General features: G+C 40.0%; 1 protein-coding gene across 7 annotated transcripts; it reads right to left on the bottom strand.

Moving 5' to 3' along the window:
* Positions 1-21,079: 21,079 nt before the first annotated feature.
* On the bottom strand, positions 21,080-61,149 carry LOC144001105 (uncharacterized). 7 transcript variants are annotated; one of them, XM_077495116.1, is made up of 18 exons: positions 60,796-61,136; positions 56,433-56,549; positions 56,262-56,349; positions 39,882-39,932; positions 36,376-36,479; positions 34,978-35,107; positions 34,848-34,897; positions 31,508-31,613; positions 30,163-30,297; positions 29,987-30,092; positions 29,843-29,904; positions 28,555-28,680; positions 28,377-28,468; positions 28,159-28,272; positions 27,884-28,080; positions 26,584-26,713; positions 22,747-22,940; positions 21,080-22,084 (listed from the first exon to the last, which is right to left on the bottom strand). In XM_077495116.1, the coding sequence occupies exons 5-18, from the start codon at positions 36,442-36,444 to the stop codon at positions 21,847-21,849; spliced, it is 1,749 nt and encodes a 582-aa protein (XP_077351242.1). In that variant the 5' UTR covers positions 36,445-36,479; positions 39,882-39,932; positions 56,262-56,349; positions 56,433-56,549; positions 60,796-61,136; the 3' UTR covers positions 21,080-21,846. The 7 variants fall into 7 exon arrangements, with proteins under 7 accessions (XP_077351242.1, XP_077351241.1, XP_077351243.1 ...); XM_077495115.1 differs by lacking the exons at positions 56,262-56,349; positions 56,433-56,549 and having other exon boundaries at positions 60,796-60,908; positions 61,052-61,149; XM_077495117.1 differs by lacking the exon at positions 56,262-56,349 and having other exon boundaries at positions 39,853-39,932.
* Between the last annotated feature and the right edge of the window lie 10,940 nt (positions 61,150-72,089).

Below are 72,089 nucleotides of genomic sequence, written 5' to 3'. Positions count from 1 at the left end.
GAAGAATACAAAATTGCTAATAATTTAATGCAATTTTAATGAAAATGCAATATTGGGGCAGATAGGACTTTATTTAAACGATCAATTATTGTTATTTGCGGGGGAAATTCTATGTCTCAAATGTACTTGTAGGGGTGTGAATTGCCTCGTACCTGACGGTTCGATTCGATACCATCACGATTCATAGGTCACAATTCCATTTGATACCGATTAATCCCGATATGGATTTATACCTCGATTGTTGCGATTTTTTTTTAATTTTTTTACTCAAATTTAGAAAATACGAATCAGTAATCTTGTACGGTGTAAGATTTGTATGAAAATGTATTATTTATCTGAAACTTCAGCCTTATAACTGTGAGCCACTGTATTTAACAGACAGCTTCATATTTGAACAGCATTGAAATAAAATATTAAGGCTTAATGTTCCATTAGTATAACATTTTTCCATGCTTAAGGTGTGAACTCTAACCATAAGTAAGACGTTTTGTTGAATATTTTTCCATCAAAAATGGATATTTAAAAATCAATTCTGCCACCTATTGAATCGATTCGAGAATTGCGTCCTGTAATATCACGATATATTGCCGAATCGATTTTTTTTTTAACACCCCTAACTGCTTGTATCGGTACTTGGTATCTATCAGTATCTGTGACTACTCAAGAGTTGAGTACTCGTACTGATGTCGGTCTGAAAAAAAGGTGGTGGTATATATCCCTAATAAAAATCATGAGAAATGAGAACAAAATTAAAAATCATATTTTTTTGGCATGTACTGTATATGAGGCTGCACACCAGCAATGTAGAAAATTGTTATGAATTCAAAATAATCTTCAATGACAGCTGTCAATCAGTGTAATCCTGCTAAATCCAACCATTTAACCTTCACTTCCTTTGAATGAAGAGCTTAAACTGACTAAATTATATCATGAATGTCATTTTTTCTTCTAGGTTTTGGGTTAATGATGATGAATCATACAGTATGTGATGGACGTAAATGTATCATTTCATAAAAGATGGCAAAATGTCTAAAATTGGTTGGTGTACTTGCTTCTTGCCAAAGTCACTTGGGCTAGCTAAATATTATGTTACACATTTCTAATTCCTAAAAAAGGTTCAGTTTATACATATGAAGCATTTGAAAGCAGTTATCTGCACTCACAAATTGAGCAATGTTTCTTGTACAGTAGAGCAGGCGTGTTCCTCTGCCGCTGTATTTCACCCCGGAGTGCTGTGAAGCTGATTTATAATTGGCAGGGGCTCGTGGGCCGCAATCAGCATTACAGGGGCATGACAACATCCAGCTGTCCCCGACGTGCCGCCCAGGTCCAATGTAGAGCTTGTCTGCTCTGCTTCCTCACTCAGATGAAAACGTGCCCACACAGTGTCGCACGCTGATTGTGCAGGCTCCCACACATGCACAATCAGCAAATGAAATATGGAAGTCAGTGAGAGGGAAGAGATCAGGAGTTGTGATCAACACATGAGATTTCATGACAAATGGCGGGTGTACAGGAATCACAGGGCACATTTTTGTGAACTGTCGACATGATGCCTTATCACAGTCCTTGTTTTTTTGTTGTTTTTTTTTAACCATCCCCATCTGTTTCAATTAATCCTAAGTTTTTCCCGTAGTCAGGCTAACAACTTTTTATGGTGCATGCTGGTGTGTGTGGGGCTCCGGGCCTTTCTGTGCGGCGATTTATGCTTGTGTGGGTTTTCTCTGGGTACTCTTGTTTCCTCCCACACTCCAAAAGCAAGTTTAATGAAAGACTCTGTGTTGTGAGTATGACCACGAATGATTGTTTTTTTCGGTTCTGTAATTGATTGGTGAATAATAGGAGTCGTATCCCATGTCTTGCCTCAGGTAGGGTGAACTGATGTCACAGGTTAACTGGGACAAGTCCCGATTTAGATTTTGTTTTGTAACACTTTTACGCAGGTCACAGGTCACTGTATCCTTATTAACGTATAAGAGAATAAAAAATGAGACATATGGACCAACTTACAAAGAATTGCTTTATTAACTGTAACAGAAAAGATTTAAAGTGCGTCTGAAATTCAAAAATAAAATTAAATCCTTAATTAAACTATAAACATTTTTTGACTGACCATGTCAAACCATATGATACGGAAAAATAAAATTACATAAAATCAATAATAGTGCATTCAAACTGATCACCATCATTAACTCAGAGCACAATATAAAAAAAAACTTTAACCTACAAAACAAAAATATATAAAATAATTTGTGCTGATTTTTATTTTATTTATTTTTTTTTTTTCTGTGTGCAAAGCGCGCACGCTCAGTGCAAACAAAACCCCTACACCAACGAGGGAATGCTCCCTTGCGCACACTCTGCCAATAATTAGGGCTCCACTGCCCCCTAGTGTAGTGGAGGTGCAATTGCACTTTATTCTAGGACAGTAAAAAAAAATAAAAAATAAGAATTAATAAATCAAAAGCATGTTCCCTGAGGTCAAACGCGCCCCCCTTGATGGAGCCTCGCGCCCCCCTGGGTGGGGCCCGCCCCACTATTTGAGAAGCACTGCCCTAGACTCAGGTCACCTGTGATAAAGTCCAATTACTGTATGCGGTAGACACTGAGCCAATGTACTGTTATTTTACAAGTTTGTCCCAGGTTGATGTCAACACTTTTTCACTGAGTCATTCATTACATGTCTGGCAGTCTCGCTGCACTCAATCTCATGTATTCAGTTTTCATCATTTTCCATCAAGTACAGTACATATTATTTATTATGCTAATACTTTTGTTCATTACTCAAACTGACTGAAATGCAGTTATCCACACAAGGCCCCTTCCGGACCCATTTTAAGGAATTGTATATGTGGTAATACGGGAGAAGATTTTAAAAATATTTTATGACCGCAACAGTGTTGTTGGTCTTTCAAACAGTAAAACAAATAACAGCTTGTGGAATTGCTATAATCTAGTTCCAAAATAATGTGTCCAGCCGCAATATGGCAGGGCTCATAACAAGCATATTGCAACTTAGTTTTCATATTGAAAATGATAGCAGTAAACAGTGTGAAACAATAAAGAGGCATTGGCTTACATGAATATTGAATATGTGTTGTTTTTTTTAGTTTGCAGTGGCGTAAAACTGCATTTTTTCATACTGTGTGCTGTGTGAAGCTATTAGAAATGCAAACATATGTAAGTATGACAGTATGAACATTGTGACCACAATACTAAAATAAAACAACCTTAATTCATTGGTAAATTTCTATGTGTCATAGTAATTGAGCATAGCCATTTATTTTCACTGTAGTGGGATCATTCGATGGTGCGGGTGTACCTAATGTTTTGTCCAGTGAGTGTGCTTTACAAGCTCCCGCAATATGATCCCGGCAAATTGAAAGAAGCTTGAAGCATTACACAGTGTTCCTCAGTCAGACTGAGCACATACGGTACATCATCAAATCAGTGACTCACGGAAGCGTAACATCTTGAGCGTGTTCTCTTCACCCTCCCCAGCTGCCCCAAATAATTTACAATATAATAATGTGGCTCTCATATTGCTATTCTGTAAAATGGGAGCCCAGCTGGCAAAATCGAAGCTTGAACTGAGCACAAAATAAGTGGGGGAAAAAAGATACATATTGTTCTTATTTGGGAATACAATGAAATGAGAATATTGGTTTGATAAGGCAGATTTTAAATGTAGCAATGGTTATGAAATGCTGTAATGTTCATTCAGTGTGACATATGCTGCGGCCTGGTAGAGTTCTATAAATACAAATGTGCCTTCAAATTACCATAAAACTATTCTTCTGAGAGGAAGATGGCTTATTTTGTCTGCTATATAGCAAATGCAGAGCCATACTATGAGCCTCTTAACACAGTAGTCCATTCTCATACTACACCCACTGGGACATTTTGAATACTATATTGAATACTATAAACATCTGGGCTGAATAGCAGTCATTTTAACCTAGAACAAAAAAAAATGTCCATATATTTTCAAGGTTACTTTCGAGTGTTTTGAGTCAGTCGACTGTCATTTAATTTGATTGAATTGAATGGGTAATATACGGCAGTTTAAACATTGATGTAGATTAGGGATGCACGATAATGCTATTTTCAACCGATACCGATAAAGCAATAATTTAGACGTGTTGATGGCGATAACCGATAAGTAAGCCGATAATTGTTTGCAAAATTAACTTAAATACAAATATACTTTTGAGTCCTACGATAAGTCTAACTTGTACAAATACATTGAAACATTGTGTAAACTTTACACAATGTTTCAAATCAAATTGTCAATTTCAAATTGGTCGATAATTGCCGATAATTTCTGGCAAATTTCTTTATTATCTGGTTTATCTGTATGATGGCAAATTGGTTGATAATTGCCGATAATTATTGGTGGATTTCTCTATTTTCTGGTTTATCTGTTTGACGTCAAATTGGTCGATAATTGCCGATAATTATCGGCCTCCGATATTATCGTGCATCCCTAATGTAGATTGTTATAGTTGATTCTTGAACTCAAGAAAAAAAATTTGTTTTGGTCACTTTCAAAATACAGTACACACTTCATATAATTTTAACGTCCTACTACTTTTATTTGAGACAAGCAAGCAGTGTATCCACACACACAAAAAAAAAGAAATAATTTCTTACATAATACCTTTAACAATGCTTCAATTGTTCTCTTGGCAGTTTCAAATCCAGACAGAGCGTGAAATACTCATTTTTTATCTATATATTTATTTTCCAGTCTGTCTGGCTGATAGTACACACTTATTGATTTTTGCCTATTAATTTCTTCCGTCAGAAGATAATATTCAGCTGAGGAAATGTTTTGAATTTTGCTTTCTACAATATACTGTATACATCAAATTCAATATATTTTTCACGGTGCTGATTAATATCAAAATGATCTTCACCGTATATCGAGGGCTACATTGACACAATAGATTTACATTCGAATTATGGCTTACACAGTTGGGCTCAGAATGTCGCATTCTGCCACAGATGGGTTTGCTGAGTTAAAAGCTGGATGCATCTCCACAGGTCGCCTTGTATTTCAGCATGAATTATTTGGAATGAGGATGATCTCATATGGCAAAGTGGTATCATTGGCTCACCGAGGATATAAATAAAATAATCCCACGTTAATTTTATGTAAAACCACAAAAAAATCAGATTGAGATTGTGATGACTTGTTCCCTGAAAAAAAATCCCCTAGTTCAACCCGTTCAAGAAACATGAAAACAATAATGACAGAGGGAGACAGAACGGGAAGCAAGGCAGGTCGCCGTGAGTTTCTTAGATGAAAAAAAATAAAAAATAATGAATAAATTGCGTACGTATCTTTATTCCATTCCATGTATCATGTAGTGCAGTGGTTGTACTGACTACGAACAAAGAGTCTCCTGGTAACAGCACTGGCGGAACTGAAGTGCCATTTTCTTTTTCTCTTTCATGTTAAAAAAGTGGAAAAGGCCAGTTGCAGCCTGGAGGCTCATCATGCCTCCTAGAAATCGAGCTTGACTTATCAACCCAACCATGAGTCAGATCAGATGCACTTATGACGCAAAATGGTGCGTGTCAGGCATGTTTTGGTCCAGGTGCAGATTGTGCATTACGCTTGGATTTGAGGCGCTTTTGGCGCCGTCGCGTTACAAAACATGACTGATCTGTTAGTCAGCGACATTTTTTTTTCTGTCCTCTTTTCACCTCAAAGCACGTAGTTTGAAAGGACAATGTATTTAATCATGCCACAACCTTATTCGTACTCTGCTTTGCATTGTGTGTTGTTTTCATCTTATTTTATTCTCAGCGTCAAAGGCAGATTTTCTCGCAGGGGTTGCTCGAAGACATTTGAATTAAAGCTGCAAAACTATTAAAAATGTATGGCCTGACCTATATTTTTCATGCAAATAAATAAATAAATAAATAAATAAAGGATGATGCAAATCTTCAGAAGTGGGACACAGGAAGAACTAATAGCAGACCTACACCAGTCCTGTCTCACTTTCACCTCATCTCCTCTCTTCAACCTGTCTCACACAACATTGTCCCCTCGTGGCTGTGCTGGAATTGGCCTCTTTTATAGCACTTTGCTGGCATATAGTGACTCACCTCTATTTGCACTCAGGGCAGCACAAAAAAAAAAAAGACTCCCCTTGCATGCCATAATGTGATGCTGGACTCTGTGTGCTTATTACTGTACCTTCACCAAGAAGGTTAGGTCTTTAACAGGATCTGTTTGTGTATACATTTCTCTTTAGTTTTATTGTTGTTGTTGAAACAGACATAAAATATATATATATGGGGGCACAAAATCTTTGGGAGTATTTCACTATTGTTAAATATATTAAAATAATGGATGTTCAATACCACTTTTTTTTCAGACTGATACCTATTTGAGTACTCAACGCTTAATACCAATATAACTAGTGCTTTTGATAAATAAAATTTTCCCCAAAAAAACAATTCAATTCCAATTCAAATTTTTATTTCACTCTTTAAAAAGAAAAAGAAAAAAAAGAAAGGGGCCAGAAAGAAGTAAAACTTTGAAAAACAATGACAGATAATTTTAAAGAAACATAAATAGTCCCAATAAAGCATTTTTTATTTTTATTTTTTTTTGTGTTCATCTCATTTGATCATGTAACGGCCACGAGAAGGCGGTCGAACGTGAGTACCAATACCTTGAAATAAGGTGTGGTATCAGCCCGATTCTGATACGTGGTAAAAGTACTCCTATTATAATTCTTAATGCCAATTCTGCTGTGAGGAAGGAGAGGAGAGGGAATTAAAACCAATGAAAAAATGAATAATTAAATAAGCTTAGTGAAGAGAGGCTACATTCAAAACCTGCGACAAATTTCAAAACTGCACACTCCCCCTTTAAGAGAACTGCTGATGATTAAAGTTCACTCCTAAAAAAAAAAAGAAAAAAAAAAGTCTTCTTTCAACAAATGCTACTGAGTCATAAACTCTGGATTAAATATAGATGTGATGGAATAATCCCATTAGAGCCAAGAATAAAAAAATGGTAGAGTCAGGTACTGTCATCTAAAACCATCCTCCCTAAATGTGCTGCTAATTTATGGGAAAAACTGGGTGGGAAAAAAAAAACTTTCGTAACAGGTCACCCTTGGCACAGGTTTACATGTTATTCAGTCTAGTTAAAAGTGATGTGACCTTCCCCTTCCATTGGGTTACACCACCTTTTTCTAAGCTTTTGCTCATTTCCGGCGCCACTCTGCCTGTCTCACTGGATTACTTCCTGTCTCTACCATTCACACAACGTCAGGGACCACGGCAGTGGGAATAAAGGCCACAGGTGTCTCTTGCTGCATGATGGACTGTGCTTGTCTGACTGTGGCAGCCTCCACAATTCACAGAGAGGGAGGAAAAAGTGGAACACAAACCCCTCGACACAAATGTGTACGGCGATGTGAAGCCTTCCACTTTGTCATAAACATACAGCAAAACCCGTCTCTTTTAAGGGGCTTTGAATAAAGGCATTAACATAATTTGTCATTTTGGTCATGTACATGAAAAGGTCACCTTGTTATCTCTCGTGGCCACGTGCGGCATCAGTTCTCATCCTAAAATCTGTTCATAGATAGACCGACTCACAATGGAACAGGAGAGTAACCTTTTACTTGATGTCTTCTGCAAAGGCCATCTTGTGTCCAATGCAACTCATAAAGCAGCATCTCGTACTCTCAGAGTGTACATACAGTAACTGTGTGTAGCTCTCCTCTCGTGTGCGTGTGTGTGTTGAGGCAAGGCTGCTGGCTGCTTTTGTGAAGCAGAAGAGTGTATCCATGCTGAAATGGCTAATTGAGAAGTACAGTGTACATATTACCATGACATGAATAACTACAGGTTTATGCCCCATACGCAGCTTGTGTGCAAATTCTTGCAGCAGTGTAGCCTGCGTATTGCTGATTATAAAAACCAGTGAGAATTTTATGAGAGCGGGATTATCCCCTTTTTTTGGCTTTGTGTTTGCATTGTGCTCTCGACCCTGCGGGACCTTTTCCACCCTCTTCCGGCACCTCTGCTGTTGCCACAAGCTCGGCATCAAAGGCCCATTAAAAGCGGCCTCTTCTAAATGAACTTGACAGCAAAGCCAAGGCGTGTTGATGTGGGTGGACATGCAAATCAATATTTCACATCATCAGCCGCTGGTTGGCGGAGCATGGAGGCACAGCCCATGTCGTATGTGATTTGGTGCACATGAGAAAACAGGTCTCACCGTTGTGGATGACATTCGTTCAAGTGGGCGTGGCACATTAAAATTTGAATATTATTTGTGGGCTTGGATCAGATGGTGTGATGTCACCGTAACCGGCATTGTGGTAACTTTAGCACGAGTCCCTGCCATGTTAGTTGACATATCCATCCATCCATTTTCCAGACCACTTATACCTCACAAGGGTCGCGGGGGGTGCTGGCGCCTATCTCAGCTAACTCTGGGCAGTAGGCAGGGGACACCCTTGACTGGTTGCCAGCCAATCGCAGTAGTTGACATATCCTAACAACAAATGTATAAAGAGTACATTACGTGAAATCATACTTGATGCTCTCTTGATAATGCTCTGAATCTTTTCATGACACCCTGCTAATCTTCTGCAGTGATTTGGCGTAAAGCAAACACAAATGCAGGTGTTGTGTTGTTTTCAGTTATTGGTTCAAACGCAAACAGCACAACAGTTGCCAAGCCGTGGAAGACATTTTGAAATGCTTACGGGGGCTGACAATTTTTTTACATCAATTCAGGCAGACGGATATCAACAGAGATATCAACACAGAGCGCCTTTACTCTTTGAGTGGCTATACCGTGTCAGTCACGTGATGAACTCTATGTTAAAGCTCTGATTTATAAAATGACACATGGCTTATATCACATAGCTGTACGTCTGATGTTTGTAACACGTCAAATTTGCTAATTACTTAAATTAAACACACCTAAGATGGCAGCTACATGCGGATCAGCAAGCCACCAAGGTTTGCTCTAGCTAGCTAATGTCAGCAGCTAGCTCGCAAGTAGCATTCAGTATGTTTGCTTGGAGGATGATTTATTTACCACTATTATACGACACCGAAGTGTGCAATAACCAACCCAGATTCCATCGTTGGCCACAATGCAACGCGAGAGTCTATGTGCTTGAACGTTTACTGTTTGATGAGGAAAAGGGTTCATGCTCATTAAATCCAAAATACTGTGGCAATTGTTTTGATATTTTCAGAGGTTGTGGGTAGATATGCGCATATGAATTTTGGTGATGATTCATAGCAATTTTTTTGCCATTAAGCGACATTTAGCTTTTGTATATTTAAGGTTGGCGGCAGGTTAGCACGTCCGCCTCCCAGTTTTGAGGACTCGGGTTTGAGTCCAGGCTCCGGCCTTCCTGGGTGGAGTTTGCATGTTCTCCCCGTGCCCGCGTGGGTCTTCTCCGTGTACTCCGGTCTCCTCCCACATTCCAAAGACATGCATGGCAGATTAATTGAGTGCTCCGAATTGTCCCTAGGTGTGCTTGTGAGTGTGGATGGTTGTTCCTCTCTGTATGCCCTGCGACTGGCTGGCAACCAGTCCAGCTGAGATAGGCTCCGGAGTAAGCGGTCAAGAAAATGGATGGATGGATGGATGGACATTTAAAGTTGCACTCATAACTTTACATATATCAAGGGTATGTCAACTTTCAAGCACAACTGTACTTAAGGTAAACCATTTGAAACGATTCCAAAGTTGGAACAATGCGGCAGCGATGCTTCTGCTGATGATAAGTCTTCGGATAATTGAATGCCTGACTTATTAAAACGCTTCGGATACCAGTGCTATGTAAGTCTTCTCCATTTACTATTTAGGTCAAATTTGATTGATTTTCTGGATATATGTATATTGTCCCTCACAAATACATCAAATTAAGTTATAAATCCATCATTCGCTTATGTCAGCATGATTAGCATATCATGATTTTGGCATAGAATCCAGGTTCTAAGGGACTCCATCTCTTTTACACATTCACTCTTTCAAAGTTCGCTGTGGCTAACATTGAGATACTTTACCAAAATGACATCATACCACATGTGTTTCTGATGCCGTTTAAATAGAAAAGTCACTGTAAGCAAAGCAGATGGAGGGTAAATGCAAGCATCGGATTGTGCCACTTAGATGTACAAACCTGTCCAAGTAATATGTCACAACACGGGTGTGGTTGATGGAACTTGGCAGGCCCATGAACGGCAAACATGTCATTCAGCTGTAAATTACGTTGCACCCAAGGTCACCTTGTGTATAGAAGGGAAGAAAACACAGGCTGATGGTGTATAATTCATCTCAACATGGCACAGTTATATATCACATGCAGTAGAATTACTATGTTCATTTTAGGTACTTAATATGTCTTCATCCATAGTAAGTCACTTTTTGTTGTGCACATCAATTTATTTAAAGATAGCTATTGCCCAAATAGCAAGACAAGCGGCACTTCATGTGGCGCTGTTAAATCTCTGTCCTTGAATGACTTTCAACTCCACACCATGCTCCCTCAAGGAGACATGTCTTAGCATAATTCCGAGAGCTTAGAAGTCATTGATATGTGCTCCCTCAGCTCTGACAAGCCCACCCTTCCAGGCAAGGAAGCCCCCTTCCCCCCATGTGCCGGCTTATTGCCTGGATGTTGCCAAGTCTGTGCCATGCCAGCTTTGGCACCCTTGACCGTTAACTCAGTCACACTTCCCCCTCCCCCAGAAACATGCAGCGGTCATACCAACATTATGATACATCAATGGAACAGGCGGCATCCTTACTTGCTCCAATCTTTTTGTCACATTAAACCAGAATATTACAATATCTTGCAATATGTCTCTTGTGCATGGGTGGTTTGGCAGATATCGGTAAAGACGGGCAAGGTCAAATCCATCCCTACAGTCCCCAGCTGGCACTAACCCAGTCGCAGGGGTGCCTGCGAGTTGGAGATGTTTTCATGCTGGATGCACAATTTCTCCAGCGTTTACTCTCCTGTCCATTTGCATCACTGACAGTCGACCTGAGTGACATCAACAAGGAACAACTGTAGCAAAAATATTTATTTTTTTTCTAGGCAAGTTTGAATCCATGTCTAATTTTAGGCAAACTATTTGTTCAAATATTTAACAAGACTTTTTTTTGTTTGTTTGATTTTTGTTTTTTGTTTTTGTTCATCATTTTATTTTTGGTCCAAAACGCTTTTATTTTTTATTTTTTATTTTTTATTTTATTTTTTTATTTTTTATTTTTTTTTATATAACTGCATATTAGAAACATGTGGTAATCACATATCTACAGTTTATAATGGTATTGTTGTCACCTAATTTATGGAGCCCTTAGTCAGATTTGAAAATCAACGTGACACACAATGAGTACGTTCAGGAATGTTTATAAAAGTAACTGAGAGCCCCACCAATTAATGTAGAAAAGTGAATGTTGTTGAATGATTTAAAACTGGAGTAGAAAATTAAGTACAAATCCAGGTTGTGTCCCAATCAGTAGTGACCTTATCTGATGCATCCTTGAGCATGTTAGTGAACTCGCAGTCAAGAATGAAACGTAGATAAGTGCTCAATACATGAAAGCCATTTATACCATTTACCACATGGATAAATTCAAACAATGGATGTAAACATACTGTAACATGAAAAAAAAGTAAATCTAAAATATGACTGGAAGATTATAACTGCAATTTCTTGGTACTTAGACCGGTAAGACATAGGTAATATCACCTATAAAAAAACATCAAATAAAATAGCTTCCACACATGAGAGACAGAATTCACAACAGTCATGAAAGAACAGTGACAGGTAAATCATCTTCATAGAGGAGTGAGCGATGAGGCTAATTTTCCAGGATGATGACGACCCTGTCACCCAATGATGGTATACGGTGCACTAAAGAAAAGCATTAGGAGACAAAGACAGAATCCGACCTTGTATGCTAAGATCGTTACCACATACAAATACTGCATTCAATTAAGCCCAACTCATTTTCATCTGTATTTGTATTATATTTCCCTGTTCTCATTGGAAAATAGGAGCAAATCCAATTTGCTGCACCACAGTGCAAAATCCTTACTTCTAGCACAATCAAGAGCATTATAATATACGGTACATCAAAAACAGTGGATACACTGTACCGATATTGAGAAAGGATATGATTGATTCTGGACATTATACAATTGAAAAGAGCAGAAAAACACATTGTCTACACTTTTTTTTGCTACATTCTTGCCTTCCTTCTATTAAAAAAAAATAAAAATACTACCTCAATGTGGCATCACTCACTGAAAGGTGAGAATCATCAATTGACAGGAACTGATGACTGACTGAAGTGCCGACCTCTGCATAATTTTTTTAATTTTTTTATTTATTTTTTATCTAGGCTGGGTATTGGGGCACTGGCCAGAAATCTAACCCGCACCATGTGTATCGTGATAAAACTTCACCTCAGTATTAAAATGAATCAACCTAACATTGTTTAGCGTCATAGTCCTTTATAAAATACATATTCTTGAAGTGATACAAGATTAACTCATTAGCTCCCAAAAACGTATAAATACGTCATATTTTAAATGTTATAAGTGTCCCAAAGACGTATTTATACGTTTTTTGTTGTTTTTGGGTTTTTTTTTTATGCCAGAGCATAGAGAAGGCTTTCATGCATTCGCTCTACTGCAGAAAAGAAGGTTGAGTGGCAGCAGAGTATAAGAGATCAACCAGGCCATGTTAAAACAAGCTGATTTCCCCACAGTTCTAAGCAGAATTGTGAATAATGATGAAACTTAGCTATGTTCTATTGCAAATTGCTGCACAGCGGAAACAGATAGGAATATACATTTTTTTTCCTGATAAAAGAGACTCTAATCTCTCTTTTGGTAGGTTCCATATTTTTATAGCAATAGAACATACAATACTTCGCGGGCCTTGCAAAATCAGTCAAAATCCAGGAAAACACTTCAGTGAAAATGGTTGGGAGTGAATAAGTCAACAATATGTAGTCAACCCTTTTTCTTGTTTTCGAATAATCACAAGCTTAAACGCTGTTCTCCCACATCAGATGCTGGCAATAATCTAGAATAACCGTACACCAACCCATTTAATGCCATTTTGGTAAACATTCTGTCTAATAATAGCAAGTCAGAGTATGGGATTCAAGAATGCTGCAGGGAAAGTGTGCCTGCGTATCGTCTATTACGTAAGGCCAGTATGTCTCCTTCCTTGCAAGCGTATCCTTACACCTGATGAATGACCTGGTTTCGTTTATCTCAAGAGACATCTGTGCACATGAAGATGCACGAAACGTCAGGCCTCCGTTTCCCCTCTTCAACCGCCTGTCATGGACTCAATCCTGCCTTTAGATGTGCTCTCCTTAGGAGATGAATCGGAGAAGATGCCATGCATCAACCTCCTCTCTTTCGCTCTCTGAAAGTATCATCCATCCATCCTAATATTTTGTCATCCCGTCTTTTTTTTCTTCCTGCTGAGATTAGCTCTCGTTTTTCTTCTCTTCCACACGCCGACTTTGTTCACGCCTCTCTGTCTCGTTTTATCTCTACCAGCCCCCCCTGAGCTCCCACGCCTCTCTCGCTCGTGCCTTGGTAGCAGCGCAGCAGCTCTCGGAGCTGAGGGACGCCCGTGATTAGGACAGAAGACAACCGGCTGTAAGACAGAGGCAAACTCAGAACTGGGTCATCATTGTTTCTCCGCAAGACTCTACAGATGAAAAGCTCGAAGACAAGAGCAGAAAACGATGCGCAGTACAGCAGCGTCAGACCGAGACATTTCTGGGTCTCTGCAAAAAAAAATACTCATGCAAACGAGTCAGTGCTGAAACATGAAATTCAACATAATATGAGCTGAATAAAACATGCTGCTAACCCCTATTTCTCATCTCTGAACCCTTCAACGTAATAATCATCCATTAGTCTACTCTGGCTTCACGGCAGTTATGGAAAGAAGTACAGTGCTCATGAAACACGAGAGAAAATTCATTGCTTGTCAGTTTTGGCACTGAGTGCCATTTTTTTCCTCCCACTGTCTCTAATTCTTGTCCTCTGCAGTCGTCTCTCTCTTGGCGTTGCAGCCCTTTAACAGCCACTCTGACAGGATCTGTCCCACTGGTCTACCATTCAGCACTTATCATGTGCACCATTTCCTCTCATCGGTCCCCTCTGTGTGCTTCTTCCTTCTCCTTGTCACGGCGCCTTCAGCATCTTTCTATAAAACAACTTTGATCGGTGTGTAGTGACTCGGTGTGGCGCAAACGCACGATTTTGCATGAAACCTGTTCCCGCCTGTCTCTGTCCCAAACTGTGACAAAAACAAGTAGGTGCACACAAAAGCGATAGTTAGAACAAATCAGCACAACCTCGATTTGTTTGTATCCCTCTTTGGCCAGGAATCAATGGCTTTTTTAGGCCTTTTTTTGGAAGAATTTGTTAAATATTATTTTTTTAAAATATGACTAATTAATAATAACATTTGATAGAATACAAGAACATGCTTGTAATGTTGTAATGCTTTTTTTTTTTTCTTTAACCACAATGCACTTTACTGCAGTTTAAGCTCTGCGTCACGTCCTACTACTGCAATATTTATGTTTATTATAATGTTCAAAAATTTCAGGAAGGGATATTTGCCAACAGTAAAAATGTTTCTGGCACTTTTCATGTTGGGGTGCTTTTTAAAAAATAAATTAATCAATACAATCAATTTAAAAATGTGCACTTGCATGTTTTCACCAACAAAAATTCAGGGGATTTTGATTGCTACTGACGTTAAGCATACCGAATCCTTTACTGCCACCTAGTGTGTAGCTTGGCATTTGGTGGGAGAAAACTGAAGGGCAAGTCATACCTTGAGATGCTTTAATCACGTCTGAAAAGGTGAAAACGTTTATATTTATTCGCACAAGTGAGGATAAGCGGCTCAGAAAATGAATGAATCAATAAATGTATTAAACATATATACCGTACATGGTATTGTTGTTTAATAGTCAAATGCAAATAATGTTTGTTTACCATCAGGGAACTCTCTGTGACATTTTAACACATTATATGAATGCATTTTTCATATTTATCTTCACTTCTTGTGTTCGATTTATAGTGCAATTTCTGCTACTCAATTTGAAATTAATTTGGCCACATCTATTTTTTTCTACTCTTATTATGGCTTTGACAATGTTTCCATCTTGCTTTAATTAAACCTTATTAATAGACACGGACCATGTCATTATGTTCTCTACATTTCAACAAGAATGAATTGAAGATTGAATAGTACCTGTAATAATAATGCTGACCTTTCTCAGTCGTTGCCTGTCAGAGGAAGCAGAAGGTAATTTTTCCAACATATTTATCTCATGCACACCACACCTTATACTTAATCCTAATGGCTTTTCATTAGTCTTTTAACTGCGTGACATACAGTGTGACATTGTAGCTCAGCTGCTGTAAAGCAGTTGGATGCCTGATTGAGTTTATATACTGTACATTCATTTTAGATGATTAAACCCTAATTAACCTTACCGTGAACTCATCATTGAAGCTATGTTGTAAAGGCACTGTCATGAGAAATTGTGGAGTGATTTATGACATTTGAATATGCTGATTCTGCTACAAAACATTTATATTATAGGGTCTTATGTGACTGTACCCCAACATGCAAGTACCCCAAGGGTGCTTTATAGCTGCTTGCAGCTCTAGTTCATTTATTTATTTATTTATTTATTTATTTATTTATTTATTTAATTTATTGCTACACCAGGGTTGGAACTTGTCAGTCTTTTGAAATACAATTATTAACTTTATAATTAATTTTGGTTTATTTGACTACTGAAACTAATGAAGTAGGTCAATTTATATGAGGTTTATTGATGGTAGTTTTTGGTTTGTTAGTTTTCTAAATGTGCGGGAAATCTCATGCAAACCAGCTCTGCATTAAAAATTTATCTAATGAGACATAATAATGAATATCTTTTTTTGTGTGTGTGTGTTGTGCCAGTAGATGGCAGTATATCCTCAGATTTTATGGAATGGTAACATATTCGGGAATAATCCAGGAGGGACCGAGAGGTCAAATATCACAGCACATCTGAACAGGAGCGGGTCAGCACATAAATATCTCCTGGGACGTTCTTAAGTACCGAGTGCAGCTACTTAGACTGAGATTTACCAGAAGAAAGTGCAGAAGCCCCACTTCCACCTCGACAAAATGAAATCCAAAGCCCCTGGGATTTGACAGCGACCCTCCCAGCATCCCCAGCACAAAATAATTACTGAAATGAAGTTGAATGGCTACGTTACAGCCTTACTGATTTTATGATTATTGAGGAATTCATTTAAATAAGATTTTGATTGTGCTTTCAAGGAGACATTATGCTTTTTTTTTTCTCAGATGAAATTGACAGAATAACATGTCACTCAAATATAAATTAAGGTGACCAGATTTTCAAAAATTAAAAACCGGGACACTACAATTTCACTGAAAATCAAATGCAGTATACAATAAACTCTACCAGAAAGTATTTCTAACCAATTTAAGCGCTAGTCAATCTGTTGATTGGTGGTTGTTATTTCTTTAGGTAATACTAAATGCTATGTTGGTTCAGGTTGACAGTTCAACAGCGCAAAACAAGTCAATGCACTCACCGTTATCTGACTTTTTTTCCTCGGCCCCGGCAGCTATTTGAAAGGTAGCTTTGCCATTTACCTCACACGGGTTTCGTATTGTGGTGACTACAGCATTAGGCTAGTAGGACAACATTGTCCATGTTTATGAGAATGTAAATTTGAATGTGAAAGTAAAAAAAAGAAAGAATTTAAGAGTTAAATTCCTTTCTAATTGTTTTATCTTTTGACAACTATGACAACTGTGTGATTGACAGTAGGGATGGTCGATAATACTTTTTTTTTTTTTTTTTTTTAAGACCGATACGGTACCAAGTGCCGATACCATTAGTACTTATAATACATAAAATCCCCCCCCCCCCAAAAAAAAAACAGTGACATATAATTTTTTAAAAGGACCTATATATCCCAATTCTAGCAAATTTCCTTAAGATTTATTGAAATTAATGGCAATTCTATTTTTTCAATTTGCTCATAAAGGTAATTTTGCATAGAGCACACAATAAAATGAATTTCAAAAAATAGATAAATAAAATGAAACAAATAATCCAGTCAATCAAAATATGTGGTTGTACAACTTCCTTTTAAGGAATAAAGTGAGATGCAAAGAATTCAATTCAAAACAATAGTGTTTCAAGTAATTCAGCAATATCTTAAGAATTCCTCAAGCTGTTTAGTGTGTGATGTTTAATTATATCTTGTTTTGAAATCTGTGCTTTTAACTTGAAAGGCTGCTGTGTATTCCATTTCCTGTTTCACGTTCTCCGTCCGTCATTCAACTCAAAGCAGTGCAGTAGTAATGACAATAATATATAATATACAAAGATCTGTCTGCACTTCAGAGCTCCTTAAATTGTTGAGTACAACTGAAGACTTATGTACTCTCTTACTGGAGCCCCCTGTGGCGGTCAATCAACGCAAAATAACCATTTCAACCTTTAGTACCTGGCCGAAAAACAGCCACAAGAGCAGAGGCCGATACCAGTATTGATAACCAATACCATGAAATGTGTCCTCGTATCGGCCCGATACTGACACCTCGTATCGGTACTCACCCATCCCTATAATATCCACATGTCCCAAACCACTGGCTTGCTAACTGTACGAACAAAAAAAAAAATAAAAATCAAAAGAAAAGAAAAGAAGCGAGACGTGAGACAAAACAATGAGGCTGACAAAATCTGCTGGGATTCGGGGCACATTAAACACAGTTGTTTTGACAGTTGTTTTTATTGACAGGCCCATAATGACTAAACCTTTCCAGGTGTAACACCAGTTTCTGCTTCAACCATCCGTACATTCTAATTTAAGACTGTCCATGTTTAGTGAACAGTAATTCCCTTGCTTCCCATCAGACCTGTTTGCATTTTATTGGCTTGTGTTGGATTTGGGCAGGAAACCAAAACGAAAACGAATGCCCCCTCTTCCACTTCAAACGGATGTGAGGCACCCTGAAATGTCAAGGGGCGGGACGAGAGTTGAGGTGGTGCACGGACTGAAAGAAGAAAGGCTTGGGGGGTGGGGGGGTCTCAGGAGTCAGCAGCTGCAGCTGATAGGACGAGAAGAGAAATGAAGCTGCAGCGGACTCACCTCAGAGCTTATCGGTGTGCGCTGGATGTTGCTGAGGCTGTTAAGGCGAACCAGATGTAGTACAGGTTGTGCAGTGCCACTACGTGTTAGGTACAGCCTGGGTCAACCAGAGGCGTCTTGGCAGACGAGTAAGAGGAGGCTGATGTTCATTTAAATGTGCTGCAGATGTTTCTGACAAGGGCTTAGGGCTCATCTTCCTTACTTTCCCATGCGGACGTTTTGCCTGCCTGCGAGGTAGCAGGAGTGTTACATCATGACTGTGTTTTTTGGTTTATGTTGGTCGCCATGTCTTTCTTCTTTTGCCAGCAGCAGTGTTTATAGGATGGTGTCTCATTTTCCCCAGTGTTAATTCATTTCCATAAAGACAGCCATGACACATAGTCTCCTCTGCCCTGCGTGTCTGCAAGCGCTGCTCTACTTTTCTGAACTTCATCACCCGTCTGGGTGGACTGAAAGAGCAGAAAGAACATTCCTGTTGCGTCTAATTTTGACCATAAGTATTATGATCACTGTCAGTCTTTCTACTTCTTCGTCCATCCTGACGTTGCATTGTGTTGTGGTTTTGGATGACTTCTCGCTAAACTGAGCTAACACTTCCTGAGGTATGACATTATGGTCTATCTGTGTCAGTTTACAAGTTGCGGCCTGGTCAACTTTATTTTCCCATGTATGCGCCAAAGTCGCTCCAATTTGCCAGAATCATATTTCTCCCTCTTCGTGAATGTTTCTGGCAACCAGTATCCCCCATCCGCATTACATCGAGCTCCATTTCTTTTTATTGCCAAATTATATTACACTGGTGAGTGACCAGTGACCTTTCTCATCAGCCGATGAGAAAAACTGGTTTCTTGTCCTCGGGCTCTTTGGACCCCCAGTAGCCTTGGTCAGCGGCTGGTACTGTTTGCACTGTCAAGCTTGCACGAGCTACTGGCTCTTAACGAGGGAGAACGAGATTGAAATGAGGCATTTCTGCAGCCAAGGGTTTATTCCCACAGCCCAATGGTTTGCATTACAATATACAAAAAGCCAAACGTGACTCAACTTTCAAAGGAAGCTGTACGTGTGTGTTCTGCAAAGAGAATATAGGATGCACGGCATTCAGTCATGTATGTAACTAGATTACAAGTTTTCTGATACTTCCAGGAGTTCCCCTGCGCAGCATCAACCATTCATTGTTTCACCCTTAGGAATAGACTGACAGATGTTCGACAAGCATGCTCCACACCGGTCTACGGAGCTAAGGATTTGTATTCTTTGATTCTTAATTTACAGCTCTCTCATGTGTCGTAAATTTTGAAAGCAAAAGAGCACACATGGAATAGTAAATGCATGTTAGTGTGACTATTAAGGGTGCAGCGATTGAGTACCAGACTTATACGGTATTTCAGGGTGACCAAACGTCCTCAAAAATGTCCACTTTTCTACTTTTTTACTGACCAGGTATCTGGGGCGTGTGCATAGTAAAAAAATAAATAAAATAAAATAAATAAAAATGTGTGCATGTTTTTTCATTATTGTTATATATTGACATTTTTTTTTTAATTTGTATTTATTTTTAAGTAGGTCATACCTTACTCCCTGAACATTCAAAAAATAGCTGATGAAGTAGGCTGGCAGCCTATCATTTTTAACTCACTGGTAGAGCTCTGCTCTCCCAAACCTGAGACACAGTCATGGTGCGAGTTCAAATCCCCACCATCAAGGTCGATTGCGAGAGGTTGGCTGCTTGAAAAGTGGATCTCAGGACAAAAAAGGTCATGGTTAGAACATGATATTATTTATTCCTTTAAGACTTTATGTAAGGCTACAAAATATGAGTACCTGTGTTTGTTAATGCCATAACAACTTGCAATTGTGATGAAAATACGTATTACTTTAACCCACTATTGTTCAAACAGAAACTTTTATTGAACATAGCAAACGTTTCACACAATTGTAATGCCTTTTAGCTAACAACTTGTTAATACAGACAGATGCTTCACATTTCATTTAATTGTAGCCTGTAGCACAAGGCATAGTATCTCAGTCTGAAAACTAGGGGGCACTGTGTAAACAGATTACATCAATAAGAGTAAAGAAGACGAAAAAAATAAGTCTCACAATTTGTCCGAATGTACACCCTACTCGCTGCCTGTGTCCAAATTCAGAAGGCTGCGTCCTTCGGAGGGCAAATTTGTCGGCTGCATGACGTCACTCCCGCCGCGATTCGACAGCACGCACGGACTTACACATGAATGGACTGTCGGTCAATGCGTTATCGATAAGCAGCATTGACAATCCATTTATATATAAGTCGGTGCGTGCTGTCGAGTCCCGCCGGGGGTGACGTCATGCAGCCGACAAATTTGCCCTCCGAAGGACGCAGCCTTCTGAATTTGGACACAACCCCTGTATAGTGCCTTGAGGGGTCACGCCACTTTGGAGTGAAAACGTAGGACATTCAAAATTACCCACAATGCACTCTGAAAAGTAGTGAAAGTTGATGCTCACTCAACCAGGTTGATATCGACCGCAATGCATTGCGAGTATGAAAAAAAACAAAACATGCCGTGATCGACAGCGCAAACGCGACAATCACAGTGATACATTAAAGGGGCTGTCTGCCGATTTCACTCAGGAAAATGCACTTTTTTAAATACAGGATTTAAACAAACAAACTACATCTCAATTTATAGATATGGGCTTTTCATAACGTGTGGGGGTGATTTTGTCCTAAACCCCCATACCCCCAGCCTGTATTTTGCCATTTTGTGCTTGTTTTGTAAACAGCGGGCCGTTTCTGTGGAAAGACAGTGTTTACACTCCTCCAGCCAATCACAGTGAAAGAGTAAAACCGGCAGACAGCCCCTTTAAATATGTGCTATGGAAATAATTCATTTTAGTTGAAAATATGTACGACAAAGAACATAAAATACCGTTTTAAAGCGTTTTCATTTGCGTTAATTTATGCGCTGGTGTGTTGTAACAGATACGGTGGTCACGTGATATGCGACAAGGAGAAAGTAGTGAACTGGCTGTCCGAATCACCAAACCGAATGAGGACACTATTAAGCCACTATACATTGCGGGGCTATGTAGTGAATGAGGGTTTAGGGGATAAGGGTGGACATTCGGACACAGCCAATGTCACAAGAATGTAGCGTCTGGGAGATATATAAACAAGTAGGAATGGATGCCATGTTACCTCTGTATTTTAACTACAAAATAAAGTGAAGTCAGCAAAAAGAAATAATGGTACAGGACTGTTTCTTGATAGTATAAACTTGAGTTATAAAATGAAACTTTTAGAACAACTAAAGTGATACCTCATGAAACCATCTCCATCATGACAGGAGCACAGCTAGCTGGCCAGAGCTGAGTACCATGTTCTCTACATGATACATGACACCGTTTTTACAGTGAGAACTCGGAATGGGGGTAACATTACCACAAGGCTTTGAGGTTGTTTACAATCAGAAATTACTGTAATAGTGCCACAACAGATAAAATGTCACTAAGTAAATAACCAAATTATTTACTCCCTGCCACCATTTTCATCAGTTTTCAGTTTCTTAGTCTCTCTGTCTTCATCTCACGAACGGCCATTGCAATCAGACAATCAGATGGCCATTAGCCTGCGCAGTGATGGCGTTTCCGTGGCGATCACATCTCTCTGTGCTTGCAGGGGATTATTAGGGTTAACCATGTGCTGCAGGATAAAAGGGGGTTGATGTGAGGTGAGGGTTGCAGGTGGCTGGCGAAGCACAATAATCTGAGCACTGGTCAGCTGAAAAAGAAGGTCATTCAGTTCTTCTTCTGTTGAGTTGACCACTGGTGATCCATTCACCTCCATAAGTCTGCAAAGAAGATTTCACTGAGACGTCAATGTATGCCAGTTAATGTCAGGTAATCTTCAAACTGTCAGACTAAATAGCTTCTTATAAAAAAAAACTAAAACAAAACAATGATATCAAATTTAAATGTATCTTTGACTTCCCTCATCGTGACTGTTAAGTACCGTATTTTCCGCACTATAAGGTGCACCTAAGAGCCTTCAATTTTTTCAAACGCTGACCATGCGCCTTATAATCCAGTGCGCCTTATATATGGGTCAATATTGGGCTGCAACAGGTCTCGCTGTCAAGACGCTATCGGTGACCCTGCACGATCGGTGACGCGCATGCGCAGAAGATCCCGCCATCTTGGATCGCTAGCTAATACTAATACTTTACCTCAGAGAAAATAATAAAACAGCTGTTTATTCATTTTGGGAGTGAATGGAGTTGTCAGAAAGCTGATTTGTAATCTATTAATAAAGTTTGACTGACCTATCTGTTTTGTTGACATTCCCTTTAGCGCAGCACCATCTAATGGATGCATAACGTAACCCCAGCCTGGTATATGGAAAAAGTTTTAAAATATGTCATTCATTGAAGGTGCGCCTTATAATGTGGTGCGCCCTATAGTGTGGAAAATCCGGTAGTTTTCTGGTGTTGTTTGGCAGGAGTGCCTGTGATACCTGTCATCCACACATAGTTGCGAGTTGTCCACCTCGACCACCACTAATCCACTGCCTTCTGCGTAACGACATGTAAAGCCAAAGCAGCCATCCGGTCCGCAGCGCTCCTGGAAGAGCAGCAGCAAGGCAGGAGACTGTGATGACACCAGCTGGCTCAGGTTACTTATGGTCATATTCTTTCTCCGGGCTTTTTCCTGAATGTAGAAAAGACTGTCACTTTACACTGTAAACATTATAAATATGTGCATAAATGCAATGACAGATACACACTCTTTAGATAATATAAAATACAACTGATATTTAATAAAAATGGTACGGTATGGAATGGTAATATAAGAATTTTTATTTCCTCCCCCAAGTGGACGATAAAATATGTCTTTAGCCTGACAGTGGGACACATATGGTCATGCTTACAAAATAACGTACAAACATAAATGCATCTGCAAAAGCGCCGCACATTGTTTAAATCACATCATCACATGTAAACATCGCTTAAACGCTGTGATTTATAGCTCTCATATATGTAATTTCCATGCATACGCAACTCTATTTTCTCGAAGGCAGACTATTACAGATACCGCTGTGGCGAGGTCTCCGGAAGATAAGAGTGAGTGTGCGTCAAAGCTTGCAGACCACCAAGACGTGATGATTAGCGTTTGAGGACATCACACCACAAGTTGCTTGTGGGGATCAGAAATAACTTGTGAGCCTGACCGCTGAATTCCTCAGTTCCCTTATCCAGCTTCTTGGCGTCCTACCCCCGCCCTTTCTCTGTTAGGCGTGTGAATGTTTTACAGCAATTGATGTCGCTTCACCGGGGTCAGGGGTCGAAACAAAAGCTTCTCTCGCCTCAGACGAGAGAGCCAGACAGGATATAGCCACAGAAATGCATCTGAAGCTCCTTGAAAAGTACGTTAATGTGTATTGTTTTTTCGTAGTTGCCCTCAATGTTGGACCGACGCCCAAAGATGGAGGGATTTTACTCATGTTTATCCGCATGACTTGATCAAACCCTAACCCAGCGAGGGCAGTCACAGGCCACTTAGAGTCAAGATGAAATAAGAAGAATGAAATATTACTAAAAACAATCACCAAAGATAAATAAATGAATGTCTAAATAGAACTTTGAAAAATGTCTCCAACTTAATTAGCTAAATGGACCTTTTAATGCTTTACTACTACAATGCAATATATTTCCTCTGCTGTTAACAATGAAAAGGATTTAGTTTGATCCAGTGTGACAAATGAATCTCTTAAAAGGCCAGACAACATTGATGACAGACATTAGGTGATGTACACCAGCTCACAGACTCAGCTAGAATAGCGGCTAGAAAATCGACCGAGCATGGACTTTATACAGTGTTTACAGTGTTATATCAAACTTGTTTAAAAAATATCTTATAATTAAAATTAAAATAAGGTTAAAAATAGTTAATTGGAGCCTCAAACTGTCACATTCATACATACGTGATTAGCAGCATTAAGTATAAAGATTGGTTAACTATTGTATAATAAAAATTCACCTAAACTCTCTCTTGGTGATGCCTGGTGGACCGTGGACACCAAATGGATAGCGACCAAGCAAGTGTTTGCAGAGCAGCACCTAGTGACATTTCATAAATATTGTTAAATTTAAGAATTGCATCAGCGGGCAGCTGAAGAAACTGCTATAAATTTCATGCAATTTTAAGGATTAATTTTTTATATTGGAATATATGTCTTTCTTTAGCATTTTGTAATTGTTTTTTGGAGGGGAAATTTATATCACAAGTTCTAGTAGGGTCTGTATTTGGTATTGGTATCGGTGACTACTCAAGCTGAGTATCGTACTGGTATTGTTCTGAAAAAAAGTGGTATCGAACATCGCTACTTGCTAGTATGCATTGTGTATGTTGCATTCATTCCTTAAAATCACAATACGGTAAGTCAAAGAAATGCATAATCGCAATCATTTAGCTGGCCAATGGACCATTCGCAAACCACGCCCAAACCACGCCCCCAAACACCCACAGCTTTAACATGTGACTTGTAATATCGATCCACAAAACTTTTGTCAGCTATAATAATTCCAACCTCCAACAAGCAAAATAATGGGAAAAAAAAAAAAAAAAAGTGACTGACATGCTGTTGCATGTTCATTTCCATTGTAAATAGCTAGATTGTCAGACCCGGAAGCGTCAAATGAGGGAGGCGGGGCTTTTGCGAAGGTCCATTAGTTAGTGTCACAAAATTTGCAGGACATTTTGACTTTTGAGGCATGCTTTTTCCATAACTTTTGTTCAACTCCAAATTCTACTGTGTTTGAGGTATTCCACTTCAGAGGTTCCACTTTAATAATAATATAATTTGACTGTCATTGTATAAATACAAACCACAGGGTATGCGCAAGCAAGTACACGCAGGTTCTTTTCAAACAAGTCCATGAGCAAGCGGAGACAAGCAAATAGGTTATTCTTTCAATTTCCCCTCTTTAAGACTCTGAAGTTTTTTTGTCCAAGCTAAGACGCTTATTTAAAATCATTTCCGCTATTTGTTGTGCTTCCCCTCCACCCTTCGCACTCTTCCCTCTGTTTCTCTTTCCCTTCCCCCTCGGCTGCTTTATTGATGCTCGCCAGTTGGACGCGATCCTTGGAGATTAGACAGCCAATGATGAAATATTTCCTTATTGTCTGCAATGCGGGGCAGCCTACAAGACCAAATACAGGGCGGTCTGCTCCTTATTAGAGCAGTGGCTCCATCAGTTCCCAGGCTGCTCCTCAGTCCTGACCTGTGTGTTAACTCTGATTAGGTCATATGATAAACATTAACGCTGCCGCTTTTCCCACAAGCTCGGCACCTAAAAAAGCGCGGCCCTGCCTGGGGCAGCAACGTGACACGGGGCACCATTCAAAGCCCAAGCCGCGTGTGTCCTTTCATGGCACCTCGTTAGGCCTTCACCAGCGGGATAAAAGGCCCACATTAAAAAAGAAGTGGGCTCCTGCGGGGATAGATGGAGATAGTTTTACACATCCTGGCCCATTTCTCCACTGCGCTCTCCCAGTGCCTTTTGTCGCACGCATTCCATTGTTGGTATGGTCACAGGCTCTCGGGTGTCAGGTCTAAAACAACATTTTCTCAGACGAAGTGCATGACCATCCACAAGTCCCCCCGGCTTATGTGCCCGGACGCAAAAGGGGACACCCTGCGCAGCTACAGTGCAGTGAAAACACAACAGGTATTGTGTTGTCCCGTGATAGGAGCAAAGATGATGGCCGTAATGGGGTCACTGACCTTGACACCAGGAAGTCATTTATACCTTCCATGTCTCAGATCTATTGTTACGAAAAGGACAATATAAGACCTTCACAGTGTTAAACTAGAATGGACGTCAAGTCAGTACAATACTTACTTCAATGATAAAAAAAAAAAAAAAAAATTAAAAAAAAAATCTTAAAAAAAATACCTATTTGTGTTTGTTAGATAGCATTTTACATCCTGGTACAAGGAGAATTAATTTACACTAAAACTTCAGGTTCATTGTGCACTGGGATGAAATATCAAAAATATAAATAAATAAATAAATAACACTTTCCAACTACACCTGTGCACATAATCCCGCTACCTAACCGAAACCTTGCTTTTCATGCTTGGTGGCAGTAACAGTGTGCTGTGAGCTGATTTTGCATATCAATCTCAGTACATTTTTAGCAATAAAAACATTATTATTCCCACACGCAACAATGTTCCCACATACCAACAGACTGTTTCTCAAGCTGTCTACTAAACTTGTTTCAATGCCAACATTATGCCAGCCCAGGCTAGTGCCAGACTATATTTAATACAATCTAAGGAAAGTACCTTAATATAAATGTCCTGCAGAAGATTTTGAAGATGTGCCACCTGTCGGTTGAGATGTACCATGGAGATTTCGTCTTTAAACACTTGGCAATTGAGCTTAATTTTCTCCAAAAGACGAATATCCAATTGTCTGGTTGGAAAGAGAAACTGTAAAGTTCCCTTCACAGTCAACAAATGCATTCATACAACACATAGCTAAACTGTGTAAGACCTATAAATTGGCATGAAATGTACATGCATATTATAGATCAATCAAATATGGTGCTTTAAAAAAACAATAATGCTCAATTTTGATTGAAACTGTTGGAAAGAAATTCATTTAACAACGTCTTTATTATTGTTTGTGTGGCATGCAGTAATGCACAACTTGACTGCATCAATACTGAGTAAAATTTCTCGTATTTTGTGACCGTACTTCTTACATCTAAGACGTAAAATACACAAAGTACAACCACAACTATACATTTGCAATTTCCGGAGAAATTGTGTGCGAAGGCTGAAATGCTGAATGAAAAAATATTGTAAAGCGGAACGTTTGTGAATGATGCAAAATGATACTGAATTTAATGAATGTCATTGGTAATGAATGGTGATTTTTGTTTTGTGAGGAGCAGACATTTTGGCATGTTGAAAATCAGTTTCAAGGTGAATTTAATCAGTAGCACATTTAGAATTTGGATGGGAATGATGTGAATCTGTTTGGTTGAATGTCCCATTGAGAATGAGTAAGGCATTTGGGGGAGTGGGGGGGACGGTTGAATTTTTGGTAAAGAAGAATTTTTGGAATGTAAATTGAAGGAAATGAGCATTTTGAATTGAAAATGGGAATTATGTGAATTTGTTGTGTTGAATGAGTGGGAATGAATAATAAGTATTGGCGGAAATTTGGCCTCATTCGGAATGAATAGGGAATTCTGGGGTGAAAAATGTTAATTATAGAAAACCTGTAAATATACTGAATGAGAACAATATTACCCTCAATGGTGTGAATGTTTGAAATATGTTGAAATAATGTGAATCTGATGAATTATATGGAAGTAGATGCATGTCGAAAAAGTGTGAGGAATAAAAAGTAGGACTAAAGTACTCTATGTGTGAAGGTCTTCAGCACACATTTGATTCATGCTTTTCTCACGATGCCAATCAAAACCAAGCATAATTACCTTTGTAGTGTCAGAAATGTTTACATGTACCTAATCAAGTGGCCACTTATTAAATGTGACGTGTGGCTGCAAAATACAACCATGTGTTTGACAAAGACTGTTTTCAATTCAGATGATCAGCGCACAAGACATTTTACTTTTTCCTGTGAGCAGCAGAGTTGTTGATGTGATCTCGGAGGGTCTGAAGACTTTGTTTCTTGTCGCTCAGCCTTCTTTGGAGCAGTTCGAGTTTCTGCTCCAGCTCAGCTGAGCCGAGCATTTCTAAATTCTCATCACCGTCCGAGTTCTTTAGCTCAGAGCAAAATGCTACCAGGCCGAGATGGAGCTCCTGCACCTTTAGGCCAAAATATATCAATCAGTTTGCACAGTATATTTCAAGTACTATAGTGCAATTTAGAGAAATAGGCCTAACCTGGAGGATGACATTTTGTAGTGACTCCACTTGCTGGTTCAGCTCTTTGATTCTCTCCTCCTTTTGTATTCCAGTAGAGCTGTTGGCCACTGGGCTCTTTTGGGTGGCAGTATTCTACAGTGGAAAGACATTTATCATTATTATTATTATTATTATTATTATTATTATTATTATATGATAGATGTTTAAAAAAAAAAAGAAAAAAAAAAAGGCCTTACCGTTTTCGACAAATGCAACTCCAGCTGCCTGTCAGATGGAGATGTCAGCAGACTCCCAATCTGCTGATCCTGGGAGAGCTCAGCCGTGGAATCTGGAAATAAAAGCAGATGTGCACATGATGTCTTCATGCTGTTGTGATGAAACTCTAATGTGTTGTGAGCTCTTTTTTTTTTGTACCTCTTTGCTCTTTCAGTGAGAAAAGGCTTCTGTCATCTGTCATTCCCAGCATTCTGAGACACGAGTCCATTATTTTGCCCGCTGTTGTTTCTTTTGGTGTTCTGAGGTGAACTATTCGCTCTGATGCTACAACACACAACACGTTTATTTTAGCACAATACCTTTATGTTGAAGAGCGGTGGCTCACACCCTGGACTGGTCACGAGCAAATATTGACACCCAACCATTCATATTACATCAACACCTATGGATGATTTCAAACAACTCAACACCATATTTTGTGAAAGAAAGCCAATTTCCTTTAAAAATACCACAAAGGCACTGGAAGAGCATGCAAACTCAAGACAGGAAGGCCAGAGATGAGATTTGAACCCCTAACCTCACTGTGCTAACCACCAAACCACCATACTGCCTCCTATAATTATAATTTCACTGAATAATATTGTCCTCCCAAATCAGACAACCACAGTGAATGCAATGGCATTTTTCTTGTCAGCGCCCTACAAATTGCAATTCTGTATGATAGCCGGAACAATATCCCAGTCTAAAATATTTGCCAGAAATGGGGGTTAGGATAAGAGTCAATTTATGTCCCTCAAAGAGAAACAAACGACCAAGCACTTCCTAAAAAGATGTATTATGACAAAAATACCATTTAAATATGTACTGTACGTGCATATGTGCAAACTATGGTCCCTTCATGTATTTCATTTTTCATAATACATTTCTCATTCAAGGATGCCATAAAACTGCTGAACATCAAACTAACATTAAGTGCAAGAACTCTTTTGTGCATTTTTTATTTTTTTACAAAAATCACCACAATCAAATTTTTTATTATTATTATTATTATTATTATTATTATTATTATGTTGTTGTTGTTGTTGTTTGCTCTGCATACCATTCCAAATCCACAAAAATAAGTAAACCTAGTCATGTCATAAGGTATAAGGTCCAGTGTAAGGGCAACTCAGCCACATCTGTCACCTAGTGGTGAATGGTGATATTACAACTTAAAACTGCAGTGGATGCATACTTGCATTTTGGCATCAGCAAATTTGCACATTCTCTGATTATTGTTGTTCTTATATTTTACATGTTTTGACATGAAGAGTCAAAGGTCTGCAGTTTCCAAACTTCTCAATTTCATCAGCCACCATTACTCAGAACCCAATTCTTCTTTATTGGCCAAGTATGTAAGGATTTTTTTCTCCAGTAGTATGAGCCACTCAATCAAGTATTGCAGAACAAGTAACAAGAAAAACAAAACAAAAAGAACTTTACTCACCATTTATAGTCACCTCGATCAACTGTGAATTTCTTTGTGCCATGTAGCTTTGGTTGTTGTGTCTGGGATTCGGGTTGGGGGAAACAACATAGAAATAGTTTGACAATGCAAATGTGCATTGAGGTTAATGAGGGCCGACTGTACCTGATCTTGAAGAATGGTCGGTTCATGCTCAGACAGTTCACTTGTGGCGAGGATTTGGATTTGATCACCGGCATGAATGTTTCTACATGATTATAGTCAAGGGATCCTACCAGGAAGTAAACATTCAATGCACTTCAAAGATGCTGAAACATTAGTTGAGGTTATCGGAAGCGTACCCAAATTGTTGGGTGGGTGCAGCTCATTATAAATAGCTGAAAGGAGCTGCTCCTTGTCTTGTAGTGTGTTGATGTGTAGGATGTCCAGGATGTTGACATCTATTGATGCTATGTCTGCTCCACACAAGTTTGCCTCTGCAAGACAAAGATTTCATGCAATGCACATGACAAGGAGCCTTGACTCCATTTTATGAAGTCAATAGTTTTAAACTTTAATCAATACGCTTCTGAATAAGTGCCTAAAATTAAACCCATTGTTACACATTTTCATGTGAAATACCATCATAACCTAGTTTCAAAATCTGCTGATTTTACTGTAATATGTCGTTATTATGTAGTAAAATGCAAATAAATAAATTGCTTTTAATTACCGGTACATTGTGGTGCCTTGAGATATGAATTTGATTAATTCTGTGACTTATCTCAAAACTCTTATCTCAAATAATCTTTTCCCATTAAGATGAATGGCAGTGTCATTAATTAGTTACAACCTTCATAGAACAATTTTTCTAATGAGTTTTTTAATGAGAAAAAATGTATCTTTTATAATATTATAATATATAAAAATATGTAGTGACAGTGTAATTAAATCTAATGTAAAGAATTATAAACTTTATTTGTCATGATTAATTCATTTAACTGTGTGGCTTCTTCCTTGCCACCTGGGGGCAGTATAATATAGACATGGATATAAATAGAAACGGTCACTACTAAGCTCAATAACCAGCAATAAAAGTCTTTTTTTTTTTCTTTTTTTTTTTTTTTAGCAAAGAATAAAGAACGTATTTGTATGTATTGTCATATTATCTGTCTATGTGTGTTGCGCCATCGATTGTGTTCAATTATGTGTTGCTTAATGGGTTAAAAAACCTTGATAGCAGTGCTTTTCGTTAGCATTAATAAGTAAACTTGATTTCATTTTTATTATTTTTTGTATTCATTTTTACTCCACATTTAAGATGCAGAAAATTTCATTTGCATGACAGATATTTTGATCATAAAATCCACATAAATTCTCGATAAACTTCAACAACATACTGTAACATCAGATTGTAAATTGGAAGGATAACTGAATGATTGTATTATCGCGAAGTCCTTGGCGATTTGTTACGCATGAATTCAATCTTTGGTTGCATGCTATAAATGCAATCGGAAATCCATCACATGAGCTTTTACTTTAAGAAATTATAATGCATGAAATAAATAATTATATACATTTTTATGTCATTGAGAGTAACCGGATAAAAGGCGTCCTATGTTGCACAGTTAAACGTCAAAATGTCTGGCTTTGCTTTGCAGCCAGAGGGCAGGGAGGGGCGGCAGACCGCCAAGACATTCGTCTTACCTTGGATGAAAGGGAGACATTTTTGCAATCCAATGCTAGCGAACCACTGGCATATCTCATTTGTGTTTCGCTCCTTGAGAGATTTGGCCTCTTGCCTGTTCACAGTCTGGAGGGCGAAGAGGAGATCAGAGGGTTCATACCTGTGACTCGTGACTAATGTGCTTTCCAACCTGTGAATAATGTCCAACACTGTTATAATGATTTCATATTTGTCATCACACTCAATGGCCCTTTTGCTGTGTGCATTCAAGAGATTAACTAGTTTTGTGATGAATACAGATGACTGTATCAACATTACGCTGCAAGAGTGTGGAGAACTTTTCCTGGTTTCTTTTCTTTCCAGGTATTTGCATCTTGATCTGATACAAAACTTTGAAGAGAGCAGTGATTTTCCATAAAAACAATTTTGAGTTCATCTTAAGTATTTGGAGCTGATACACTTACAATAGACAAAAGTTCCGAGGTTCCTTGAGATAATAGAATTAAAAATAAACAGTTATTGTGTTTTGTATCAATCAAATGGTCATTGGGCTGTTGCCCACCTTGGCCAAGTCTAAGACTAAAGGCTAAGCTATATTTAATGTAACATGGTCAGTGAAAAACTTTGAAATACTGTACTGCATTATAATACATAAAATCTGTGAAATTATAAATCCCTGACGTGTTCTTCTTAGGTGGAAAAAAACAAACTTTTTGTGTCCGCCCCTAACTTCTATAATAAATTTGACACGACCCATTTTAAATTGTACCCACGCTTTTGACTCTCCCCTTTTTCTCTTGATGTCAATGTAGGAGATAAGAATCTTGACAGATGGAGAAACTTTTGTTTTCATTTACAATCTGAAGTCTTCTAATACATTCATTTAATTTGTGCAAGGTCGCCACAGTTGACGGGAGGATTTTGTTTTGTGCTGTTATCATCAGGTTTTGTGAGCGAGACGATTAAAAGAAACCAAAACCAAGAAATCCTGGTGTGTGTCCTCACTAAACTGAAGCACAATGCCGGCGAACGCCACTTGTTACAAGTCATATCAGCTCATCGCAGACCGTGAGTACTTTTACATTGAATGTGTGAATTTGTTGTTGCGCCATTTGCGTTAGAATATAATTTATTTAAAAGGTTGTATAGTATACTGTAGGGCTGGGTATTGCCGTCAACCTCACGATACGATACGTATCACGATACAGGGGCCACGATACGATACGTATCGCAAAATATAGGAAAATTGGTACACTGAGACACGTGCCATGTTAAGTTTATCAATAAATAAATGTTGATATTCTTCCTCTGCTTTCATTTTTCTTAGCAAGACACAGTGTCCAATCACCGGTGAGCTATTTTTGCATTAATTGAAGGCAATTAACTTCAAAGACGCTGCTGATTTTTATTTTTAGGTACAATGCAAGCCGCAAAGGCAAACGTTAACGGCCGATTTAAAGTTAACGAGCAATATCGATTCTGACGCCTGCGTATCGATACGTGTATTGTGATGAGGCCCGCAACGATATATTGCCGTATCGATTTTTTGAGCACACCCCTAGTATACTGTATGTGTGTCCTATTACATGTTAGCATTAGCATTAAGATAGTGGACTCAAGGCTAAGCTATGTGTTTGTTTTTTTTAATTCACCATGTGTAGTTCTCTTGGTTTAATGTTTGTTTGATAGTAAACTTTTGAAGAATTGCTCACTATTGGCCAAAAGGCTGCTTATTGTGACATGAGTTGAGTTTACCATCACCATACAGTGCTCATATCCCAAGTTTGCGCTCGTGAGTCAAAGCACAAACATATATTGATTATGGAAAAACTCACAAGTTGCAATTTGCATTCTTCTTTTCTGATGCTTTTTTATCCACAGCCCCTTTAAGTTCTTGTTAGTTTTACCAAGTGAAATCTTTGTTCTATAGGGCTGAAGTCCACTTCTTTGCCCTATGTCAATGTTGCTTAATGAAGGGTCTATCACTGTCACTTGTTTGACAGACCCAAAAAAATCATGTTGCTCATGCCATCATTCATTACATCAATGAAAATTTATGATCCCGTCATGGAAAAAGCCATGCAAGCCCAAGCCATAAAATTATCTCCACCAAGTTTCACAGATTAGTTTGTTGTTGTTGAGGTTTTGGATCATGAACAGATCCTTTCTTTAGTAAATCGTTAGCCTTCTCATCACTTTGGTAAAAGTTCATCTTTGTCACATTAGTCCATACAACTTTCTTGGTGTGTGTGTGTGTGTTTTTTGTTTTTTTGTTTTTTATGCTTGGTCAAATTCCAGCTGCTCTCCCAATTCTTCTTTGGATGTTCTGTTTTAGCCTCCTTTCGTTCATGACGTCTTCTGTAAACCGTAAATGATGACAATTCATGCCCATTGGGTTTTGTTACTCATGTCATTTGTTGTTTTGGGCCCTTTTTACAGCTCTCACATTGTTTCTATCATAAACCGCTGTTGTTTTCCATTGTATACCCCTTTGACATCTGTTACTTGGCACACCAGTGGTTCTTTTCAGGACATTCCAAATTGTGAAATGGCTCGGATTGATCTTTCATCTTCTCTCTGCTTTACAACTGTTAATATTTTCACCAGTAAACACCACTGTAGCTTGTTATTTACACCTTTAATTTGTGTAAATGTAGTCTTCACGCTAATATTTGCTATCTTACAAGTTGAGTGTTTGATCCAGATTTAAATAACTACTACTGCTACTGCTACTACTAATACTACTAATAATAATATTAACTCATTCACTTCCACCCATTTTCACTGAAGCAACCCCTTTACTGGATTTTGACTGCTTTTGCAAGGCCCACAGAGTATTTGTGTTCTATTGCTATAAAACGTGGAATCTACCAAAAGAAAAATTAGCATCTCTTCTTTCATCAGGAAAAAAAGTACATTTCTATCTGTCTCCGTTTTGCAGCAATTGGCATTAGAATATAGCTATGTTTCATCACAATTTTGTTTAAAACAATGGGGAAAAGAGTTTTTTGCAACATGGCTCTGTTTGATCTCTTATACTCTGCTGCCACCTGCTGGCTTTTTTGTAATAACTACCATTGCTTCAAGTGTTTTCTTCAGTTTAGAGGCTGCATCAAAGCCTTCTGTATGCTCTAGCATAAAAAACATAAAAAACGTATAAATACGTCTTTGGGAGCAAATGAGTTAATATCCATCCATTTTCTTTAACCGCTTGCTCCTCACAAGGGTCGCGGGGGTGCTGGAGCCTATCCCAGCTGGCTTCGGGCAGTAGGCGGGGTACACCCTGAACTGGTTGTCAGCCAATCACAGGGCACACAGAGACAAACACCCATACACACACACTTCGATGGTATACAGTACCTTCTCTGGGAAGTTTCCATTCTGGTCCTTAGATTTGGTAACACATGATGCTGAAGCAACACAGAGTTTCGTGGTTATATATGGTGTCAAATGAATTAAGTTGTTTTTAATAAGATCACGAAAGACCCACCAACGGTTGTACGTCGTTGACGTGGAGACCTCTTTCCTTGCCCTTGCTGGTCCGAGGTCTGGTTTAATGAGTGAAAAGAGGCGTTCCCAGTTTGTGTGTCCCCTAAACTGCAGGAGCGAGTGATAGGCCTCTACAACATTAATAGAACAGACCAAACAACATTAATAGAACAGACCAAAAATCCGGTGTGATCAATTAAGCACTAAGGGTTGTACAGACTGCTGAACTTTACTACCCACAATGGCATTTATGGTGTCACATTCACTCGTCGAAAAGCACATGTTTTTAGCCAGAATAGCAGGCAGAGCCACTTTCGGCAGATCCTCTAGGGACTCACAAATTAGTCTTCTAATGTCCCGATTTATTAATTGAGCAATAACAATGGGGGGAAAAAAAGCCAGACTTAAGCAGGGTTCTGATGTCATTAGCAACTATTCGACACCATTTGACTTGCATCACATTCATGTTGGATTTTAAAAAAAGAGAGAGAGAGACTTTGTCATTTAATATCATGTGTAGCAATGCACAATGCATGCCTTAGTCAGATCAGAAATGCTTCCGATGAATATGTAGACCAGGGGTGTCAAACTCATATTAGCTCAGGGGCCGCATGGAGGAAAATATATTACTAAGTGGGCCGAATCGGTAAAATAATGGTATATAACTTAAAAACAATTGCCGTCAATTATAGGCAGATTTTTGCAATTTTTGGGCCATCCCTAAATTACGGAGCTCAACTGTAATCTATTGTTTAAAAAAAATAACACAAATGCAAATGAAACGCGGTAACACTTTGCCTGTGTGAGTTCCAGACGTGTTAAATCTACCTGTTTTGCATATATATATATATATATATATATATATATATATATATATATATATATATATATATATATATATAGTTCCCAGAATGCATTGTGTGGCACAATTAATGAAGTTATAAGGACGTTAATCTCCCTGTCATATGTATTTGTGTTACCAGTAATTGAATTGTCGTATTTAACACGTTTATGTTGGTCTATGATTTAAAAAAAATAAATAAATAAAATAAAATTTGAACAAACCATAACTTTAAGTTGTGTGTAAAATAATGACTTCAACGGCGATTCTGTGCACAACTTACATTACTCATCTGAGGACTGCTTGTGAAATTACACATTTATATATTTGATTGTGGCTGGTTGATTGGTCTGACATTACATTCTATTTTTATTTTTAACTTTACAAAGTCGTCTCGCGGGACGGATTAAACCCCTTTGGGGGCCTGATCCAGCCCGCGGGATGTATGTTTGACACACCTGGTGTAGACTCTGTAGATATCTTTAAATACATTAGTGGTACATGTGTGGGTCTGCACAGAAACATGTGACAAGGAGCTGCACTGCTTGGCCTTCATACCCTCTGGTGAGTAAATGCATCCATTGTGAGAGCCTTAGGAGGAGGCCAGCCAGTAGCGGTCTTCAGCATGTTAGAGCCGCTCGCATCGCTATTGCTGAAGTCATCTATGTAAAATGACAACATCTTGATTCATTAGACAATTGCAATTTCTGGAGAAATTGTATGTGAATGCTGAAAGTTCGAATGAACATAACTTATACTGTAAGACATTTGAAAATTCCAGAGAAATTGCATGTGAAGGCTGAAAGGCTGAATCTGAAAAAAAAACTTCAAAGAATGTGGAATGATGTGGAATTATTTGGAATAATTTTGAATCATACTGAAGGATATTGAATGACATGGATCATATACAATGAACTGGAATGAGCTGAATATATTAAAGTTGAAATGGTTTGAAGCTGTCAAGTAATTTTGAGAGAGGAGTACGGTAAATAATGTCGAATACTTCCTAATATGATCAGATTTTTTTTTTTTTTTTTTTTTTTTTTTTTTCTTTTAAGATGAAAAATTGTTGTGGCACATTGAAAATCATTCCCAAGGGGAATTCAAATTTCTAATGGGAATGATGTGAATCACTTTTGTTGAATATCTTTTTAACTCATTTGCTCATGTAAATACGTTTTTTTAATGTTGTAAGTGTCCCAAAGACGTATTTATACGGTTTTTTGGGGTTTTTTTTTTTAATGCTAGAGCATACAGAAGGCTTTGATGCAGCCTCTCAACTGCAGAACGGTTGCAGAACTGGTAGTTATTACACAAACGGCCAGCAGGTGGCAGCAGAGCAAAGGAGATCAACCAGGGCCATGTAGAAAAAAAGCTCAATTATTTACAATTTTGAATAGATTTGTGAAAACTGATGAAACTTAGATCTCTTCTAATGCTAATTGCTTTTACTTTTTTTTCCTGATGGAAGAAGAGACTTTAATCTTTCTTTTGCTTTTATAGCAATAGAACACAATATTGTGTGGGCCTTGCAAAATCAGTCAAAATCCAGTAAAACAGCCGGGAGCGAACGGAACTGCTTCTGTGAAAATGGCTGGGAGTGAATGAGTTAAGAATTAATATTAAAATAAAAATTGTAATTATGTGAATCCTATGAATTATGTTAAAAAAGATGCATGTTTAAAAAGTGCCAGCAATACAAAATATGCTTCAGCCTCCATACAATAAAACCATCCTAGTTAGTTCAATATCAGTTAGTAAATGCCTGGGAAAACAGTTAGTAGGCCATTCTTTGTGTTTTGTGTCATTTCTTGCAGGTCACAATGGTTGTTTGTAGAAAATTCATTGCCGCTGATAGACACAGCTTGATGGAGTTGCTTGGCAACAAGTCAATAACAATAACAACTAGTTGATGACGTACTTTTTTGATGACTCAAATTCCTTCCCAGAGAAATGTACATTCCTTCATTTTCCAAACATCACATGGTTAGAGAGCCAGTTCTATATTTGTCTGCTATCATAAACCAAGAGTATGACATGTAACTCAAGCATACACACTCATTAGAGCAAAACCTCGTAAGTCGAATGAGGCTGTATGAGCGTGACCTAAATTCTTAAGGCAAATAAACCTTTAAAGTTCTTTTGCGGCTGTTTCGCAAAACATATTCCAAAAGATGAAAAGTTCTCATGCATAATGTCACAGTACACGTCATGATGTCATGACTTTTCCTGAAAATTATACCTCCTAAATGTTACACCACACTTAAGATTTCATATAGCCATCATTACATGACATCACACGAGTGGTGCAAACGTTGCTCTATATTTAACAAATATTGAGACCCAACTATCGACAAATTAATGTAAGATACGGTGTCAATCAATCTTTTGAACTTTTATATGTCTACAATTACGAGAACAGCAGCCTTTTGAATTGTTTACGCAACAAATAATTCAGCCGAACTTATGGAACACGTGTTTTTCATTTCAGTTTTTTTTGTTTGTTTTTTAAGGTTAGTTTGACGTAGGTAGGAGTGCAGATGCAGTTAGCATCAGATAAGACAGTTAATGTGTTTATGTGTGTCAGCGAAGGAATCTGGTCTGGAGACAGGAGGAAAAGTAGGGGGGGCAAGTTCACTGGCACTCTCTTCATCACCTGGCTGCCCTGTGAGTGCATAAGGAGGGTCAAAATGACAAGTCTACAGTCAAGAAAACAACACGTCTTCTCTTTTCTTTCGGGTCACCTCAGACCATACTGAAAGTTCTGTGAAACTCCCTGTCATGTCTTGCTCTATGACTTCTTTTCACCAAGAATTGCAGAATGATCTCAAGGTGGCGAAAGAGCCAATGGAGGGTAGCCGAACACCCACAGCCCTACCACAGTCGTGCGCAGACTTCACACAGTCTCTTGTCTGAGTCCAACCAAAACAAGAGGACAGAAGTCTTTGGGCAGGCTCAGCGACAGAGTGCCTTGTTGCCTTATAGGGTGAAATTAGCAGGAAAGAAGAGATGGACGTTGTTCCCAGCCTGAGCAGGCTCCGTCAGGACATGTCAAAGCTTGAGCGAACTCTCACACCCAAAACTTGTTTAGCATCGCGTCCTCGCTTGCCAATTCACACATTGAGCAATCAGCTGTGATCTGTCAACCATACAAAGATAATGGATCAGCATCAAATTGTACAAGATCATACATACCCAAATTCTTCATGCACGTATTGTGTGTCCGATACCATAATTCCCATAGTTAACTTGAAATATATTCTGCACGGAACAAAAATATGAATGTGAACGTGTTTTTTTTTTTTGCTTCTATTTTCATGAGTTAGACTCAAAGACCAACATTATTTTTCTGCATATACAAAAGACCATTTCCTTCAAATATTGTTCACAATGTGTTTGTGAGCATTTTTCCTTTGTTGAGATAATCCATCCCACCTCACAGGTGTGGCATATTAATTATGATGCACGATTATAGCACAGGTGTGCCTTAAAAAGGCCACTCAACAGATTTGTGATCAGTTTTTGAGGGAAATGGCCTTTTGTGTATGTAGAAAACATTTTAGATCTTTAAGGCTCACAAAAAAATGGGAGCAAAAACAAAAGTGTTTGGTTGATATCTTGGTTCAGCGTATGTTGAAATATTGACCGTATTCAAGGAAATGTATGTGAGGGCTCTCTTTCAGTATTATTGCCCTTGGCTGATTTGAGAGAAAAGGAAGCGACCATTGAGTGACAACTAAGGGAGGAGAGCATGCTGAGTCACAGGAACTCAAAACCTGGGAACCATCGGTCCAGCCAAGCACTGGGACTACGCGTACAATAGCTAAAATGGGATTCAAACAAAGGGGAACTTCTGCAACTCCCGAAGGAGGTGTTCGAGGCACTGTAGCGATGTCTCATAATGACTGCAATTTCATCTGAATGGGGAACGGAGCTCAACAGCTGGATGATGTCGACCATCATCTGGTGCCGTTTACCTCGCCTCTCTTGTTCCAAATGGAAACAGACCTTTTAAATTTGAATACAAATACTTACTTAGTACATGTGTCTGAAGAAAAACTCACCCAAGTTGAGCTCAGTGAAAGGCAAAAGTTTTATTCCGGTGTTGAAGTTGCCTGAAACACAGAAAGATTACAGACATTTGAGCTTGCTTCCAACTGAAACCCACTGCTACTATTACTAATATTATTTTTGGTTATGTTCTTTAGAGACAATCTTCAAGTCAAGTCTCTAATGGTTGTAACCTCAGCCTTCCACCATCTGCTGCATGACATCTGCTCACTCAGCCTGTAACCCGGTACACTCAACAAAAAAGCTTAGAGTCTGCTGCTCATGTCATATTTCCCATTTTCTTTTAGTAAATATATGTTTTGCTTTCTTATTTGCTGCAAAGGTTGAGCACAGACTTCCTCAAGTCTAATTTGAATTCACATTCTGTAGATACCACTCCTCCATACTTGACAGTAAAATTCTGTTTATGCATTATTCATTGAGGACGCAACTGTATCTGGCTTTGTACCAAACTTTAATAGCTTCTTCCTTTGCCTTGCCACATTGCCAACTTTTGCGGAAGTAGTTTTCGTGTAATCTTGCATACCAACAACCCTAAGGTGTGATTTGCAATATTAGCGTGTAGTTGTTGAAAGACTTCACACTATGCAGTTCTGCATGACTGAAAAGAATCACAAAGTTGAACATTAATCAAAAAGTGTCAAATACAGCTATCAAGCTACAGTTTTAATCAAAGAACGATGACAATCGGAATGTGCAAGTGTAATAATAAATCAACATTTCTGACTTAAGTGCATGAAGAGTATTGAGGGACCTAATAATGCTGTGGCTCTGATACGAGGCTCTTGTTTATGTTCCTGTTGCACAGTAAATTCCATAGAATAACTTTTACTCTTAACAGAGTAAATTTACACTTGGAAGAGAGTTAAAAAAAAAAAATAGTAAGTCATTCAAGGGTTGAGGAACAAACCGCAACTTCAGGTTGAGAGACAGCAAATCTACTCGCTGAGCCATGCAACTCCTACTTGTGTTAGTATATCGCTCGTGTCAGCTGGAATCTTCGTAACTTCAAGACACCATAAAAGATGATTTTGGTCTCCTTTTTGGATGTAAGTAAACAGTGGAAGTGGCACAGCTCAGGTGGTAGAGTGGCAGTCTCCCAAGCTGAAAGTTGAGTTTGTTCTTCAATCCTTGTGTAACTTTTTTTTTTTTCTTAGTGAACTATTAAATAGTTAAAATCTCTCCTTGCAAGATTTACTGAGAATTTCTGAGTTAGAAAAAATATATATATTTAATAGATTTCTTCATGGGATAGGCAAATTCTCTTGTACACACTAAAAATACATTGAGTAATTTTTACTCTGAATATTTTACGCTCTTCCAAGTGTAAATTTTAATCTGTTTAGATTGGGACCAAACAGACTCTATTTAGAGTAAGATTTACAGAATGTACTGCGTACTTGTGGTGTTTTGGCCAAAACTGGCAGTACTGCTTCATTACAAGACATACATTGAGCTTGAATAATATTTGCTCTATACTGCATTGTTAGCTGAGTGACTCACGTTTTTGGGGGAGCACAGGGAGAGGATCCACCTGATAAACATGAGACAACATGGCCTTTGGTTTTTGTTCATCCCCAACTTTGTCTTTCATCGTCTCCCTCTCTTCTGTTAACCGGCCACGTTTGTCCTCCTCAGAATCCCCTACAATCATCTGACTCTCAGTCATTTTCGATCCCAGCATTGCCTCTTCTGTCTCCATTTTGTCCTCATAGTCTCTATCAGCAAAGCAATCATCACTCTCTGCAGCGTAAACCACACTCTCCTCTGAATCCATATCAAAGAACTGGTCATCATCAATAACATCAGATGGAGTGGGCGGGATCAAATTGATCTCACATTGTGCTGAGAGGCTCCCAGAAGCAGGGCTGCTGTCATTGGCACTTCCAAACAGAAAGTGGTCCTCTTCATCCTCTTCATCTTCATTCTCTTCCCAGCCGTTGGAATTGTTAGCCTGTCTCGCTCGTGGCTGAAGGGGCAGAGAAGACAAATGCTGCAGTCGTTTCTTCTTTAGAGCCCTCGGGCAGGCTGACGCAGAGCTATCCGAGCGGCCCATGTTGTTTCTCGGGGTCACAGGCTCTTCCTCAAACAGAGCGAAACTGGTATTAACTATCCCCAGATCCTCCACTGTAATGTGGATGGTCTCCCTATCACCTGATCCTCTTTGATCCACATGTAGAGGGTCTCCATTTATCTTCTCCTGCTCCTGTGACTGATCCCCATCTTCACCTTGCAAGCATGAACAACAGAATAGCCGATGAGAAAGACGCTGAGTTCTCCTTTGGAACCGAGTCCGCCGTTTCTTGGAAGGACTTTCCATACCGAACGTTACGCTGCTTGTGTACCAGTGTAACCGAGCCCTGAGAATATTCTCAACCCTGCACAGCAGGATAAAATTTTGTTTGGAAGATGAAGCAAACAGTCATTTGCAACATGGGTTGCTAAGGGGAGGATATTTCATACACTGCTGGCCAGGTGAGCACTTGAAATGAATGAAGGGTCTAATCAGTGTCCTTTGATATGTTAATCACCGTCATCATGTGGACAATGCCCTTTTAAAGAGCTACAAAATGCAAAAAAAAAAGAGATCATATTGTAAATTACTAGGGTGTCAAAATGAGTGCGTTCATTTTGAGTTAATATAAAGTTTCTTTAACGCCACCAATTTTTTAATGCACCATTAACTCGTTAATGACATATTCTAAAATCCTAAGGAATGCCGTCAAAAATGTTATTTTACGTTTATTACGTTTTTTTTTTTGTTTTTTTTTCTCTCAATGGGCAGCACAATGTCTTGTACTGCCTTGTCACTAAACAAAAACTATTCGTGTCAAAGTCACTGTTGTGCAAAACAACGTATCTTTTCACAAAAAGCTTGTTTTTCTCTTCATATTTTTGTATTTTCGCTTATGTCACTCAAATGACCTAATTTCAAATGGTGATTACTAAAGAACGGAATAAGATAGAAACGTACTTTTTTTTTTTCTCATGAAAGAATGGAATCCAATCTTTCATGTGGTATCCACCATATTTATGTCCTCATACCGCACAATATTCTGTTTGCTTTGGAAGATGACTGAAAATGCTCCAAATCGGCTGTCACCGTTGGGATTTTTTGGATAACGTTTGGCAGTCAAAGAGTTAATGACAGCCCTTTACATGTAAATCCTGCACTGGGGGAATTCCAGTCGCAACGCAGCAAAAACATGTCCATGTCAAAATTTAGCAGTAATAAATTTAATAATAATGCATACATTTGTGGAGACTGGGGTCAAGTTGTATTTTACAATTTTAACAATGTGCAGAATTTCACAAGTTACTTCATGTCAAGGATTAGATAGCACTTAATATGAAAAGAAAAATGCACTGACCAACGTCTTACAAATGCAATTATGCCATCTAGTGACAGAAAAATGCCTTCAATACAAATCAATATCACACTTGTTTTTTTGTTTTGTTTTTTACAGTATAGAACATCTTTTTTTAATTTTATGAATTAGTATGAAATTACTAAACTTAAGAAGTTTTAAAGTCTTAAAAACTTAAGAAGAGATTATTTTATTTTACATTTTATTGTAGCCTACATTTAGAACAGATATAAAATTTGCAATTAATCGTGAGTTAACTATTGAAATCCTGAGATTAATTACGATTAAAAATTGTAATCACCTGACACCCCTATAAATTACATTTAGTTTTAGGCAAGGCAAGTTTATTTGTGTAGCACATTTCATACACAAGGCAGCTCAATGTGTTTTACACAAGAAAAAGCAACTGACACGGAGCGAGAAGGTAGGACTCAGACGCAGAGTGTAAGTTGGCCAACAAGGCTGCAACTTTAATCCAATTGAACAAAAAACACCTCTCAAGGAGGGAAAAAAGGCAGAACAGAAAAAGCTCCAAACTGGAGATAAAACAAGGGCACTCAAAAACAGGGACAACTAAAGGCGCTCCGCTAGGGAGGAAAACAAGGGGCAAACTAAGGGCGCAAGACAAAGCAAGGCTAGACATCGAACGAGGACTGTGGAACAAGGGCTGTGAGGACGCTTCCATGCACTGAGATGTGACACTTCGGCAACGGAGGGGAGAATGCAGGTGGCTTTTATGTCCGGGTTGATTGGGAACAGGTGGTGGTGATCATGGGCGTGGACCGGTAATCAGTGAGCTGCAGGAAGGGTAAGTGACCTGGGGTGAGAGGAGAGTTAATACTTTCAAAATAAAACGGGAACCTGACTTTGAAAACAAAAGCATGAACCGCCACTCTGGTGGCGGCGTGACAGTACCCCCCCCTCAACGGCCGGCTCTCGACGGCCCAGGAATGTCAGGGTGCTCTTCATAGAAATCGTCGATGAGGGAGGGGTCCACGATGAACCGGGCGGGCACCCACTGCCTCTCTTCTGGCCCGTAACCCTCCCAATCCACCAGGTATTGGTGTCCCCGGCCCCGCTTTCTGACGTCCAACAACTTTCTTACTTTATAGACCGGGCCCCCCTCCACCATCTCCGGAGGGGGCGGCGCGGGCTCGGGCGGGACCAGGGAACTGTCCTGGACTGGCTTGACCTGGCTCACGTGGAAGGTAGGGTGGGTGCGGAGGGAACGAGGCAGGCGAAGGCGCACGGCGGCAGGGCCTATAGTCTTTGCAACTGGGAATGGCCCCACGAATCTCGGGGCCAACTTTGGACAGGGAACTTTGAGATGAAGATTTTTTGTTGAAAGCCATACCTTCTGCCCTGGCTGGTACTGTGGCGCGACCCTCCTCCTCCGGTCAGCAGCTCTTTTCACCCTGTCGCCTTGACGTTGAAGTGCCAGTCGAGCTGCTGACCAGATTCGGCGACATCGGCGGATCATGGCGAGGACCGAGGGGACTGAGGCTTCCTCCTCCAGGTCCGCGAAGTACTGTGGATCGTATCCGTGAACACATTTGAACGGCGTGATTCCTGTGGCAGAGGTGGGTAAGGAGTTATGCGCCAGTTCAACCCAGACCAAGTTCTTGCTCCAGGAGGACGGATTTTGGGAGACCAAGCATCGTAGTCCGGTCTCCAGCTGTTGGTTGAGCCTCTCAGCCTGTCCATTGGCCTCTGGGTGGTAGCCTGAGGTCAAGTTCGCCTTAGCCCCTATGGCTCTGCAGAACTCCCTCCAAAAACGAGAAACAAACTGGGGACCGCGGTCCGACACTATGTGCCGCGGGAATCCATGGACCCTGAACACCTGGTCGATCATGACTTCGGCGGTTCTTTTGGCTGAGGGAAGCTTAGGTAATGGGATAAAGCGGGCCATCTTAGAAAAGCGGTCGACGACAGTGAGTATTGTGGTTTTACCATGCGAAGTGGGAAGTCCAGTCACAAAGTCCATAGAAATCTCCGCCCAGGGCCTTGAGGGGATCGGCAGTGGTTGGAGGAGACCCATCCGGGGTTGATTTGATGATTTATTCCGGGCGCAGACTGGGCAGGCCTTGACATAATCACGTACCGAGGTCTCCATTGAAGGCCACCAAAATCTCCGGGCGACGACGTATAGGGTCCTGCGAGTACCTGGGTGGCAAGAAAGACGAGAGGTGTGTGCCCAATTGATCACCTGCGCTCGTAGACCCTCCGGGACGTAGAGCCGTCGTGGTGGACACTCCTTTGGAGCGATCGTGTCTTGGAGAGCCTCCTTGACATCCTCTTCAACCTGCCAGGACATGGTTCCGACAATGCAATCCCTAGGCAGGATGGGTTCAGGTTCGGCTGTTGTGGTTTCCGGGTCATGGATTCGGGACAGAGCATCTGCTTTGACGTTCTTGCTTCCGGGTCTGTAAGTTAGAGAAAACGAAAACCTGTTAAAAAACAATGACCATCTGGCCTGTCGTGGGTTCAGTCTTTTGGCATGACGTAGGTATTCCAGGTTGCGGTGGTCTGTCCAGATGATGAAGGGGTGTTCCGCGCCCTCCAGCCAGTGCCTCCATTCTTCCAAGGCGACCTTGACAGCCAGCAATTCTCGGTCTCCCACGCTGTAATTGCGCTCAGCCTTGGAGAGCTTTCTGGACAAAAATGCACAGGGGTGCACCTTCCCATCTTCCTGGCTCCTTTGGGATAGGACGGCCCCGATACCCAGATTGGAGGCATCCACCTCGACCACGAACTGGCGGGTAGGATCAGGAACTCTGAGTATCGGGGCCTCTGTGAATCTTTTCTTGAGTTCCTTGAAGGCAGTGTTGGCTTCCGGGGTCCAGGTGAAGCGTTGCTGTGGCGAGGTCAAGGCATGGAGTGGAGCAGCGATGGAGCTGAAGTTGCGGATGAAGCGACGGTAAAAGTTGGCGAAGCCTAGGAATTGTTGCACCTTTTTTCTGGATTCCGGTGTGGGCCAGTCCCGGACCGCGCTGACCTTCTCCAGCTCCATCTCGACTCTGCCCGGAGATACGATGAATCCCAGAAACGAGACGGTGTCCGCATGAAAAAGGCTCTTTTCAGCCTTTACAAAGAGCTTGTTTTCTAGCAAGCGTTTCAGGACCTGGGTGACATGGTGCTGGTGGGTTTTCAAATCCGGTGAGTAGATCAATATGTCGTCCAGATACACATACACGAACTGGTCGAGGAAGTCCTTGAGTACGTCATTAATCATGGCCTGGAAAACCGCTGGTGCATTAGTGAGTCCAAAAGGCATTACTAAGTATTCGTAGTGGCCTCGGGGAGTATTGAAGCCAGTCTTCCACTCATCCCCTGCACGAATACGGACAAGGTGATAAGCGTTGCGGAGATCCAGTTTGGTGAATATCTTGGCTTGCTGGAGCTGGTCGAATACTGAAGACATCAAAGGCAGGGGATAACGATTCTTGACTGTGATTTCATTCAGAGGACTGTAGTCAATGCAAGGGCGTAATGAGCCATCCTTCTTGCCCACAAAGAAAAATCCGGCTCCAGCTGGCGATGACGATGGCCGGATAAGTCCTGCTTTCAAGGAAGTGTCTATGTACTCGTTTAGGGCCTTGCGTTCGGGACCCGACACCGAGTACAATCTCCCCTTGGGGATGGTAGATCCAGGAATCAACTCGATCGCACAGTCATAGGATCGATGTGGGGGAAGTGACATGGCCTTGGTCTTGCTGAACACCTCCCTGAGCGGATGATAGCAGGAGGGAACGGTGTTCAGGTCCGGGTAATCCTGGTCATTCTCGAGAGACACCTGTCGGATGGCAGCGGGAGGTGTCTCTGCCGCTGGCCGCTCCACCCCATGGTGGTCACAATCATCTCCCCAGTCCAGGACTCGCCCCGATCGCCAGTCGATGCGGGGGTTGTGCAACTGCAACCAGGGATGACCCAGGACCAGTGTGTGTGATGGGGACCGGAAGACATGGAAGCGAAGGAGTTCTCTGTGCTGCCCAATGTGGATCTCGAGTGGTTCTGTGACGTGCGTGATGAGGAATAGATCTTTGCCATTGAGCGCCCTGGCCCTCATGTGGGTAGTAAGTGGTTCCGTGCCGGCCTGCAATTTCTTCACCAGCCCCCAATCCATGAGGCTCTCGTCCGCTCCAGAGTCAATGAGAGCTAGTAGGTCTGTGGGAGTGGTATTGCAGGAAATCGTGACTTGCGTGAGTTTTCGGTTTTTGCCTTGCTGGTGAGTCGCGGTACTCACCGGAGAGCCTCTCTTGGTGGGACAAGCTACCACCAGATGGCCTTGTTCTCCACAGTAGTAGCATCGCCCCTCTTGACGACGTCGCTGGCGTTCGTGGTGAGACAATCGGGCGCGGTCCAGCTGCATCGGCTCCTCGTCACTCTCGCTGGGCCTTCCCGCGGTGGGTGACTGGGGAAGGACACCTCGCGGAGGGCCTCTTGCTTCCGGATGCCGGAAGAATCCGGAACCGTGTCCTCGTTGATGTCTGCTGGTCTGCAAAAGATCTCGCCGTCGATGATCGGTGCGAATGGCCAATGAGATCAATGAGTCCAGATCGCCAGGCAAGTCTACGGGCAATAGGAGCTCTTGCATAGTTGTGGAAAGCCCCTTTAAAAAGTGGTCAAAAAGAGCTGTGTCATTCCAGCCACTCCTGGCCGCTAGAGATCGGAATCGGATTGCGTAGTCATTCACCGATTCTCTGCCCTGTCTGAGGTTACTAAGTTCTCGAGTCTTTTCCCGATCCATGTTAGTTGGATCGAACACGAGACGAAGTGCCCTGCTAAACCCGGCTGCGGTTGAGCAAGTCGGGGAGTGCCTTGCCCATTCCGTGGTGGCCCAGTCTCTGGCTCTTCCGGTCAGATGTGAAATCATGAAGGCCACACGGGAACGGTCAGTGGGGAAAGCCTGTGGCGAAAGTTCAAAATGTAAGTCGCATTCGGTTAGGAATGCCTGACATTGTCCCTGGTCTCCCGAGTATCGCTCCGGGGAAGCCAGTCTCAAACCAGCCCCGGTCAAGGCTGGAGTCGGGATCGGTGGTTCTGCTGTCTCTGGATTCGTGATGGCCGGCGTGGAGGGTCGCAGGTGGCTCATTAGCTCCTGCACCTGTCCAACGAGCTCTCCCATGCGGGTGGCCATCGCCTGCTGGACCTCCTCCGTCTGCGACAGGCGGACGGCCTGTCGTCGAAGTGCAGCCTCCAACTTCTCCGCTGGGTCCATGCTGGCCGAAGTGTACTGACACGGAGCGAGAAGGTAGGACTCAGACGCAGAGTGTAAGTTGGCCAACAAGGCTGCAACTTTAATCCAATTGAACAAAAAACACCTCTCAAGGAGGGAAAAAAGGCAGAACAGAAAAAGCTCCAAACTGGAGATAAAACAAGGGCACTCAAAAACAGGGACAACTAAAGGCGCTCCGCTAGGGAGGAAAACAAGGGGCAAACTAAGGGCGCAAGACAAAGCAAGGCTAGACATCGAACGAGGACTGTGGAACAAGGGCTGTGAGGACGCTTCCATGCACTGAGATGTGACACTTCGGCAACGGAGGGGAGAATGCAGGTGGCTTTTATGTCCGGGTTGATTGGGAACAGGTGGTGGTGATCATGGGCGTGGACCGGTAATCAGTGAGCTGCAGGAAGGGTAAGTGACCTGGGGTGAGAGGAGAGTTAATACTTTCAAAATAAAACGGGAACCTGACTTTGAAAACAAAAGCATGAACCGCCACTCTGGTGGCGGCGTGACAGCAACACATAAGCATCAACAAACAGTAGTAGTAGTTAACATTCGGAGGAAGAAGAGCAAATAAAAATAATTTAAAGAATTTACTAAAATGTATTTTTAAAATTTAAAACATTTTAAAATTTTATTTTTAAAATGTCCGGTTTACATAGATTTGACAAACTAACTGTTACTAACTTGTTGCGAGTGTGTAACCTGTGTAAATAGATTTGCAATGGGTGTTGATTAATCTCAAGTAAAATTGTATCATCTTGTTTGGACTTGTGATATTGTTATTACAAGTGAGCATTCGGTTTCCCTGTGGGTCATCCATTGGAAGCGTACGAGTTTGTTTGGAAACAGGTGAGAATATGGGCCAGCAGATGTTTGGCTGTATAACCCCTATGACGTTCGATTCCACATGCCCTGTCCTGTTGTCTGCTACGTGATAAGCCATCCAATAACAGCGCAAACCCATTTTACCACACCGCCCACATTGGAGGCTTCTGTGGAAAGATGATATCTATGATTTGCTTGTTTTTCTCAAGCCCATAAGGTAGCAAAAGGACTGGTATATGTTTGTATCAACCTTCTATTTACTATTTACATGAAAGCATGCCACTGCTTGTTTATCCAATAATTGTGATATAACGATCCCTATAATGTTTTGATTTTTGCATCAAAATGACATTCATTACAAGCATATAAATTCCTTTGAGAGTTTTATAATGAATATATTCAGTTATCCCTACTTTAGAAAACTGTGCATCCTGGAAATTCCTTAGTTAAAGTTTGATTTGATTTCATTTGAAAAACAAAAATCTGTCCTGTGGTTGTTATTCATGCAAAGGTCACAAATCTGCCTCTAGACATTTTTAAAATATTCAGATTTAATTGACAATGACCGGATTGATTAATTTTATAACATAATATTTGTAGCACATGTAGGACTTTGAAGCAGATACCAGCATTAGTCCAGAATCTGGGTGGCTTTCCTCCCATAACATCTCTAAGGCTGATGGGAAACTATGTGGGTTGCGTTTACCTCACATTAGAATATACCACAACAAAGCAAAGAAGCTGAACGGAGCACAGTGGGCGTTGTGAGGAATTTTGTAACCAGGAAACAGATGAAAGCTATTTTGTAAAATATGAGGCAGTTAGAAATCAACTGGACCCATCCCGTATATGAGGAAATCTTAATTGACGCTTCCCTTGAGATACTACCAATCAATACTGCATGCCCAACAAAGGGTGGCAGTAGAGAGCAGGCTTACAACACTGACGGGACATAAACATAAACCAGAGTGCACCACTTCTTAGAACCACCTCCTTTGGTATTCACGAGTCTGGATAGAGTTAAACCACACAAGTGCTTTTCATTCACAGCCCTTTAAAGCCAGCTTTCATGATATCTTGATCCACTATTTGAAAATATATCAAGTTTTGTCATAATCCTCTGTACATGTTGTTTTAATATATCCAAGCGGTAAGGAAACGTATGTAAGATTAATGACCTCATCCGCGTTTTATAGCTAATGTTTGAAATCAGCTGAGAATCAGGCACCAAACTGACAAACTCACGAAAACCGAGATCCTTATGACAAACGCTGGGAGTCAGACAAACCAGACGAAGATGAATGCGACACAGCTGCTATTGCCTTGGGCCACTTTTCAGAGACATGAGTGAGACGGACGCAGAAAGCTATTAGTCTCTACTCCCACGGTGACGATGTAAATTTCAAACAATCCCAATCATTTGTGTTTAACTCGGCCTCAGTGGGATTTGTTTGATTCTCTCCTTGGATTCTGCCTCAGTGGACGTCATGGTTATTGCATGCTCACGCGTACATCCTGGAGTGTCTGAGTCTTCTTCGAGAGGGTCTGGATGGCCCCCAAAAAACCATTAAGCCAACATCAACACTCTTTGCTCTTAATAACATGGAGAACGCCCTCACCTCTCACTGTTGCACCAGTGGGAAACATGTTCTACACTTCCTGTCACAGTCAGCCTGCCTTCGCCATCAAGATCTGGAAAGTCCGGACACTTCTGCGGCCAGCATGACCTTGATATGGACTTGAGTTTCTTCCATTCATAACACCCTCTTGTCTTTGCGCATATCTTCTGGTTTTCCACCATTGAAACATTCAAGGAAGTCAGACTTCCAGAGTGTGCCAGATATTTGCCGCTTCCCTTGTGGCTGACATTTAATAGCATGAGAAAAGGAGTTTGGTGGAGGGAAGAAGAGGGCAGTGACCTTGAGAACTCGTGGGTTGAACTTTCCCCTCTATTCCCCCACCAGTACTCCGCTCCCTAATCAATTACCGTTGGCAGTCAGGAGACCACCAGTGATTAGCGGGAGCAAGGCAGACGTGGTTTGGGGGGTTGAAGTGTGAGGAGGGGGCACAGGAATGGGGGTTAGGGAAGGAGGGTTAAGAAGAAGTCTCCATCTGCTTTGATCTAAACTAGCATGAGAAAAATGAAACGTTGAAATGAGCCTTGGACATTTATATTTATCAGTGACAATAAAAAAGAACACGTCAGTATGCAGATGCCAAATATTGTTTACTGACAGGAGACCAAGCAATTACCAAATCATTTAGGGGGTTTTCTGTCTGTGAGAATGTGAGCTGTTCTCACGGTCAGTGTGGCTACAAAGCTCAACAAAATCACTTGTTTTAGATTGTCTGATTGTCTCGCTTGGATCTAAGTGATTGATGTCTAATTGGATGAGAGGAACTCTTAAACCACACCCACAGACAACTATTTTGCTGTTTTACCTTTTTTTCCCCCTTCTGTTTCCCATCTCTTATTTTGGAGCCTCTCCCCATTAACTTTCTAAGTTTATCTCCTTTATAGAGCTAGGTCACCAATCAGCCATCACAAATGTCATCATTCCTCCGCTCGTTTCATGGCCAGAGGCAAAACAGCGCAAATGGTTTATGTTTGAGTGGGTGAGCGAGATATACACAGACAGGCAGATTAAATAAAGAAAGATAAAAGGGGACGAAAGAATGAAAAGACAAGGGATGTGATCCAAAGAGCTGCCCCGGACTATACGTGACAACAGTATGGACTGCAACAGGCAGCTCGAAACCTGCTTCACGAGACGCGACTTCCCCCAGGGCGCTCCGCAGCTCATTTTTCTCTCAAAGATATTATGAGCGCCACTAAACACTTTGTGTCTCCACTTTTCCCATGGGAACACCATTTTGTGTCTTTGCCAAACACTCTGATAAAGTTATCTCACTTCGCTCATGTTCCCTTTCCGGATATGCCCTGTTGAGACTAGCTGTGAGAAGATAATGTGAAATCAAATTATGTTTTATCTGTCAATTCGGAGCCAAGTCTGATTATCGTCACTGCACATCACCGAGCAGCGATAGCTGGGCTCTGACTCACGCAGGTTCGGAATTTACTGCGTGGTATTGTTTGTTGGGCTAGGTTTGAGTTTTGTCATGGGATGTTTTTCACAGGCAGACAAGGGTGGTCACTGCGATGCCTCATCGGGCAGGCGTCTCAAAGCTCCTGTCACGAGCGTTTAGAATGGGCAAGATCAAGGACAAAGGCTTCCAAGTGGCAACTTGTCACGTTTGAAGTCCCTGAAGAGATCCACGTGCTTTCAAAGAAATCACCGCAAATTAATTTTAACACTCAGTGAAAAGACAGATTAGTGCCGAGACGCTGGCACAAAAGGGTGTTAAATTCGATGAGCAGCACGCTTGACAACAGGCCAGACCTGGGACCCATTAGCCTCAGCTGCCAACAGTGACCTATTTTCACCAAAGATGAGGAAGGATTTTTCGCATCCTCTATTGTATACAAGGCCCTGCAAAGCACACCGCTGGCGGCGCATCGACATTCCCCCATTTTGGGCACCATGTCCTTTGATGCCTCTTGTGAGATTTTAATTAAGTGTGTCAGGTGATTAGATGGCCCATATTGACCTGGGGTGCAGATGTTTCAAGAGCCAAGCAGGGCAAATAGCTCTATAAAGAATACAAACACGGTTCTTAACTGTTGTGGTGGAGACTTCAGTGACAGACCCTTTCTCTCTTCAAGCAAGAAAGAAAAGTGATTTCAGCTTCAATTATCATCTTTTGGAGGGGAAATAGTGAGCAGATGGCAACAGTGGTCACAGGCCTCAACACGATCAGCACTGTTCAGGGACGGCTTTTCTTTGGGACAAATTTAGCGTAGCCTCATGAGTTTTCATTGAAGTGTTAACACAGCACAATAGTAATGTTTTCTAGAACGGGTAAAAGTATTTAACTATCTTCATAATGTACAACCCAAACGTTTTGTCAATTCTCGTTAAAAGTGTCAAAGTAGTAATATGCATACTTTGTTGTGCATTCATAAAGAATTGTAAAAATATCCTAAGTTCTAGTTTTATTATGCAATACTCACAATAGGCTGAGTAAAGTTGCTTACAGTTTATGACATCTGAACAAAATTTTAAAACCATGAGTAATATTTTGTCTTTAAAAAAATCAAATCTACCACTTAAAAAAAAACAACACAAATCTACCATGCTTTAACTGACCTTTTCAGATGTTATGTTTATGTGATGAAGTTCCATCAGAAATATTGTCATAAATAACTTTCTAACATGTAGCCCATGATTTTACAACTTCTACTTTGATTTTGAATGCATAATCAATGCAGTTTATATTTCATACAGTCGGTGTGAAATATTTGTCAAAATCTTGTCAGCTGCTATTTTTGGGGCCCCAATGAAAAATCATTTTGAAATGGTTATAGTTTATGTATTGAAAGACTTTATGCTTAATAATCAGATTCACACCATGGCAGATTGAGATAATTTATCATTTGGAAATGCCGAAGGATCCAAACAAACATTTTATTAAGTGCACATTAAAGTATTCAATAAAATATTTTATATTAAGTCATTAAAAGGGTCCAATAAAAGCTGCCTGCAGCTTTTTTTTTTTTTTCAACTTGACAATGATTATCATGTAGTGACTTAATCTACGACAGTGATTCTTGGCGTTGTGAATGATACACAGGCTCCCTGCAATGCAATAACTGAAATTATTTCAAATTTCAAAATTACAATTTCAGAATGAATGAAAATATCTGATAGCAAGGAAATGAAGGGAATTTGTATGTGCTTCAATCATGACTTATATACAGATTATTCTGTATATATTTTTATTGTGTTTTAAACACAGTGCTAATGTTCAAACTGTTACACTGACTTGCAATTTTTTTTTTATTTTTTTTTTTAGAAATAAAACCTGTCATGTTTTTGGTGAAAGTTTGGGCCTACTGCTCTACTGTATTTTAATGACGGTCATGAAGGTGGTATTTGGAGAAATTTGTACTTTTTAAGGTAGTAAAAAGGTAATAAAAGGAAAAAAAAAAAGTTTGAGAGCCACTGCAGAAATGCTTATGCATCTGAATGACTGAAAGTCTACACATTGGAGGGTTGTAAGATGGCAGCCCTAGGAAGGCGTAAATCATATTCCGTTATTGTAGTTATTGGCAAACACTGACCACATTTTTACAGCCCCTAAAATGTACAACACTTACACATTTTATAATATCCTCAAACACAATGTTATTTTTGTTTTAAACAAGGAATTTTCTTTGGGAGCAGAACTATTACATCTGGCACGGCTGATTCGCAATCCAGTCAAAAAAAAAGAAGCTTGTGTTAGTGTTGGACCAATAAACTTGGGGACAAATAAATCATTTGGGTGTCATTTGGGAGTTCTTATTTATATAATTTGTGGTATAGTCATTTTAGCGGTATGCTTGTTGAGTGACACCACATAAATGGTGTTATTTGTCATCTGTGATGGAATATGAGTGCTCTTTTCCTCCAAATGCGGAATACTTGCCTATGAGGGCATTATTGCTGCTCAAACAAGACACTTTAGCTCTTTGGTATCTCTGACCTTGACCCCATGCATATCGTATACTATATGTTTGGCAAGCTACGCTGAAGTGTTGTGTTACATTCATGGGACATATTTATTTATTTGTTGTTGTTTTTAATTTATATATTTTAAAAATCATTTTTATTTTGTACTGTATTTGTTCCTGGTAATTTGGTTAATAAAGACCAACCTCAAACTGAATTTGTTTAAGGTTTCTGCCATTTTTACTATTCCTCTTTCAAAGCTGTGGTAGATGAACAGAAAACATTTGTGATTCACAATTCAAATAAAATCTTCAGATGGCAATATCGTTAAATGGAATTGCTCTGATTCTTTTCACTGGTCCCAAAACATGTTTTCACAGCCACTTGTTGCTAGGCAAAATATAAAAATTTAAATATATATATATATTTTTTTGTAGCAAATAGGCTGTTTAAATGTCAAATTAGGAACAGCCCTCTCCTACTCTGTAATATATATCAAATATATATTGGAAGGAAATGACTATAGCTTAGACAGCTGAATCTGGTGGGGTCCTGTTCGCAGACTGCTGTACCCCAGCTGGTTCCAACTTGGCCTGATGGTAAATTAAGTGAACACAGCTATGTTGTTAGCGTGAGTAGGATTTGTACACACAAACCCTATTAACACAATCACGTCACACCGCCTTTGCCTTATCCCAGACTTGAATGGAATGCATCGGAATCTGACGGCAGACAGGAAGTCCTTATTGTACTAGTGTAGAGATCCCGGAGCCAGACAGCATACAGGAGCGATGTCAACCCTGGCCGGGGCAGGCATATCTTTGTGCTAGCTCACCGCGTAACAAAGAAGCAAATAAACACTGTTACCCTCATCGGTCTTTAACTGTCATTTCAATTAGGCAGCGTAGTGATGGAAATCCGTGGCCTGTGTTTTTCCCAGCCACGCTGTTACCTCTGACCCCCGCGGCTCGTGCCTGAGGTGATTTTCTTTATTAGTCCATGGGGTCAGCATTTAGCCCCATAGCCATCAGTAGCGGGCTTAAATCTGCAGAGTCAACACTCTGCCTTCCTGGCTGTTAGCTGCATTAACACACTGAAGCCCCACATCCCTTCCACTCCCACTCCCCAAACATCCTCCCTAAGGCCAGATAACATCTCGGGCCCATCCATTCACGAAGCAAGCCAATGTCCGTGCTGTGAAGCTGGGACGGCATTCCATGAGGGCTAATCATTCTCATTACCAAATCAGAAGATTCAAGTTGTGAAACTCTCGGAGATGTTTTGCAATGCAAGGACTTCAACAGGCTGGATGAAGCTGATGAGGATCTTGAGCTGCTTGAGTATCAGGGATCAATCAATGGTTATCAGGAAGAGAGGTAAAAAAAACAAAAACAAATGGACCTGAAGTAATTGAGTGTACACTATGTACAGGTCTGCTGACAACCGTGTAGTTCTGGATGTCTTCACTTTCGCCTGGATTTCCCCTTTACTGCAAATAGAACCATGTTGACCAAGTGGTACAATTTCCAAGAAACCAAGCTTTTGGCATTGAAAGAGTGCATGTTTTCTTACTGTAAATCACGATGTTGTTTAATTAGCATCCTCAAAGTCTCCTCCATTGTGGTTTCACTCTGAGATGTGTTCCTGCCTGGCTTTTCCTTGCATTTTTCTCAACATATTCCATCAATTCTGTGACAGAGTAGAGACAAATGGTAATTACAAGGGGGCATAAATCTGCTCAAGAATAAAATAGAATGTTGTTATAATTCATGAAAAAAAAGTCTCGCAAAGAGAAAGGCAGTTTCTTTTCTTTTTCTTTTTTTTTTCCCCACCATCTTTTTTCCACTACCTAACAAAACAGGAATTGCACTCTTATTCCCAATAACTTTAATCAGAACATTAGTATACACGCATGCCTAAAATTCTGACAATATACGTGCATATAGTATCAAGATTGGGGGCACCCTGAAGCTGAGCATGCATACTGCAATTTTAAAAATGTTCTTTTTAATCTCCAGTTCACACTGTACAAGTAAACTTTCTGTGATGGAAAGTCCAAGCTAACCATTAAAATGTCTTCTGTTGGCTCATTTACAGCACCAGGTGGGCATTAGTGGTAGAGTTCAAGAGTGGTTTAGATCGTATAGGACTAGCAGAACCTTTTGCGTTAGTCTTGGTTGCCCCTTTCTCGTATGGTGTTCCACGGGCTTCTATTTTGGGGCCCCTGCTGTTTTCTCTGTATTTGCTCTCCCTAGCTTCCATCTTAAGAAAACATGCTATTCCCTTCCATTGTTATGCGGATGACAGTTAGATCTACCGTATGTCTCGAGCAAAAGGGACGCGTTCTCGTTAAGGCCACTTTTGTCCTGAGGAAATTGAGGCCTGGATGGCACTGATTTTTTGGGGGGGTTTTTTCAATGCAAAGAATACAGAAGTTATGACATTTGGGCCCAGTGGCCCTTATACAGCCCAACCTGTTGACCTGGGCTGGGCACACTGGTGCCTTATCTAAAGCTAGTGTTGTTCCGATACCGTTTTTTTGGCCTCCGATACTGATTCTGATACCCAGCTTTGCAGTATCGGCCGATACCGATACCATACCGATACCTAAGGCTTTTTTTTCCTCAACATGAAAAATCTGTCCTACCATTGGTTCAGAGCATTCAAGGGCCAATAGGATATCGTAGATCGGCATGCAGTGAACATGTCACATATCAGTGAATGTCGTGCACGAGCAAGACACAAGATGCTGCATCCAAAATCCTATATTAGTGTTGGAATTAATGGTATCGGCATGTTACTTGTGAGTACTCACCGATACTGATACCACTGTTTTACACTGCAGTATCGGAACAACACTATCTAAAGCCGACAGTCTCCAAAGTGGGTTTTTAAATAGGACAGTGATTTTTCATAATGTTCAATCACTTTGTGTCGGCAAATTAAGGGAAAGGGCTCATGCTCTTGGATGAACAACTGATCAGGTTGCAGGAGGGTGAAAGCGAAGTGGTGGTAGAAGATGTGCAAATGTGGACCTTGCATCTCTTTTTCAAATATTATCAACACTGGTACTTCTACTGCTACAAGCATTATGATAGAGGCAGTTTTTTTCTTCTTTTGAAATTCTGCTCCCCACAAATTATAGTGCTCGGAGTAGCCACTCCTCCTCAATGTCAACCCCTTTGGCTACCTGCACTTAATCTCATAAGAGATCTTAGCGCCACAAAACCAAGTCAATTTGAGTAAGATGATGCCTTGTTGGTGGTGGTCTCAAAAGACCAGCGAGGACAATAGATCAAATACCAATGACGATGCTTTGAACCATTGTCTTTCCTCTCTTCCTGTCTATTACCACTGCCCAGTGCCAGTGACCCACCTCCCCTCCTGGTGCATGGTTTCCCTTCTGCCGGAGTGAAAGTGACACTTGTTCAAAGAGCCTCCGACCTAGATAACGTCTGCTAAAATAAAAACATATCATGCGTTAACGGCCATACTGGTGCAGTAATCTGATAAAAGCCTGGAATTCCCCTACATGCGAGTGCCGCTTTGAATCGATGCTGGCGGATCATGTTTACTCCAGACCAAGGAATAACAAGTGAGACATTATGAATTGAAGTTATCATTGCTTTCCTTGCAAAAGAAATCCCATCAATCTTTGTGTTCCTTTGTCTTCTTCCCTTGCCTTTCCTGACCTATTAAAAGCATTGGCCTTCTGAAAAATGAGTCATCCACAGGGAGCTCAAACAGAAGTGCGCTCAGGAGATAATCTTGGCAAATGAACTAGATGATTGCTGAAGACAGACGACCGCAATGTCATAATCCAGTTTTGCAATACAGGACGTGTGCGGACAATTGTCAAGGAGAGGCCACTTGTAAAACTGAATGCGACTTGGGGAAGCCTGCCAGCATCCATGTCACGTTTCCACATACAAAGGGGGGGAAAAAAAACACCAGGGTAGATCCAGAAGAATTTGAACCTTTGGTATCAATCTCTGTCTGCGTGATAAAGACCGTGATGACAGAGGAGTTGATCACTCACCGAGGGTGGAGTCCATGCATATTTGTCTGCAGTTCTACAGTAAATGTTGCCGTCTCCACCCAAACTCTAACCACTGCACATTCTCTCTCCCTGAGCTGTCTGCAGACATATTGCACACAGCGCATGTGCCCCGATTCCATCAAGCATTTCCATAAGACACGACCGCAAGGAGGCTTTATAATGAGAAAACAACATGTATGTATTCAGCAAGAGTGAACAAGAGAAATTGTGTAAACCTCGCTCGAGCTGGCTCTATTATTTTAGCCAGCTGGCACAGGCACCCTGGCAAAAGTATCCCCCTGTGCGTAATGGATCATAAAGGTTCGCTGAGAGCCGAGTTGATCTAGCAATGTAACCCAAATCCATTAGTGCTGCTTTTCTGCGTAGGCAAGCATGGCAATGCAAGACTTCACGCACCAAAACAGTCTCCCAGTGCAGAAAAACAAAAACTCAAATGTTCTGTTTTCAGGTCTGCTCAACTCTCTCAGTAAGGCTGCAGCCCAAAACCTCTCATCACATAATCACTGTTACATTTTTGGCATGCTCACGGCAATCATCTTCATTTGCCGCACGTTAAACGGTTAGTGCAATTCTCCAAATCATTTTGTTCATGATAACATTCCACTAAGTATACATTATACAATTATTTGTTAGTAGCCTTTAGAGAACAGAATTGTGTCCCCTACCTTGATAGAAATATTTAAGTCTAACTTAAGATTTATACAATTTTTTTTACATGACAAATTCCCATTAACTTTTTTTTTTTTTTTTTAGATAATTTTAACACAAACCTACCAAATAAACCTTATATGATGCATATTCATTAAATCATCAATAAAGTCTATATTTGAAATGCATAATCCTCAGGTTTATGTATTTAGTATGAATACAATATTTATTTAAAATACATACAATATATTGTCTGCGATTGGCTAGCAACCAGTTCAGGGTGTATCCCGCCTACTGCCCATAGCCAGCTGAGATAGGCTCCAGCACCCCTCGCGACCCTTGTGAGGAACAAGCGGTTCAGAAAATGGATGGATGGATGGAAAATCTATCGTTTGAATTGCTTAAAGGGATACTTCACTGATTTAGCCCATTATAGCAATAAAAAGTTAATATTTTGTCTATAATTAATTTGATGCTTTCATTATTTTTCATATACAATTAGTACCTTTGAAAACACATTTTGCAACTTGCTGTCGACTGAAAATGACATCACAAGAGCTCAGGTAACCAATCACAGCTTACCTGTTTTCTAGGTTTGGTCATGTGACATTCACAACCTGAGCTGTGATTGGTTACCAGAGCCCTTGTGATGTCATTTTCACTCGACAGAAAGTTGCAAAATGTGTTTTTAAAGGTACTAATTGTACATGAAAAACAATGAAAATATCAAAATTTCTTTTTATCGGTAAAATATTAATGTTTGACTGCCGAAAATGGCTAAATAAGTAAAGTATCGCTTTAATAATCAGGTTACCTCTACACGATAAATAGTATATCGTCGCTGCTATATGAAAAACAAGTCCATCTTTTTCATTTTTTACATTTTTATGTTTTTGAGATGAAACTGAATGCAGACTTCCCAAAAACTTGAAAATAAAAAAATACTAATAATTATTATACTTTATTAATACTAAATACATAAACCTGAGGATTATGCATTACAAATAAATAGGCTTATTTGGACTAATGAATATATAAGGTTTATTTGGTAGTTGTTTTTTTTTAATTATCTAAAAAAAAAAAAAGTAAATGGGAATTTGTTTTGAAAAAAAAATTACACAAATATTAATAAATATTTCTGTGAGTGTAATATTTTTCTGCATTGTCACTATTAACTCTATACTCTCATTCTAGCCAAAAATTGTATTTTAAAAGAAGTCATCTTACCTTGACACCACCACCATTTATATTGTTATTCCATGTTAACGAGACATTATTGCGTTGCGTGCTTTCAGTTGAAAGATGAGTGACACACTGCATGGGCATGAACACAAGGCTGGCTGGTTGACAGGAAAAGGATTAAACAGAATTAACAGTGTCCAGATGCAGGCCACATGCACATGCCTTCAAAACACACTGACACACTGCTCTAGAAATGCAACAGCGGGATCCCAAGCTCTCCGTTGTCATCCCAGTGTGGTACCTGGTTGCATCGTGTCAAGTGAGTTGGATCTCCACAAACCAAAACAGGTTGGGAAAAAAAAAAGTGCACTGGATGCTGGTGACTGTGGCTGTTCTTGCACATGTGCTTCTTTGTTTTTAGATTTGTTGTTAAAAGCTGATTATAGAGGGCCAGATGGACCGCAGTGCAACGGCACCCTCCGGCACACACAAACACACATGCACACGCACACATCTGTATGCTTGGATAACAAAGAGAGACAAAGTGGGTCACCTCTTACTTATGCCAGATTGTATTTCGTAGAGAAAAAATTTGTAATCAATGTCTTTGATATTTATATTCTATGATGTTTACTATTAATTTAATTACTTCCTCTACTAAAGCTCCGATATATTAATTTGGGAGATTGAATATAAAATTCAAATACTTGGTCTGTCTTTACATTTTCTGTCTTTGCCCTGGAGAGCCCATTTTTTCTGAATCAACCCATTTAGGCCGGGAGCGCATTACCACGTTTCTACCACTAGATCCTGGAGCGCTGTTGCGCATTTTTACCTTTAAAGACGGGAAATCAGATTCCTCATTTAGATTTTTTATTTTTTTTTCACCAATTCTCAGTCTCTTAGCCAGTTAAATGTATCAGAATTTACACTTGATGGTGACGTGGGCCTCGAGTTAGGGTTATTTGTCATGGCAACGCGCCAGTTCTGAAATACGTGACGGGAAATAAATGGGGCGGTTAAGGACTTTGAACCAGTGGAACCAGTCGGGAGGGATATATTGTTGACATATGTTTGTAGACAATGAGGATGATGACGATTTCGACGACTTTGCAACGGAATGGAGGACAAATAATTACAACTTGCCTCTCTGAAGGGTTGAAGTTATCAAAACTGAGCAGGATTGTTTTAGACTTCACTGGGTTGTGCATTAGTATCTAATATTGTGGCATTTCAGGTGAAAGCAGTACAGAAATGAATAGTTTAATGCAGGGTTGATCAACATGGTGCCCGTGGTGATGGATCATGGGACATTGTGATTTTCTAGGTTTTAGACGTGATCATTTTGAAAATGTAAACACTGGCAAAGATTTGTAGAAATACATGTAGTATAGTGATATTTATTGTGAGAAATCAACATGAACAATGTCATCATGCTAATGCATATCGATAATTCTTAATAATAAAATACAATAATATTATTCAAGGTAAAATGAGAAAAAAAATCAGATGTTTGTATTAAACTTTTTCCATTAATCTGTACTGAAGAAGTAGCTCTCGATTTCCGAAAGGTCAATGACCCCTGGTTCAGTGCATTTACTGCAGTTTTAAATGTATCCTTGCTCCTGCGCCTTCCAGTAACATTTCCAGTGACCCAAACTCGAAATGTTCCATAAATCGCCTAAGGGATTTCTGTGGTCAATTAACACTGTGCGGATGGCTCCTGATGGATCGAATGGTCACATATATAACCCAGAGAAATAAACCCAAAACCACAGCTCCACTCTGCTTTAGCAAAAACAACACATGCAGTGGAAACATTGTACAATGAAAAATGGTTTGTAAAACCAAAACGATAATAGCACCTATCGTGCTTTTGGTCACACAGGCACAATATTAAGAATGGATATTTCATTACAACCAACAGTCTCTCAATCATGAGTAAAATTTACAGTTTGATTAGTATCAGTCATCAGATGTTCCAGATGTAATGTGGGGCCCTTCTTCCAGCTCAATTTGTGCTGTTGTTTCCACTTCCAGTATCAAAGTTCAGATTAATTTCGTCTTTTTCTTAATCAAGACGGACGGGCCGCTCAGTGATTAACGTTGGGCTGAACCAGGGTGTTCACACCAATATGTTTCCTCAAGATTAGAACGAAACCCATTCTTTTTGACTAAAGGAAAGAAATCAGTCAAAGAACACAGTGAGTTATTTTTTCTTCATCACCCCCCCAAAGTCCTCATTCCGGACAACAATGGGAGGGCCGGCTTATTCTAGAGAATTAAAAAGGAAAACAGTTTTAACAGTAAAACATGGTTTTAAAAGAACAGCGGAAGTGCCACTTAGATGTGACAGCGATGTAAATCAGTCAAGAATTTTCCTTCTTAGTCACGCACTGTCTGAGGAGAATCCATAAGTATGCGGCATGTTTTCTATTTCCATGTATCCGTTACCATGAAAAATCTCTTGTTTTTGACTCAAGCTTGCGCTTAAAGTTTAATCTTGGTTATGTGACTGTTTTACCCGACAGAACACCATCGTGTGGTCACGATATGTTGCTCTCTTTTTGCCCCCCTTTCAGCTAGTAAAGATTGTAATCTGAGCCTGTTTGCTAGTCATTGATTTTAGACTAAACCACAGGATTATGAATGACGATGATGGTGGTGATTTTACAACGTTCTTTATCAAGTCAATCTTTTTGTCCATGTTCAAGGAGATTATCAGTATATAACTCTAAAGCGATGATGATGATGATGTTGGGTATTGGGCCGATACCCATCCTTATTTCACGGTTTCGGTACTTGTGATTTTATGATCAAGAATTAAAAAGGCATACATACATGTCTGGCAGAAAATTGACATATTCTACGCAATTTTAAGGAAAAAAATATTTTGGGCTGTATTGATCTTTATTTAAAATTATCTGTGTTGTTTAGATATGAATCAAAAGTACAAGTGGTATCAGTACTTGGTATCGTTGACTTCTCAAGAGTTGAGGACTGGTATTAGTATTGGTCTGAAAAAAGTAGTCTCAAACATCCCTATTATTATTATTATTATTATTATTATTAGTCTTGTTCCGATACCGTTTTTTGGCCCCCGATACCCAGCTTTGCAGTATCGGCCGATACCGATACTTAAGGTTTTTTTTTCCTCAACATGAAAAAGCTGTCCTGCTATTGGTTCAGAGCATTCAAGGGCCAATAGGATATCTTAGATCGGCATGCAGTGAACATGTCACATACCAGTGAATGTCGTGCACGAGCAAGACACAAGATGCTGCATCCAAAATCCTATGTTAGTGTTGGAATTAATGGTATCGGCATGTTACTTGTGAGTAGTCACCGATAGCGATACCACTGTTTTAATGCAGTATCGGCACCTCTGCCGATACCAGTATCGGTATCGGAACAACACTAATTATTATTACATGTTTGAAGTATGTGTGGAAGGAGGGACGAAGATTACTACTAATCAAACTCAGGTAGATTAATAAATGAATAATTGTGTGTGTGTGTCATTTATTTTATGATGTATGCATCTAGTTATGGTCAGACGTTGACAAAAACTTATTATTGACATGAATGTCAAATTAATTTGAGTTGGATGGAGCTTTAAAAACAAAAATTAAGTGAGCAAATTTTAATTTGTTTAGGGTTTAGCCTCATAGCATTAAAATCAGACTGATAGTCTCAAATATATACAAGCACATTGACTAATATTTAGTTAAATGTCCCCATGTTTACAAAATATAACCGCAAATTATCAGTCAAAAGATGTGAACAATTCAGTCAATCAATCATCCATCCATCCATCCATCCATCCATTTTCTTGACCGCTTACTCCTCACAAGGGTCACGGGGGGTGCTGGAGCCTATTCCAGCTGGCTTCGGACAGTAGCCGGGGGACACCATTGCCTGGTTGCCAGCCAATCGCAGGGCAGTCAGGGACGAACAACCATCCACACTCACAGGGGACAATTCGGAGCACCCAGTTAACCTGCCATGCATGTCTTTGGAATGTGGGAGACGACCGGAGTACCCGGAGAAGACCCACACGGGCACATGCAAACTCCACCCAGGAAGGCCGGAGCCTGGACTCGAGCCCGAGTCCTCAGAACTGGGAGGCGGACATGGTAACCACTCAATCACCGTGCCGCCCTCATTCATTCATTAACTCATTCACTCCCAAAAACATATTTATACGTTTGTTTGTTTTTTAGGTTTTTGTATGCTGGAGCATTATGAAGGCTTTGATGCAGTTTCTGACCTGAAGAGGTCGCTTAAAGCAATGGTAGTTATCCAAAAAAACAAAAAAATGGCCAACAGGTGGCAGCAAAGTATAAGAGATCAGCCAGGGCCATGTTGCAACAAGCTCCTTTTCCCAGTATTTTCAACAGGTTTGTGAATAATGATGAAACTTAACTAATTCTAATGCTAATTGCTACAAAATGTAAAAACAGATTCAAATATACTTTTTTCCTGATGAAAGAAGAGACTTTAATCTTTATTTTGGTAGGTTCCATATTTTTATAGCAATAGAACATGAAAATGGTTGGGAGTGAATGAGTTAATAAGCAATATTTGAGTAGCAGATATTGCTCGCAAAATGATGCATAATGGGTAGAAGAATCAAAAGTCAGATTGAATCCTCTGTATCCTGGATGAGATGTTCAGATGACATTCAGATGTTTTTTCAGTTTGGAGCGAAAAAGGGTCACGCAATTATTTTAATTTGCGCAGTTTTTTGTAAATGAAGTGGAAAAGACTGATGTATAAACGGAATCTTGTAAAATATATTTATATAAATATTTTTACAAAATCAGCACATTAAAACACCATATTAAAAAACAAAAACATTAGAGGGCATAAACACATGATAGCATCCAATACAGTTTATCTCTAGAGTTGAAGTATGCACCCTGTAAGGTGCTTGGCAATAAATCAGTTCCAAGCTCTTGTCCCACACCTCGTCTTCAGGCACTGGTGTCTCGTCTTGTGCAACTTTTTTCCCCCTTTTGTTTTTAGGGTGGCTAGTAAAATGTTTTCATGTCTAGACGTCGCACCAAAATAGGCGCACTGAATGGATTTAGCCGTGTTGTCAGCTATATCCTGCCCACACGATCATTGTACTTTCTCATGAGTGAAACAAGGCCTCTTCCGTCCTGTGACTTCACAGTTCAATTGACCTGTCAGCCTGACTGGGAATGTTGATATAGGAATAAGGATGGCTGCGATAACGCCGCGCTCTGATTTACATTTGAAAACTTGCACGGTACACATGACTCACACTTGAATGTAAACACCACACTAACAGTTCACCTTGAAGCAAGTGAAGAGGTGTGTAGGAAAAAAAAATACCGTGATATTCCAAGGTCCACCCAAAACAAACAGTAATATGTTCTGTGCTGCACCACTAGTCTAAACGCAATATTCTGATTAATATTGCGTTTGTGGAATATGAATTAAATAGAAAAACCCACCTGTTTTTAAACTATCAGGGGATGGTCATTTAGTTATTTTGTTGTTAGTCATCACACTTGGTCAGATAACGAACAATCACAGTTCACCTGTTTTCTGAAGCTGAACTGTGATTGGTTGTAGAGCCCTGACCAACTATGGCTGTGTCTGAATACTCCCCACATAGTGCACTACTAAGGGGTCACGCCATTTTGTTGGGAGTGTCTGAATGTCCAAAAGAAATAAATACAGTGGACTAAAAGTTACCCATAATTCACCTGGAAAGGTAGGGAACATCAATGGTCACTCAATTGGTTAATATTAGAGGTGCACCGATCACAGTTTTCCGGCTGATAACCGATAACCGTTAAAAAGTCTGACCTGCCGATCCCGATTTCTGCCGATGACGATTATTTAATTTTTTTTTCAACAAAGCGTATACCTTGAGTGTTACAATTATATTTTAGTGGAAAAAAAATTGAACAATATCAGTGAAATAATACAAATGGGTTGTTATTACTGCACATGAATTTGTTCTCTTAAATAAAAATGAAAATCCTATTAGTTATCTCAGCAGAAGAGGACAGTGGCTGACTTTTTCAGACCTCTGAGGAGGGAGATGAGATTGGTGGAAAAGATCGGTTCATTTTCAAGGGATCGGCCCGATCACCGATCTTCCAAAATTAAGGAAATCGGGGCCGATAAATCGGCTGGCCGATCGATCGGTGCACCCCTAGTTAATATAGACCGCAATGCATTGTAAGCAGGAAATAAAGGGGTGTGAGTGACAGTGCTAGTAATAATATAAGATAATTAGTTAATTTTAATTAAAATATGTACAACAAAGGAAAAATATACAGTTTATAAACATTTTTATTCAGAATAAATAGTTGGAGATCTTACGCTGCGGTGCGTCATGACATGTACGATGGTCACATGATATGCAACAAGAAGCAAGTCGATAGTTGACTGTCTGAATGGCCAAACAGAATGACGGCACTACATCTTAGGCAACTATATAGTGTGGGGCTATATAGTGAATGACGTGTTGTTGGACATTCGGACACAGCCTATGTTGTCATTTTCAATTGACAGCAAATGACAAAATGGCCTGAGATGGATAAAAACAGATTGATTTTGCTGCTTACCTCATATTCCACAAACACAATATTGCTGTAATCAGAATGCATGCAACATATTATTGTAAAGACTATTTTTGGGTTGACTTCTGCTTTAAATAAGCATTCAATTGAAAATTTCATTTAAATAATGAGATAAGTAAGTTGATGAATCCCTGTGATGACCGACTTGGTGGTTTTCACTTTTCGCCAGTGCCTGCTAGAGACAGGAAGGATATGTGATTGGCAGAGCAACTCACTTCCTGTGGATGTTTTTTTTTTTTTTTTTTTTAACATTCACCTTATTTGATTTTCCATAACAATTACAAAAAAATGGCTTTAGTGATTGCATAGTCTCAGCTCTTCCACGTGCGTAATGTCTGCCTTTCATTCAACTGAGGCGGTTGCATGAAAAGCTTTCAGACACGAGGCCCGTGCCAGTGATGACATCATCATTTGTTCTCCTTCAATGGCAGAATGTGAAGGAGGGTGACATGACGAAATCACCTCTGCCTGCTAACGTGTCGACGCCCTTCTAATGCGTATGGTGTGCCATTACTTGTTTCATATTTTGAGTGTTTATGATCCTGGGTTCTGCGTTTGATAGCTCGGCATTTTCCCTAAAGTCATTTTCTTCTGTAGCTGGGAAATCTACAGAACTGAAGCCATTTTCTCTGATGTGGAATGTTAAATAAAAGACCACACAGGCCTGGTTAATGTCAGATTGTTGTGCATATCTGTCCTTTAGATTGCACCTTTACTCATGAAATTGTAGATTGTTATTATTGTAGGGCCTTGTTGACCACATGTTGCCTTAACCTACATTTGGCACCAATGTTGATTACTTCTATTTCATGTACCGTCAGTTTTAAACCCACTTTGGCCGAAGTTAGCCCACAAGCCCAATTTTTATTTCAGCACTAACTGCAGATAAAGACAAGGGTCTTTGTGTCTGTGACAGATGGAATGTAACCAAGGATTAAACGGGCTTCAATACAGCTCAATAATGACCATCTATGATTGCAGTTTGTTTGAGACTCGCATTACAAAACACAGTTATGTACGCGCTTGAATCATCGCCCGGTCGAGACTCGTCTCCGTGGCTCATGTACGGATCACACCTACAACTTCTCCCTGCGCAATCAGGGTTTGTCCCTGCGGTGTCCACGGTGGTTAACATTCAAGTTAAATGTCCTCCTCCCCGTACATCATTTATTTAATGGCGGCAGTGCCGCCGCCGTGGGAAGGACGCTGATGTCGGAAAAGAAAGGATGGGGCACGAGGAGAGTTTTTCCCACCCTTTTTCTTACATTGCATCTCTTGCTTGCATTTCAGCCGAATTCTCCTGTCCTCACTCTGCAGTCTCAAACAGAAGGGGGCTTCAAGGAGAGGCTGCTCCAAGTCAGACAGGGCTGAAAGAAGCGTATTGTGAGGTCACATTCTTTGCAAATGTAAGCAGGAGCCAAGTCAGTAGCTGGTGGAATTACCCCCATGAATCATGCCCATTGTGATGTCTACCCAGGATGAGAACATGGAAAGGAATTAGGTATGGCAGAGCCTTATCAGTTTCCCATTCGGACCCCAGCGTCCACTGGGTGTGAGCGGCCTGGACCTTCAGCAGCCTTGTGGCCTATGCAGAGCCTGAATGTGGGAACCCTCCATTGCCATGTGTTGTTACTTAAGGGTGTGATGCAGCCAAGTTACTGCGCACTTTTCCATCCACGCCCGTCCTCCTGTCTGTGCACTTCCTTCCCTCCCATTTACCCGAGATCTTTGTGGTAGGTCTCGGAGTTCAAGCAATATTAAGTTGCACCTCTTAAAACACGACAGACTGTGTGGTGGAAATTAACAAATGGAAATATAGGCAAATGTAGCATTTTGCTTATGGCTTTTTCATGTCACGCTGTTTGAAAGTGATGAACAGACATTTATGGACCTGCGTTTATTTTTTAAGTAAACCACGTTGTCCATGTAAAACAGCTCTTTCAAGTTCAAATTGCGTCTGATTCATATGCCAAGTCGTCTGTGAATATGCTTACATGCAGTCAATAACCATTTAAAAACACAAATATCTGCAATATTCACAGCAAGTGCTATTATAGACAAACACATATTACAGTCACAGTCACACCTGAGGAATTTTGAGTTTCTAAGCTATCTTGAAAGCATTTTTTTTTTTTGGTAATGTGGGAGTAAACTGCTGGTGAAAACGCAAAGGAGATTAGGACATAGATCCCATGACTGTGAGGCAGATGGACTAAATGATAACCAAAGTGTGTGCACTCCGAGGAAAAAAAGGTCAGCCTATTTCTTGACTGAACAGGGTTGTAACTGAGATAAAATTGAGTTAAGTTCTTTAGTCGACTTGTAAAAAGCAAAATTACAACTCCAGTTTTGGAACATAACATATAAATCCCCTAAAGCCAATACAGTAAGTACACCGGTGTGTACTGTATACTGTAGCTTGCAGGACTCAGACTCATTTTGTACCTCTTTGTCGAGCAGTATAAGACGCATTAGGGCTGCTCTATTATGGAAAAAATTAATAATTACGATTTTTTGGCAATAATTGAAATCACTATTATTCAAACAATTATTTATTTTTGGTACAAAAGAAAATGTTTAACCATTTAAAAATATTGAGACCAATTAAAAAAATAGAAACACTATAATTATGTAAGTTCCTTTAGGACTAAACAGAATTTATTTATTTATTTATTTATTTATTTATTTATTTATTTATGTTGGCAAAAACTTGAATTTGAAGTGCAGCTCCTTTTTTTTTTTTTTTTATGTTTACACGTTTAAAAATATTAAGACCAATTAAAAAAAATAGAAACACTATAATTATGTAAGTTCCTTTTGAACCAAACAGAATTTACAGTAAGATAATAATAATAATATAATATATATTATTATTATTATTATTATTATTATTATTATTATTATTATTATTATTATTAATAAGATTAATATATTTATTTATGTATTTATTTATTTATTTATTTTGTAAGTGTGAGTGCAGCATGTGCACTGTGCAGTAGGACGATCATTTATTTTTTTGTTATAAAACACATATATATATATATATATATATATATATATATATATATTTTTTTTTTTTTTTGATTTTGTAATTGTGGAGTGGCATAATTAAAAGTGTCATTGAATTTCCATTAATTGCACAGCCCTAAGACACTACTGTTGCTATTGTTGCTTGTGGCTTACTCACTTGAATGATTGGTAATAGAAGGCAAAGCAAAACTTGGGGCGTTTCACGTGACTATCAGAGTTCATGACATCCATGCCATGGTTTTAAAACTCGATTCTCTGACAGATGGATGAGCATAAAAGAATGAAGTCGGCACAAAGAGACAGGAAAGACAACTGTGTGGGAAGCGGCCCGTCAGCACTTTCTACTTGACAGTCAGATCAAAAGTTGTGTGAATGCTGTAATATCATTTTGTGCCTGTGACGTTTAACATCAACGCCAGGCAGAACAGGACAGGGTGTGGGGCAAGAGTCATCCCCCCCCCCTTAGGCCCTCTCTCCATGGGAAGGGCAGCCTGGGTGCGGCTGGCATGGAGCTGAGGGCCCTCATCAGGGCATGACACAAGCACTGACTGCATACATCCGGGGAGTGAAGTCTTTGTCATAACACAGCTCTCCACAAAACAAAATAAACAGCGGAGAGGAAGAAAGGCAAGGGTGGGGAGCGATAAGAGCAGGGAGGAAGCCGCGGGGAGAATGGCGGTGGATGCGGAATGGCGCGGAAGTCGAATCATAACGAAAAGCTCGCCCAAGTCGATAGCTATCGAGGAAGCCCCAAGTCCATTAGGCTAAATAACAACCAGGTGCTGCTGTGGCGGCGGTGGCTTTTTTTTGCACTGAGGTGTAAACGACCTGCTCCTTTTCAAGCTCCAACACGGGAGGCCGGGAAGCAGGCCAGACAAGCGCCATGTCTCCTTGGGCTATTCCTCTCTCATTCTCACCTACATCACCTTAGCTCCATCACGGGTCTCGATCCTCTTTGCAGCAGGGTTTTAGAATTGCTTTTTTTTTTTTTTTTTTTTTTTTTTTTAGCAGTAGTTTTCAGAGCAGGTTTGTTAGTTTTTAACATTTTTTGTGTTTTCCAAATTTTTTGAATTTACTTGTTTTTTTTAGTTTTAGTATTACTTTTAGTTTTTTTTTCTTGTGTGCAAGATTAAAACACATCATATTACTGTAAGTATATTGTAGTAAAAACTCATTTTTAAAAAGTTTTAAAACGACAGTTCACAAATCAAATGCAAAACATATTTATTGTGTAACAGTCCACAGACTTTGACGTCGTTGACGGATGCCCACCTTTCGGTGAGCGCTTCCGCGTTTTAGATGAGTGCTTTATGATGTGAAGCCTGGTAAAAATACATGGACTGAGGACTGGGTGTACTGTATTTATTTGAGGCTTCAGCCGAAATTGCGGAAGCACTCGCCAAAAGGTGGGCATCCAACAATGACGGGCAAACGTTACGACCGAAGTGCCCATCTCTGCTTAAATAAAGCTCGGACAGTCTCTCTTTCAGTCTCTTTTTTTCTATGTTGCCAAATTCTAAATGCGATTTTATGGCTTATATTCTTGTTTAATATCGAAATGAATTCAACCACAAAAGTATGTGGATTAAATTAATTGACAAAGATGAACACAAAGGATAATTCCACTATAATTTTAGTGCTAGTTTTACTTCTGTAAATGTAAAATGTAGTTTCAGTTATATTTAC

This window comes from Festucalex cinctus, chromosome 14 (genome assembly GCF_051991245.1).
Source record: "Festucalex cinctus isolate MCC-2025b chromosome 14, RoL_Fcin_1.0, whole genome shotgun sequence".
NCBI lineage: Eukaryota > Metazoa > Chordata > Actinopteri > Syngnathiformes > Syngnathidae > Festucalex > Festucalex cinctus.
This window is presented reverse-complemented; position numbering and strand designations above follow the sequence as displayed.

Coding starts and splice junctions, on each gene's coding strand:
- LOC144001105 (XM_077495112.1), bottom strand. CDS start 36,498: ATGTTGTCATTTTACATAGATGACTTCAGCAATAGCGATGCGAGCGGC. Junction 28,469..28,554: donor CTCACTGAAAGAGCAAAGAG/GTACAAAAAAAA, acceptor TTTTATTTCCAG/ATTCCACGGCTGAGCTCTCC. Junction 22,941..26,583: donor TGCAGGACATTTATATTAAG/GTACTTTCCTTA, acceptor TTCTACATTCAG/GAAAAAGCCCGGAGAAAGAA.